This window comes from Nicotiana sylvestris, chromosome 12 (genome assembly GCF_000393655.2).
Source record: "Nicotiana sylvestris chromosome 12, ASM39365v2, whole genome shotgun sequence".
Lineage (NCBI taxonomy): Eukaryota > Viridiplantae > Streptophyta > Magnoliopsida > Solanales > Solanaceae > Nicotiana > Nicotiana sylvestris.
In genome coordinates, this window is record NC_091068.1 from 16,948,738 (window position 1) to 17,005,560 (window position 56,823).

The window sequence follows — 56,823 nt, forward strand, 5'->3', positions numbered from 1 at the left end:
AATTGTTATTGGGAGTTAATTTACGCTTTTATAACTTAATTTAGTTCTTAATAATAATTTAAGTATTTTTATAATTTAGTTTTAGAAAATAAAAGAAGAAAAGAGAACAAAAAATACAAAGAAAAATCGGATTGAGCCACTTCTTCAATTTTCAAACCATAGGCCCAAATAATTGTCCAACCTTCTCCATGACCCAGTCCATCTCCATATGGGACCCGGTCCGCCCCATTAACCCAATCCATAACCCAATACCCCTATCTTGCATTTCAAAGACACAAAACAAAAGAAAAAAACAAAAAGAACAAAAAAACCTAAAAAAAAAGACCTAAACCATCCGCCCCCATTTTTGGCTTCTTCTTCTCCAAAATACCAAACACCCCAAGCCATCCATGGCTACCTCCCCTTCCACACGAGCAGCTCCCATGGCTGCCTCCCTATCGACAACACACGCACACACATCAACCACACACAAACTCCACCTCCCTCGCGTCCAAGTAAACCCCGCGACTGCTGCGTCTTCGCATAGCTCAAGCTTGAGCTCGACATCCATGGTCGCCACTGCTGCTGCGTCGTCGTCAACCACCATCACGTCCAAACAGACCCAGCTGCCCCCGACCTCGTTCCAGCTTCATCGGAGCTCATCGCTGCTACTGCTCCGGCAAACGCCACTGTTTCAGTAGCTACTGCTTCGTCTTCCCGTTCCAAACGTGCAGCGGGCTGCTACGGTGTTCTTCGCCGTTGGTTGCTGCCGCGCTGCTGCTTTCACTTCATCTTCTTCAGCTTGAGCAAATGTTTAGATATTTCATGTCGAGACTGCTTCGTTTGGTCGAGACTGATTCGTCTTCGCGCGAACAACTGAACGAACCTCCATTGATGCGGCAACGACCACTAGCCCTCATGACTGCTGCCCGTTCCGCCATGGACGTCGTCGACCAGCTGCCTTTGCTGCTTCACTTCTGCCGCGCCAACTGCCGATATAGCTTCGGCGTGGATTCAGTTGTCAACTGCCGATATAGCTTCTTAAGTTCGTTCATCGTCGTGTGGTTGAGCTTTGGTCGAGGTTCGTCGAGTCAGTCCATACATATTTCATGTCAGTCCGGTTAGTAGATTTTTGAGTTTTATTTTGTCCGTATTTTGTTTTGATATTTTCGAATCTAAAATCAACAAATGTTTGTTTTGTTTATCGTTTGAATTAATTTTTACTTTGTTCATGTGTTTTGTTAAATTAATTTTCAGATTTTAAATGGAAGTTAATTAGTTGTTTTTCATGTTTATTTCATGTTTGTATTGTTGTTAGAATAAATATTTGTTAGTTTGATGTTTGTTAGATTCAAATTGAAATTTAATTGATTATTTCTTCAATTTGTTTCATGTTGTTATATATTTTCCAGAAATTATTAATGTTGGTTTAATCATTTAATCTGTCATGTTTGTTGTGTTAAAATAGACTCATTCATGTTCATACTTTGTTTGATTGTTCTTGAATCCGAAATTTGTATGGTTTGATTTCTTGATTATCACTTATGATTATTTCTTGAATTTGTCTCATAATCTTGTTTAAGTTTAATATAGGAATTGTTTGTGGTAATGTTGTTAGAGTATTTGATTTTAAGTTCAATATTATTGAATTTAGAAATCTAAATATACTTGTTTTTTGTTGTTGTTGAATCCGAAAATAGGATTGTTTGTTGCTAAAATATTGTTCAATCAAATTTTAGTTGTTCTTTGTTGTTCAATTTGTGTTCATGTGATTTGTTGTTGAAATGTTGAAGAAATCATGTTCATGTGATTTGTTGTTGAAATGTTGAAGAAATCATGTTCATGAAATTTGTTGTTTGAACATTGTTAAAAATTAATCATATTGTCTATATTTTGGTTAAGTTTGATTAATTGATGTGTTATAGCTGAAGGGTAGTTTGGTAATTTATAGTACTTTCGGGGGTAAAATAGTAATTTGTAATAGGGTCGGAGGGGTAGTTTAGGAATTGTACATTTTGTAATTGTTTATATGAAGCATGGGGGACAAAATGAATTGGGGTGGGTTGTGATATAGTTGTTTAATATAAAGGGGGACAAAACAAAATTTAGTGGGGGGAATCTTGTATTATTTTATGTTAGGCATGGGGGACAAAATATAATGGGGTGGTGTGATATGTTTATTTAATGTAATGGGGATGAGTGAGAAGATAATGGGTTGGGTAGAGAAAAAGTATTTATTTTAATTAATTGAAAGATTTATGGGATGGGTTATAAGAAGTCTTGAAATCAGAATAGACAGGGGACGAGAGAACACAGATAGAGAAAAAGAGAGGAACGAATCTGGAACAAAAAGAAAATAAGAGAGAAAAAAAAAGGCTGAACATTTAAGAGAAAGAAAAATTCCGAAAAATATTTAAGCTTTCAAATAACAAAAAAATATATTCTGCTTTCTTTCATTGTTTGAAATCAACATTAATTGTTGTGATTTCATAAAAGTTGGAAGCATTTATTTTGGGATTACTACTCCACCGGTCTGTTACTGGATTGTTACCGTTGCTGGGCTGTTATTGTTGTGTTGTATTGTTATTACTACTGTTGATTCTCATCTTCATTTTCTTTTGCTTCCAATATCAGGTACACAACTGAAAAGTTGGTTATTGTAATCCGAATATGAAGCATGAATACGAAAAATGAAGAGTTGAAATTCTGAATTAGCTTTAATTATATTCTGATTTTTATTTGTATGTACAAATTATTTAGCTTGCAAAAAATCAGAATCATGTAGCTATTTAATACACATAGTGGAACATTCGACGATAGCTTAACAGTTGAACTATCTGCATATATTGCCTAAATAAATAAATGGTGTAGTAACTTCGTCGAGTCAAAAATCAAACGAATAGGCCATTTAGTAGGAACTTGGTAGAAATATTGTTTAGAGTAAATATTATTGGTTAATTTCAGCATGTAAATAAATTAAGATTTTATTTTATTTTATTTTGTAGAGACAGATTTAATAGAAAATAATGTAGGCATTTTAGGAATGTCTTTTAAAAATAATGAGATGAGCCTCGCCCAATAAAATGCACCAATTGCGGGGCCCTCAATAAATGTTTAATTGAGTATTTAGAATTCGGGATGGACTGTTTAGTGAATTCCACGGTCTTACCCATAAATAATAATACGTTAATCGCTTTAGGCACGATGTTAATAATAATACATTCTTAAACACGGGTGCGCATTTTTGCGACCCAAATCCAAATCCCAAAACATTGAATAAAATGTGTTCCGGATTGCGGGTACATTTCATGTGATGTAATCCAAAGACATATTTTAAACAATGTTCACATTATTGTAAAAATAATAATAATAATAATAATAATAATAATAATAATAATAATAATAATAATAATAAAAGCGGTTAATAGTTAAAATTGCAATATAGTTTTTGAACATGTATTAAAATCAGATATTTTAGCCATTACAACAGTTTAAGCGACCGTGCTAGAACCACGGGATTCGGGGGTGCCTAACACTTCCCTCGGGTCAACAGAATTCCTTACTTAGAATTTCTGGTTCGCAGACTTCATTTGGAAAGTCGAATATTTTCCTCGATTCGGGATTAAATTGGTGACTTGAGACACCCTAAATCTCCCAAGTGGCGACTCTGAAATAAATAAACAAATCCCGTTTCGATTGTCCTTTAATTGGAAAAAACTCCCTTGCACCCCCTCAGGTATGTAAAAAGGAGGTGTGACACACCCAAATAGCATCGAACTTCCTCAAAGTCCGTCGGAGCCCAACTATAAAGTCCATGGTGATTCGCTCTCACGTCCACTCTGGAATCTCTATCTGCTGAAGCAACCCACCCGGTCTCTGGTGCTCATACTTCATCTGCTGACAGTTAAGGCACCGAGCTACAAATCCAACTATATCCTTCTTCATCTTCCTCCATTAGTAGTGTTGCCTCAAATCCTGATACATCTTCGCGGTACCAGGATGAATGGAATACCGTGAGCTATGGGCCTCCTCCAGAAGCAACTCTCGAAGCCCATCAACATTGGGTACACAAATTCGACCCTGCATCCTCAATACCCCATCATCACCAATAGTCACATCTCTTGCATAACCCGTGTTGAACCTTGTTCTTAAGGACAAGCAAATGAGGGTCATCATACTACCGTTCCCTGATACGATCAAATAAGGAAGACCGAGAAACTACGCAAGCTAGAACTCGACTAGGCTCCGAAAGATCCAATCTCATAAACTGGCTGGCTAGGGTCTAAACATACAGAACCATAGGTCTCTCCGATACTGGTAAATAAGCCAAACTCCCCAAACTCTCTACCCAGCGACTCAAGGCATCGGCCACCATATTGGCCTTGCCCGGGTGATACAAAATAGTGATATCATAATCTTTCAGCAACTCTAACCACTTCTTCTGGCACAAATGTAGATCCTTTTTCTTGAACAAGTGCTGCAAGCTCCGATGGTCCGTATAAATCTCACAAGGCACGCTGTATAAATAATGGAGCCAGATCTTCAGGGCATGACAATGGCAGCTAACTCAAGGTCGTGGACAGGGTAATTCTTCTCATATACCTTCAACTGTCTGGATGCATAGGCAATCACCCTACCATCTTGCATCAACACCGCTCCGAGGCCAATCCTCGAGGCATCACAATAGACCATATAAGACCCCGAACCTGTAGGCAGTATCAAAATTGGGGCTATGGTCAATGCTGTCATGAGCTTCTGAAAGCTCGCCTCACACTACTCTATCCACTGGAACAAAGCACCCTTCTGGGTCAGTCTAGTCATAGGGACGGCAATCGATGAAAACCCCTCCACAAAACGACGGTAGTAGCCCGCCAAGCCAAGGAAACTGCGGATCTCGGTAGTTGAGGATGGTCTGGGCCAACTCTGCACGGCCTCTATCTTCTTCGGATCCACCTGAATACCCTCACTCGATACCACGTGACCTAAGAATGCCACTGAATTTAACCAAAACTCACATTTCGAGAACTTAGCATATAACTTCTTCTCTCTCAGAGTCTGAAGCACAGTCCTTAAGTGCTGCTCATGATCTTCCCGACTTCGGGAATACACCAGAATATCATCAATAAAGAGAATGACGAACGAGTTGAGATACGGTCGAAACATACTGTGCATCAAATGCATAAAGGCTGTTGGGGCATTGATCAACCCAAATGACATAACAAGGAACTCGTAATGACCATACTGAGTCTTGAAAGCAGTTTTCGGGATATCTAGATCCCGAATCTTCAATTGATGATAACCTAAACGCAAATCGATCTTAAAAAACACCCGTGCGCCCTGAAGCTGGTCAAATAGATCATCAATACGAGGCAAAGGATAATAGTTCTTCACTGTAACCTTATTCAACCGGCGATAATCAATACACATACGCGTAGAACTATCCCTTTTCTTCACAAACAAGATAGGAGCACCCCAAGGTGATACACTGGGCCGAATAAAACCCTTATCAAGCAATTCATGTAACTTATCCTTCAACTCCTTCAACTCAGGAGGAGCCATACGATACAGAGGAATAGAAATGGGCTGAGTGCTCGGAAATAGATCAATGCCAAAATCAATATCTCTATCAGGCGGCATGCTCGGAAGGTCAACTAGAAACACATCGGGAAAATCCCATACTACTGGGACTGAATAAACTGAAGGGGTATCAATACTGACATCTCTCACATAAGCTAAATACGCATCATACCCCTTATCAACCATACACTGAGCTTTAAGAAAAGAAATAACTCTACTAGGAGTGTGATCTAAAGTACCCTTCCACTCAACACGCGGTACACCTGACATAGCCAGCGTCACGATTTTGGCGTGACAGTCAAGAATAACATAAGGGAGTGACAACTAGTCCATGCCCAAGATAATGTTAAAATCTACCATGCTGAGCAACAATAGATTGACTCTGGTCTCAAAACCACTAAGAGCAACCAAACACGACCGATAAACGGGTCCACAATAAGAGAATCTCCCACATGAGTAGAAAAATAAACAGGGGAACTCAAAGAATCCCGAGATACACCCAAATGCGGAGCAAAATAAGAAGACACATAAGAATAAGTGGAGCCTGGATCGAATAGAACCGATGCATCTCTGTGACACCAGTATAATAAATGTGATGACAGAATCGAAGGCAACAACCTTGGTACGGGCAAGAAGGGCATAACATCGGGCCTGACCTTCCCCTCTAGGGCGACCTCTGCCTCCCCAACCTCTACCTCTAGCTTGCTGAGCAGGTGGGGTAGCAGCTGAAGCTGTAACCATAGCCTGAGAACTCTGCGGGGCACGCTGTAGTTGAGAAGTTTGTGGAGGTGCACCCCTCCCAATTTTAGGGCAATACCTCACTATGTGACGTATGTCACCACACTCAAAACAAGCTCTAGGAGGACGTGGTGGCTGTGACTGGCTCGTACTAGGTCTGCTGGACTGGCCTCTAAAAGCACCTCGCGTAGGAGGTGCGCTAGATACCAGAGGTGCATAATAAGGCTCCTGAGGTCTAGGAGGAGCTAGAACACCATTGGCTGCTGGAAGAGCTGAATAAATAGGGCGACTCATATAACCCCTACCATGACGACCTGCTGCTGGGGCACGGGCACCAGAGAAATGGCACGACTCTCGAGATCTATTGGCCTCCTTATCCTCTCTCTCCCTAGCATGCATGCCCTCAATCCTCCTAGCAATACTCACTACCTACTGATAAGAAATATCCATCTCTAACTCACAAGCCATGCTAGACCTGATGCTGGGAATAAGGCCCTCAATAAATCGGCAAAACCTCTCATGAACAGTAGAAACCAAGGCCGGTGCATGCCTAGCCAAACTGGTGTAACGGACAACATACTCTGAGACAGTCAAAGTACATTGGCACAAATGCTCAAACTATGCGCGCCATGCATCCCTGAGGCTCTGAGGTACATACTCTCTCAGGAACATATTGAAAACTGAGTCCAAGTCAGCGAAGCAGCCTCATCCGGACTATCTAAATCATAGGTGCGCCACCACTCAAACGCGGCTCCTCGAAGCTGGAAGGTAGTGAAGGAAACCCCGCTCGATCCTGATATACCAATGGTACGGAGAATGCGGTAACTCTCATCTAGAAATCCCAGAGCATCCTCTGATGCTAGACTGCTGAATACAAGAGGATTGTACCTTTTGAACCTCTCAAGCCTCAGCTGCTCCTCCTCGGAAGCTTCTGCCCTGCCCTCGGGCAGAACTGGCACTACAAGAGGTACATGAATAATCTCAGGGACCTGATCAACATGCACTCGCTGCTCAGGAGAACGGGCGATGGGAGTCTGTGCTCCTCCCTTGGCTTGAGATGTAGTTGCAGCAAGGGGAAGCAACCCTGCCTGAGCCAGAGTGGTGTACATGCTCATGAACTGTGCCAGAGTCTCCTGAAGAGGTGGAGTAGTAGTAGCAGTAGGCGTGTCAGGTGCCTGGACTCTGGCTGGAACTGGTGGTGGTACCTCGGCGGCAACTCGCGCATGTGCTCTGGCTGCACCACGTTCGCGTCCTCGGCCTCTACCCCGGCCCCAGCCTCTGACGACTGTAGTAGGGGCGCGGGTGCCGGATCATCTCGAGTAGCATGTGTCCTCACCATCGGTGAGAGAATAGAAGATAGAAGTTTAGAATTGTGATATCAAAAATCTCGCACGACAAGTAATTCAAACGAAGTGGAATTTTCCTAACGGTTGCGCCTCTCGTAGATAAGTACAGACGTCTCCGTACCGATCAGCGAGACTCTAATAAACCGACTTGTGATCCATGACTCCTATAAACCTAGAGCTCTAATACCAACTTATCACGACTACAGTTTGCCCTCCGTGAACCCTCGTGACGGCACCTAGTTCTCTACGAATAGGTAAGCCTAAATTGTGAAAGATAACCAAACTACGGAATAAAACAAATTAAAATAGAATGAAGAGTGATAAACCAGTGTTTAAAAGTGTCGCTCGGCATACACAATATTAACTCTTAAAACCAATACATTTTCCAAAAATCCAGAAACCCATGATTCACAAGCTAAGAGATACATAAGAAGCTCTAACTCCAAAATGTCTAATAAGAACAAAATACTGAAGGGATATACTATTACAGAAAGATAGAAAGGGACTCCTCGGTCTGCAGACGCGGCAGATATACCTCAAAGTCTCTACAGAAGCACCTCACCTCAAGGATGAGTGAAAGTACCTGGATCTGCACATGAAAAACATACGTAGAAGGGGCATGAGTACACCACAACGGTACTCAGTAAGTGCCAATCCTAACCTCGGTCGGGTAGTGACAAGGAAGGTCAGGGCCCTACTGAGGTTAAATAAAATATAAGGTATAACAATGTAGAATAAGGCAGAATAATTAAGTGCAACAGTAAGAAATAACATAGAATAGAAAGAGCAACAATAACTAGAAAAGAGGCAAAATAATCACGGAAAGGAAATACAACTCAACACAGAGATAACAATCGGGGTACCTTCCAGGATACCGTCATGTAGTCCCAATTACATCTATCCAGTGGATCTCCCGGGATACCGTCCCGTAGTCTATCATATATATATCCAATGGATCTCCCGGGATCTCGTCCCGTAGTCCAACTATCAGTGTGCGGGGATCTACCGAAATTCTGATCCGTAGTCCCAAATATAAATACCTAGTACTGGGGGAATCTACCGGGTGCAGTCCCGTAGTTCCATATAACTATGCAGGGGGATCTACCAGAATCCCACATCCGTAGTCCCAAAATAAACAGACAAGGGGGAGCTACCGGAATCCCACATCTGTAGTCCAAAATAAACAGACAAGGGGGAGCTATCGGAATCCCACATTCGTAGTCCTAAAATAAACACACAGCAGCAACAGGAAAATATACAGAAATGGCAAAATTTCATATTAAGGCAACAAATGATTCTAGCCTAGCATGCTGCACAGAATTCAGGTAAAGCAGGTTGAGCAAATAAAGTAATTAAGTCACTTAGACATGCTTTCCTAAGCTAAGAACAGCTTAATAGTGTAAGTAATAAAAACAGGAAAAGAAACATACTAGTGATTACTTAATGAAAATTGGATTTCCAACAATTAGCACAATTATGCACTCGTCACTTCACGTAGAAGGTATTTCAATTACCAAATATACTAATCCTGAGGGGAAGGTCCCCCCACAAGGTTAGACAAGCCACTTACCTCGAACCAACTCAAAATCAACCCGAAATCACGCTCTTGCCATGAGTACTCGACTCCAAATGGCCCAAATTTATTCAATTCAATTGCATAATGTAAATAACACTTCAAGTAACTGATTCTACAAAGAAATTCTAAGTTAATACGCGAAATTAGGTAAAATGACCAAAATGCCCCTCGGGCCCACATCTCGGAATTGGGTAAAATTTACATTTTCAGAAACCTCGTACCCTCACAAGTCTATACATAACAAGAACACTGAAATTGGAGTTCAATTGACCCTTCAAATACCCATGTTAAGGTCTCTTAATCTCAAGCCCTAATTTTCTCGCCACTAATTACGTCCTTAATCACATATAAACGAGTTATGAAGTCAAAAATGTTACCTCCAAGTGATTACCCTTGAATCCCTATTCAATCCTCTTCAAATAGCTCCAAAATCGGTCAAAAATGGTAGAAGATAACCCCCAAAATTGCGGACCAAATTACTATTTAAACATTCTGCCTAGGCATCAAATCCTTCTTCGCGAACGCGGTCAACGCCTCGCGTTCGTGAAACAAAAATTTACTTTGACTAAAATTTCTTCATCGCAATCGTGACACACAGCTCGCGAACGCGAAGTCTTAGCTCTCATACTCAACGCGAACGCGACGTCCCCTCCGCGAGCGCGAAGGACAAATCAACCTCAACACCGCCGCTCAACTTTCCTCTATGCGAACGCGATGCACAAGACCCCAGCCCCTTCGCGAACGCGGAGACTCCCTCGCGAATGCGAAGGCTAAATCCTCAGCCTCACCTGCCAACACTTCGCGAATGCGAGGGCCTACTCTAGAACGCGAAGGTCATTTTTCTGCAACACCCAGCAACAGTTTTCTACAGTTTTTTCACAACTTGAAATGGCCCGATTGACCACCCGAAAACACCCAAGGCCCCCGGGACGTCAACCAAACCTTACAACCAATCCTAAAACATCTTTCAAACTTGTTTCAACCTTCAAAACGCTCAAAACAACATCAAAACACCTATTTTTTATCGGATTCAAGCCTAAGAATTCCAAAAACTCTAAAAATACACTTTCGATCAAAAAGTCTATCAAACATCGTCTGGATTACCTGAAATTTTGCACACACGTCACATTAAACACTACGGAGCTACTCCAACTTTAGGAATTCCATTCCGACCCTCAGATCAAAATCTCACAATCTAACCGGAAACTTCAAAAATTCAACTTTTGGCATTTCAAGCCTAAATTAGCTACAGACCTACAAAACACAATCCGAACACGCTTCTAAGCCTAAAATCACCCAACGGAGCTAACAGAACCATCAGATTTCCATTCCGAGGTCGTCTTCACACTGTTCCGACTACGGTCAACTTTCCATCACTTAAGCTCTCATTTAGGGACTAAGTGTCTCAAAACTCTCCGAAACTCAAAACCGAACGTCCCAGCAAATTAAAATAGCAAAAATAAACTCAGAAAAAACAGTTAATAGGGGATCGGGGCGTTAATTCTTAAGACGACCGGCCGGGTTGTCACAATTTATATAACATGAGTCGTTGATAAATACCTAATGCATATTATTATAACTTATTGTTACAATTTAACGATGTCAAACTTGTGAGTCATTGTACTGGCGCTCCACATAAATAATGAGGTTATGAAGTTAAATACTCATACCTCCTACACTTCAAGGACTAGCTAGAGAATAATTTGTAATATCGTTAAATTAAAATTATTATTTGTTGCGCTATTTTTGCTTCTGTTCAATTTTTAAGTAGTAAATGTTTGTTAAAAATGAAAAACTATAGTTATGCGTGATTTTTATTTTTGTGGTGGTGCTTCAAAAAATTCTTTATGTTAAATAGTACTATCCAAAAATAATAGCTATGCTGTTATAGTACTATTAAAAATTATAGTGATACTTATGTATCTACAAGTCATATGGTCTTTTAACTGCTGAAACTTAAGGCTGAAAGAGGAATTTTCCATGCCTTATCTTTCTATTAGTTAAATGATAGTATTGTAAGCTCTTAAGTTATATGTTTAAATTAATTAATAGATTATAAACAGTCTAACTAATCAAAGGCACGTGTTATTCATAGTAAAACAAGTGTATACCATTATTTGTTCTTCGAAGTAACTTGAAAGTACAAACAAATCATAATTTAAATAAGCCCCTTAATTCTTTTAAACTTACCTTTGAGAATGGTTGCTGGCTTTAAATTTTCTTCAATTTCTTAGTCCATATATTTGGTATTCTTTCTTATAAATATTATTCTTGGACCACACATACAGATTTGTGATTTTTCTCCATTTGCACTTTGAGCTTAAATCCCCAACAGAACTTAGAGCTTTTTTGCGCTTTTCGGCTTTGATAATACTGTTGGCTTCTTTGGTGATTGGTTCTTCATGTGCTACTAGAATGTTGCTCATATATTATATCCATGTTATATTCAATAATTTTAGGAATGTTTTAACATATACTCTGTTATTTCATGGACTTGCATAATATACAGGCGGACCACTAATGTATCAAGGTGCCTAAATTTAGGTTCGTGTAATTACTTTGGTTTTATTACATTAGATGAATATTATACACTTCGCGTCATTGAATCTTTGAAAAAGTTATATGTCACCATTTGTTGTAGACTGATGAGAATGTAGCAAGGGAGATCATTATTCACCAATCTTTTTTTGTTTCAATGAGACTATTTTCTGATCTTATATATTGTTAATTTTGATGACACTGTTGTATTTAAGTTGGTTTGTTTTGATAATGGCAAGAAAAAGCTAACAATTTGTTTGCCTAACTATTTTTCTTTTGCTTTGTGCGATACAGGTGATATTAACTCTCATTTATCTTGCCATTGTTATTGAATACGCAATTGGCAAAAACCTGTTAGGTGCATTTCCAATGCAGAAAGCTTCAGCGAATATGAAGTGTATTTCTTTTTTATTTTGTCAATAATCACTTTTCTCATATACTACTATTATGAATGATAATAAAATGGTATTTGAGGCCTTTTGTCACAATTATATGATTATAAAAGACCACAATTTTTATGTTTTTTCAAATCATTGATTCCCTATGTGCAATACTTCTATCATTTGGGTTGATTTTGTTGTCATTTCAGGCGACATACTAAGTATGTGGGAACTACAATCTTTTCCCTTTTAGACACTTTTATCTTCACTGTACTATACTGGTAGTAAAAATTAATAAGTTGCAGAATACCCTTATTGATGAAAGGGTAGCTCCACACTTGATGATATATGATATTGGATACTCAAAGTTTGATGTTATTCTGCCGATTTGAATATATTTATATTTCTACACTAGGAAAGAATAAGGTAGTCATAGTTTTCCTCCTGCAATTATTGCCGACCCTGATGTATTCAAGGCTAAAATCAACTGCTCATACTCCGACTTATAGGGTTCCAGATGTTCAATCTAGAAAAGAGTATTATGGCAAGGTAACTATGCAATTACTTATGTCATTTTCTTTATTCGGTGAAGGGTGTGGATGTTGTATTTGTATAACAGCAATATCTCTTTTATGGTTCTATATTCTTTTCCTCTTATGAGTAGTTAAGAAACTACTATTATTGGTAGCTTTATAAGCTGTTGAAATTACTGATCATAATTCTAGAGTTGTATAAATAATTACATCTTATTATACCATCCCCCTTAATCAGGTTTAAGTAGGTGGCAGGGGCAGAGGTTTAAGAAGAGCCAGAGAAAGCCTACTAATATCACTCCTTTGTGTAATTATAGGGTAGTCTGGATTCAAAAGAACCATAGATATTTTAGGATAAAACTCTATCCTTGATGGAAACATTCAAATGCTTATGTATAAAATATGTACTTTTGTAGTAACAGAAACCCAAAAGGTGCTGGTTACTGACTATAGAATCTTAACTTACCTATAAAATTATATTTATGTGTATGTAGTGGGTACGGGAACTGTTACTACTTTGTTCATCTTCTTGCGCATGAAATAAGTTTTTTTTTTAATTTGCAGCTGAAAAAAGTACCTAGGGTCAAGAAAAAACATAAAAATACCCGAGGGTTGGTAGTTGATTCAGCCTATCCTACATGATTTGGATGCTTGAATGAGAGAAGGTGGGTAATTTGATGCAAGGTGAAACTGAGTGATATTTTTTGTCTTACATTGTTGATTAAAATATCTAGACCTTAACTTCTATTTTTGGGGTTTTGAAAATTTGCAATGACCGTAATGATGGTAAAAGAAAGTGTGAAGCATTGTGACCCATATTCACGATTGCACATCAGAGGGGCAAATATGTTTGACCTTTAATATGGAAGAAATGAAATATCTAAAAGAGCGTATGAGGTCTATTTGGAACAACATTATGCAGATTGCAACCTGATTGAAAGGTTGAAGAAGGTGTTTGAATCCAACATCCTCCACAACTTACAAAATCTATTTGTTTCTTATATTCAATTCTTTCCTATTTCCTGTATTTTGACATGCAGCCTATGAGCATCTCTGCTGCTTGCACTGCATACAACCTCGGGATCACAATTTTGCAACTACTTATGCATATCGTGTCCCACGTACCTTAAGAAAGTTGTTGTAATAAAGTATGTACATTGTGGATGTCAAGGTTGAGCAAGTGGGAAATAATTATTTTCCTGTACGAGTCTAATTTTTTCAATCTTGAAAGACTATGGCTTTGTCGTTTTTTTGAATTTTCAGGGTATTAGAAACCTTTGTTTGTGGCACTTTAGCTAATATACATGGCTTGCTTTTTCGAGGCTATAAAGAATATTATTGGACTTCATGAAATAATTGTATGTTTCTTTATTATGTGTCCTTATGACTTCATTGTAGGAATATCAATTACAGTTACATGTTCCAAAAATAATAACATTTCCATGCTCCCTTGTATCTACCGTATTTTCATGTTATATTTTCTTATGAAAATTATATTTATTATTCTCCAACAATGCGTGGGTATGAATACTAATTAAATTAAATAGGGTATAAAAATAAGAGGGGTATTAAAGTAATTTAACTTTTCAATTAAGGAGTTACCGTTTTTTCTATAGCTATAATCTTTTTGAACTTTTTTCTGTTTTGAACTCCTTTAGTGGAAATTCTGCCTCCTCCACCGTTTTTAGACTACAAATTTTCAAAGTTCCTTTCATATATATTACCTGATACCGAGGACATGTTAATAACGTAACGAAAAAATGACACTGTATAGTCGGTGTCAAAATAATATATATATATATATATATATATATATATATATATATATATATATATATGTGTGTGTGTGTGTGTGTGTTATGTTTATTATATACAACAATTATATGAATTTTATATACTTTTTCGGCTACCAAATATAAGTAATTTCTATCGCGGGTTAAAAGTAATAATACCTTTAATTAACAGGTGAAATTTAAAAATACACAGATTTACAAGTGGTAATTGAAAAATAGCCACAATTTCAAATATAATCGAAATTTAGCCACTTTTCATATAAAGATAAATCTGAACGAAAACACTGCTCAAAATATTCCAGCATAATATACTGGAGTTTCAGTATAATATATTGGTGTTCTAGCATAATATACTGGAGTTCCAGTATAATATACTGGAGTTCCAACATAATATACTGGTCCAGCTTAATATGTTGGAAGTTTATAAACAAGTGAACAAATCTCCAACATATTATGCTGTCGTGTTGCAGCAAAATAATGACTATTTTTAATAACTTTGCAAACGCTGATTATTTTTTAATTGCAAATCTGAAAACTGGTTAGCCCATACTATTTTCACCTAATTAACCTACCGTTGACATTATTGACGCAAAACTCACTTGTAGCCCGTTTGGCTTAGCCGATTTAGAGTAACTGATAAGCATTAGATGCTGAAAAGCAATTTTAAGCGCTGAAGCTGATTTAAAAAATAAGCAGTTACGTGTTTGGATAAAAGTGTTGAAATTAATAATAAGCAGGTGAAGAACTGGGTATACGAAAAATTTTGTTTTAAAAAGAAGTATTGTAGGGATAGAATAGTAAATATTTTGGTCAAACTTAAAGTGCTTATAAGCTGAAATTTGATAAGTTGGGGGAGACCAACTTATGACTTTTGGCTTTTTTTGACTTACTAGTTTTAGCGTACGCGCGTTGCGCGTGTACCCTATCACAATGATTAACTATTTTAAAATAAGATTTCATTAATTATTAAAATGTGTGCTTGAGTTATAATAAAAGTGCAAGATATGTTAATGTAAATAAATAGATTATGAATTTTTAGTTGCAGTTTTTTTTTACTTTGATATAATCTAAGTGTAAGATATAAAAGTGTAAGAGATATAGCTCGTCACAAATTTAAAATATTAATTGTAATTACACTTTTATCAAATACATTACAAAATTTAATTTTTAAATAAAAATTTATTCTAGAATAGTAAAGAATCAATGAGTACTTTATTTTTGGATCTTTATATTATTGAACCGCTAGTGTTATTTAACGTTCATGGGCTAATTTTCGCTCACTTTCTTTCTCATTTATATTCTAAGTATTTTCTTTGTTATTCTAATTGATTTAGCTAAGTATTAAAATATTTTACAGATTACCGATGACATGACTTCAATATAATGTAAATATGTGAACATATATATATATATATATATATATATATATATATATATATAGTATGTATGTATGTATGTGTGTGTGTAAATTTCACATATTTAATACAAAGGTAACACAAAATTAAAAGAAGAGAATTAAAAATTAACCAAATACATAAACAATTTTTTCTCGGCCCCAACTAAAAGTATTCTAATAACATAATATAGTGAAGGAATTGTATTCTACATTACGGACTTCCAACTATTTAAGGTTTTGTAATTTTATAAATGCAGCTTTTCTAATAAGTAAAAGTTTTAAAATAAGGAAGCATTTTTATAAAGAATAATATAATCGATTTTAAACTCCTAAATATTAGGAATTGCTAGAGAGTTCAAATAAGAAAATATTTAATGACCAAATTTTTAGTTGATTTTAAACTCCTAATTTATAGAAAAAATAATTGAATGACAATTTTGTCCAGTGTAAAATCTGTTTATGAAGAATAAACAAGGCGAACACATTTCGCGAAGGGCCTTCATGCTTTTAATATAATATAGATAATCACTTAACTTATAAGTACTTTTAATTTATCAAATACGTAAATAAGTCAAAAAATACTTATAAACCAGTTTCACGAGCTTGTAAGTTTAGCTAAACACCTTCTTGATAAACCAGACACGGGCATTTGCTGATTTCATTTTCCATCCTTTTTTATCTTTGTCCCAATTACAGTGGGGCATTTTGTCATTCCTATATAAATTAGGGATTTAGTTCCGCCTTTTTACTCCTCTCGTCTTTCCTAATATCACGCTCAGAAGACAAATTCGCTCATACAAATACCAGTACCGTACTGCATTTGTTTGACTATCAAAGTAGAAAAGATACTTTGACTATACTAACTGCATTTGTTTGACTTGGCGGCCATGAAAGTCCGTCCAGTGAAGCCTCACTTTTTCAAACCCATTCAGCCAGGTTTCAAGCAGGGTCTGGTGAGTCTAAGTAACCCTCTTTATGTGTATGTGTTTGGTACAAGGGAAAATGACTCCACGGAAAATGTTTTAAATGAACAAGTCATTTCCATGAAAATCATTTTTATCTCAAAAGGAGAGGGTAAGTCATTTTCCTTACAACAACCCTAACTTTTAACTTAGTTCAAATGCAAATGTAAATGTTGAGGGACTTGTGACTTAGGTCACAGGGTCCAGTCGGCCCCATAGGCGGGGCCATTATCACGAGAATTTCGGAGGCTGCGGTCCTAGTAGAATGAACACTCGGTAGCCATTCTCAAAGTTCCAAGCTTCAGGACATTGTGTCCTAAAGTTCAAGAGTGTATCCAAAAACTTTGAATTTTATTTCGTGAAGTTTAACTAGCAGTGCAGAAATTCGGACACTTAGCAGCTCAAAAATTAATTTAGGACATTACTGAATTCCAAATTAGCAGCTAAAAATTCAAGATATAAAAATTCAGAATACTTAGTCCAAGTTTGGGTTAATTGACTAATCTTTAAATACATTGTAAATTATGGATATATTTTAAACAACAGATTTAAAAGTGGCTACCGGTGCACTTCGCTCTTGGTCCTAAGGGTAGGCCCAAACGAATTTCTCCCTCATAAAATAGAAGATAAACTGCCCGGGGTCTATTTGGAAACAACCTCTCTACCCTAGGGTAACGGTAAGGTCTGCGTACAGACTACCTCCCCAGACCCTACTAAGTCGGATTATACTGAGTTGTTGTTGTTGTTGTTGTAAAATAGAAGATAAACTAATGCTACTCACCAATTTGCTGATATTATTACTAATCCTTAATATATGGAGTAACTCTATTCACCAACCAAACTCCAGAAAAACATTTTCCAGTCATATGAAACACACTCTATATGTATGTATGGCTTCGAGGTTGAAGAATTTATCCCAGAAAAAGAAAAACACTAAAAACTCAAAAACCATTATGAACATTTTTTTACTTGCTTAACTTGTTAGGTAGTCTCTATCTGTTTCATGTCATAAACAAAACAACATAATGATTTGGAACGGGGCTAATACGAGGGGTAGTTTGGTTGCCTACATTATATCCAACTCTAACTATACAATGTCTGGTTACTAATTTGATGCTTGCATAAATTTCAGCACGAGCAATACGGTGTTTGGTTATCATTCTTATTGCAAGCATAAACAATGTATGCTTAAGTTATGCAGGAATCTATGTATTATTTTATGCGGGATAGAAGGTGTAATAAGAATATGAGGATTAATACATGGAGTAAAACAACTAAGGTGGACTAACGCGTAGTTGTGTTAAGCATTTTAAAGTAATCAAAACACATATTTTACTCGTATTATAATTAATCCATTTTATTAATCCCCGCATTACATTCTCCGCATTATTAATCCCAACATTATAATTCCTACATTGCAATCCCTATACTATTACTACCCTACGTAACTTCTCTCCGAACCAAATGTTATGTTGTACTGCAGAATATTCCAGTAGGTTTCTTGAAGTATCTGACGGGACACGAGCATGAACATGCCGTACTAAAAAGGGCTGGTAAGAAGTGGCAGGTGAAGGTGAACGGCCGTCGACTAGAAGAAGGTTGGGAGAAGTTTGCAGAGGAGCATGATCTGCAATTGGGAGATATGTTGGTGTTCAGACATGACGGAAACATGGAGTTTGAGGTTGTCATCTTTGATTCAAGTCACTGTGACAGAGAATATGCAGAGAATCTGCAAGAAGAAGAAGAAGAAGAGGAGGAAGGACGAGGAGGGGAAGAGGAACAAGGAGAAGAAGCTAATTTTGGTCAATCTCTTTTTGAATGCACAGTTAGATCCTATTGGGTTTCCAATGGTTACTTGGTAAGTCTTATAATTATTTCCTCCTAACCTTCAAAATCTTCGGGCTAAAGGATACACGTGCACCATTTTCTTTTTCTCTCTCTCTTTGTTTATTGGAGTTATATACAACGAAAAGATGAAGCATATGAATGTTTGATGATATGTGCAAATTGTTATAAACCATTTCAGTTCCTTCCTAAGCAATTTGCGTTGGCAAACAGTCTCACCAACAAGAATTGTGGTTTGATTATTAGAGACGAAAGTCAAAGGCCATGGAATTTAAGGCTAGCTACCTATCGTTCTCGAGTCTGTATTGTAGGCAGATGGAAAGAATTCATTGTTGCAAACGACTTAAAGGTGGGAGAGTGCATAATGTTTGAGGTTGTTAATAATGGAGAAAAACCAATATGGCAATTTCATGGTAAGTTTTCTCATTTAAGCAACCTCTTATTTTTCAACGATCTTTTTACTTGGTTATATACACCATGAAACTATATTACATCTTTAATAAAATTATTTAGTAATACATCCAAGGGTGTGGCGTATTGGTCAATGAAGTGAGTTGAGAACCATGGGGTCTCAGGTTCAAATCCCAACAAAGGCAAAAAAAAACTAGGTGATTTCTTCCTATCTGTCCAAGCCTTGGTGGATAGAGTTACCTGACTTTTGCTGCTGGTGGGAGGTAGCACGTATTCCGTGAAAGTAGTTGAGGTGTGCGCAAGCTGGCCCGAACACTACGGTTATCCAAAAAAGGAGTATTCAGTATTTGGTTGTCCATACAGTAAAACATGTTCTTCATAAACAACTACACTTATAAAAAAAATTACCCAACAAAACAGTCGGAAATTTGATTTCAAAGGTAAAGATCTTTAGAGTCCATCACAGATGCAGTTTAGTTCTCGACCTTTCTGGAGATATACTGGTGATATGAGTACAATGCAGTAGTTTATGATCTTACAGAGGGAATTAGAACTAAAAACAGGAGTTTACTGAAAATTGAAATGAACATAAATGGCATCACACTAGTAATCAATTTCTACGTATTGTAGTACAATTAGTTTATACTTGATGAATTTGCAAGTTAATTCACTTGACCTTAAAATAACTTTCAACTTTCAATTTATTTTTAGATTAAGAATTAGCCAAAAGATGGGGTACATGTATATAAGCTATTCATACTTTGATTGTAATCTTTAAGTCATATTTGATTTTTTGACATCGATTTGTTTATGATTAACTATGTAACAGTCAAACCAAATCCCATCATCATGTCATCAAGAAAGGCTTTTCCCAATGAAGAATCTGCTAATCACAGCCCTTCTGGTCAATCTCTTCTTTTGCTCACTGTTAAACCGTATTTCCTTACAAAGGGTTACTTGGTAAGTCTCTAAAGGAAACACTGCTCCATTCCCCCCCCCCCCAACTCTTTGCTTATTGGAGTTATATACAGCGAAAAGATAAGCATATGATATGTACTAAATCGTTATAAACCATTTCAGCGCCTTCCTATGCAATTTGCACGGGCAAACGGTCTCACCAACAAGAATTGTGGTTTGATTATTAGCGATGAAACACAAAGGCGATGGAATTTAAGGCTAGCTACCTATGGTTCTCAAGTTTGTATTGTAGGTGGATGGAATGAATTCCATGCTGCAAATGACTTAAAGGTGGGCGATTGCATTATGTTTGAGGTTGTTACTAATGGAGATAAACCAATAAGGAAATTTTATGGTAAGTTTTCTCATTTAAGCAACCTCTTACTTTTCAACAACATTGTTTCTTTGTTATATGCACCATGACACTATGTTTTGCAAAATTGTGTATGGTGGTGTTACCCAACAAAACAGTGGAAGATGATTTATGAAATGATTGTTTTTGTGAAACATTTTCTACGGAAGTATATCTTGTAGCAAACAATTTAGTTGTATACCATATACGTCCTTATTTATACATTTCTTTAGTAAATAGTGTATTTAAACTGTTATATAACATTGTCCTTTCTTCTTCATACAGAAAAACAGTGTCCTTTCTTTATTAGTTGCTTTTGCTTGTTATAAGGAGAGTGCTTTGTCTTTCATAGGCTATAGTCCAATGTAAAGGGGCTGTTTGCTCAGTTTACTCACTCAAGTTTATATATTGAGTCCTCTAAAAGCCCTGTCCCCGGTTCCATGAGGATAAATTTTCATATTTTGTTATTTAAAAAGTTTAAAGAAATTAGCTCATATACGTTAAACAATATTTGACGAATAATATCTGCAAAAGTATTTTTGTTGAAAAGAGTAAAATAGCTAGGCATAAAATAGCTCTGTAGAAGGCCTTTTTGTTGTATGTGTTTGCGTTTATTAAGATGGTCTTCTATAAGTTCTTTCTCAATGTTTCTAGAGATATAATAGTCATTTTAACACCTAAAAGCACTTTTACTCGTCCTACTAAACTCTACCAAAGTGTGCTATCCTTTCTCTAGTTTGCTTGCTTTTGAATTTCTTCATTTCTTGTGTAAGTTGAGGGAGGGTGGTGATTTTAAATATGTTGTATTAATATAAGCATTGATGGCTTAAAACAGTTAATACATCTGACCTTATTCTTGTTTCAATGTTTTGGAATCTAGTAAAATCTTTTAACTTTATTTTCATAACATTGTTCTTGTTATATTAGTAATTTCCTTGTTATTTGGAAGCCAAAAGAATTTCAAGTATGGTCTATTTGGAGAGCGAGCTCCTACTAATTTTGAAAATTATCCAAAATACAGGGTGGGCTGTGGAAACAGCCTCTTGCAGAAATGCAGGGTAAGACTGCATACGATAGACCCTTGTAGTCCAGCCCTTCCTTTGGACCCTGCGCATGGCGGGAGCTTAGTGCACTGGGCTGCCCTTTGTCCAAAATACAGGGTGGATGTTTAGATGCTATTCAAAATTTTCTTGTAACCCTTTGTCACACATGAATTCTTGACATGGTTTTGCATACAATTAACTGTGTAACAGGCAAACCAAACCCCAGCATGAAGTCATCAAGCAAGGCATTTCCCTATGCAGGAACTGACACTCACAAGCCTTTTAGTCGATCTCATTTTGTATGCACTGTTAGACCCTACTACCTCTCAAATGATCTCTTGGTAAGTCTAAAACGTATCTTGCAACAAAGACCCTTCAAGAACTTCATTTTTCTTTTTCTTTTTTCTCTTTGTTTCTTGATGAAAATATGAAGTAAACCACTGTTTGATTATCTGTGCACTTGGTTATTAACCATTTCAGTACATTCCCAAACAATTTGCACTTGCAAATGGTCTCACCAACAAGAAATGCGACTTGATTATTAGAGATGAATTACAAAGGTCTTGGAACGTTAGGTTATGTTCTTTTGGCAATAGTGTATTTATCAGAGGTGGATGGCATGAATTCCGTAATGCAAAGTGCTTAAAGGAAGGAGATTGCATAATGTTTGAGCTTGTTACTAATGGGAACAGACCGATATTGAAATTTAATGGTAAGCTTTCTCATTTAAGAAGTGTCTTATTTTTCGATCATCTTATATGCACATAAACTATGACTCTGTTCGGCGTGCATTTCGGATGAAGCAGTTTTTACTTAATTGGAAGAAAGCACTTTGCATTCTAGGTGAGCATAATCCATTTTCATTTGTGGCTTTTCAATCCCTCGTTATTATCACTGGCTTCTATCAGTATACAACATCAGAGCAGCAAATAGTTAGAAATATTTATAAGTTTGGATAGGGGTGTTCATGGTTCGGTTTGGATCGGTTTTTCCCTAGAAATAAACCAAACCAAGTAATTCGGTTTTTCAAATATTAGAACCAAACCAAACCAATTAAGTTGGTTTTTTCTTGATTCGATTTATGTCGGTTTTTCGGTTTTTCGCCGGTTTTTTCTTAAATATAAGACATACACTACCAAACACATATTTCGGCGACCACATTTTCAACGTAGCACTATCAAATCAATTGCCCTTTGAGAAATCTATTATTTACCAAGATATATTGATGATAATTGAATCAAATAGTGATGAATAATTTAAGGACTATTAAAAATATATTATTTTTAACATGAAATAGATTCTTACACTTAACAAAAGAAAACTACCAATCAAACTAGAATGTAAAGGTAAAGATCTGTTCTAAAAGTGCAAACGATTAACATTTACTATAAATTTTTTCAAATTTTGTATAAAAGAATACATATATATAGGTGTAATAATAAATTTAAAATAGCTACTCTTATATTCGATTTGGTTCGTTTTTTTTTTATTAAAACCAAAACCAAACCAAATTTGATCGGTTTTTAAATTTCAAAACCAAAACTAAACCAAACCAAAAAGTATCGGTTTTTTTGGTCAGTTTGGTTTGATTTTCGGTTTGGTTTGGATTTTCGGATTTTTATGAACACCCCTAAGTTTGGACTCATTAAGGATGGGAAAGAACCTATGGTTTACTTCTGTTGCTAGCGTTCTTCTACATTTGATGTTGCTGTCTATTTTTTTCCATTGGCTATTAGAGTAAGGAAGATGTTGTGGAACTATAATGAGAGGACTTATAATAGTGATGTATAACAGACTTGGTTATAGTTAGAGAGTCTTGGATGATGTTAAATAAGTTTACTCCTTACATACTGTACTCTGTAAAAGTTTTCTCACATATATTTCACAATGTTTTTGCATGATAAGAAATCTATGTTAGCTAGTATGATTGTGGTGTTTTTGCGCAAACAAGTTTCTGCTAATGCTAAGAGGAAGGTAAAGTTTTGGTAAGGAAATTCCTACTCTAGGTTAGTATTTTTTTTTTTTTTGGCAATCCGCTAGGCAAGCACCTAGGGCTAGTTTTTTATTAATAAATGAAAATAAAAGTACAACAATTAGGAATAGTACAAATAAGGGGGACAATAGCACCAGTATTGTTACCTATATGCCTTGGCTATATAATCACTCCTCTGCGCCTCACATTGCGTTATGATGGCAGCCTCATGTAGAGGATTCATGGTGTAGCTGCCGGCAATGTCTCACGAGGGCATATAATCTCATAGCCGTGTGGATATTTTTCCAAAGGCATAGGACCAAGGCAACTCAAACCGGGCTAAACCTTACCTTACTAATCCTATTGAGGCAATGAAAAGGCCTCACCTACTAGCATGCATGTAAAAAATAAGAACTGGAGAGTACCAAATATTCAATGATCATCACAGAGTTTATAACATACTCTGTGATGATATTACAAATGAGAATACTAATAAAGTGGTATAATAGAATGAAGTACCAATTTGGTTCATGTCCCTTCTTTTCCAAACATGTAAAATCTGCAATTTGCAGTTCTTTGTTGTTTTCCTCAACCGTGTTCAAAAAATATTCAAAAATCATCATTTCTTTTTTGAACGGTTGGACCTCGTTGAGGTAGTTGGGGCATCCTTCTTTTGTTTGACAACTCTCATTGGAGGTCGCCTAACATTTAAAAAATCACTGACCTTGTCGTCCCAACTATTTTTCCTTGTATGTGCTTTTTTTATTTTTCCACTATGCATAGGTGATAGGTCACCTTTTCTTGATGCCTCTTCCCGGCATTGATTTAAGATATCATCTTCCTCTTCTTCATATATATCTCTACCTACCAAAATTGGATTTGGCATGTGTTGAGAAACACCTTGAGTCATCAATGTATTTCCAGCTTGTGCAGGAACCATATTTGCCGTACTTTGTTGTTGTTTTTGTGATTTGTTCCTGCTCACATTCCCACGACCAGTGCAAGAGACTGTTTGACTTAAAGAAAGTAGAGGAGCAGTACTTACAATTGCATCAAGTAGTTGTCTCTCCTCAACCGAAATAATTGGAGTAGTTGTTGTGAGTTGCTGCTGCCCAGAATTTGGTTTTGTTGCTGCTGTGCGATCACCAGTATGCATACTAGTTGAGGCTTGCAGATCATTTTGTTGCTGCTGCATTTTAAGTGTTGGTGTAATCACAATTTGACTTGTATTAACACCTGGAGTGGCCTGCTTGGCACATGTTTCCGCTGCGCTAACCAACCTTCCAGCTGCTGCATCTGGCATAGCAGTAGGAGAGTTTCTGGGGATGAAAATAGGAGCATGAATGTTCAATTTGGTCGTGAGACTTGATGTTGTTGCCTCATGAGGCTTTGGCTTTACTGGAGGATCGATCTCCTCACCTGCACTCTCCTGCTCACCTTCTTCGGATGAATAGCCAGCAAACCCATCACCCCAATCATCTTCATCATCCTCCTCTCGTTGTTCACGCCACAACTTAGAATTGATAGCGATTTCCTTTACCTTTTGTTGGATAACCTCATTGTTGTTCCCAGTTGACAGGACAAGCTGCCCAGATTCACCTTTGAACTCCCCAAAAGACTACTGACTGAGAAGGGACATCAAACACGGATGTGTTCAAAGTCACCATTGGTTGTTTAACCAAGGTGGTGTTCATTACCATTTCTGCCTGGGCCTGTTTGATAATGTTTTCCACTTGTGAACTGGAAAAAAGAATCGTAGGAGTGCTGGACCTTGGTACAAGCTCGCCCTTTGACACTTCTGCTACACTGCTATTTATAGCATTTTGTCGCTGCTCAACCTGCATCATTTTTTTTCTATTTGGAGTGCCTTTTTTGCTGGAAACCGTTGTCCAGTTATTCTTACTAATTTGCTGCCCAGCTTCCTTTGTATCTTTTTCAGCTGTTGAAACAATTTCAGCTGGAACTAAAACAGCAGTAGATACATCTACAGGAGTTGTACCTGCTGCTGCTGATTTCTCAAGTGGTTCAACCAGTGCAACAACATGATCAACAGTTGTTTTCAATGCAGTATTAGACTTCGAATGTGCACCTACTCCACTATGTCCTGCCCCTGCTACACCTGCAGCTGAATTTTCCATATTTAGCATCAGCACACTCCAAGGCCTCAGTACTTACATGTTCCTGGCCCTCCTCATTCACAATAATAGCTTTGTATCCTACTGCATTATCAGCTTGTTCACCTATACCATTAATAGGTCGATCACCTCCCGCTACTGTCCCTATACTACTGCCATTCCCTCGATTCCTAGCTAAGGCACGATCGACAGGAACAATAGCGACACTCTTTGAGATCCCAGAATTGCTGAGAATCTGTGCACCATCAGGGATATTAACATCAGTTTTTTCTACTTGCACAACACCTCTAACACATGTTGCATGTGCTCTTTTACTCAAATCATCACACACTTGCTGCCTAGCATTCTTATCATTTTCTGATCCTTCTATAAGTTGTTGCCCAGCTCTCTTAGCATTCAAAAAATCTCTTGCATCACCCTGCAATTTTTCAACTATTTGATGCTCATTCTCATCACAAACACGAGCTGCTTGAACTGCCTTTCCTTTTAAGCGCCTACATTGATTTTCTTCGTGTCCTTGATGCTTACAATGGCCACAATACGAAGGCAAATTATCATAGATAATTTCCTGGTAATCCTCAACAATCTTACCAGTTTTAACATCAAGATATTGAAGCCTAATCTTTTCAGGAAGTTTGTCAAGTAAATCAATGATAACCTTGACTCTTGCTGTGCTAGGACGAGATCTAACTTGTGTTGCCTTATCAATTGCGATTGGTTTTCCAATAGCAGCCGCAATGGACAATAAAGGCTTACGAGCAAACAGTTCAGGCGACAAATTCGGCAAAGAAATCCAAATAGCCACCTTCGAAGTTTCCTGGTTTGGATTATATCCAACACTCCATGGGAAAACTCTATATTGATGCTCCCTTCCATTATGTTGAAAATAGTTTACAGCTCTTGCCAAACAAGCAGCATAATCTTCATGTTGATCACAACGAATTAAAATTTGTCGTGGAGCCAAAGAACCGAACAAGCAATTACCTTTGATACCAAAGATTTTCGGCAGAATACTCCTTAAAATCTGTAAATTTGGTGCGTCGCTGGACAGTTTTATCATCACTGCTTGATGTAATCCTTCCTCCTTTGCAAATTCTTCACGTTCATCCATGGAAAATTGAATGGTAGGAACTCCATGAACAATTTCAAAAGGTTTCAAACTCGTTTTTGTGAGAGATGTGGCAGATTGCTTTTGATTCAAACTTGCTGCATATGTAACAAAGTTGTTGATGTTTGGAGTAACTTCATTTGAGTTTGGATTCTGCTCTCCCACAGCCAAAGGCTGGGGAGAGACGTTGGCTGCCATGGAAAGGCTCTATTACGCACAAGTTTCAACACTACATCGCACAGAAAAGAAGAAGCTGCCCAGATACACTGTTTTGCTACAGTAATGGACGAACCAATTTGTAGATCTGAAACAATTGGCTATGGATTTGAGGGTGAAACCAATTGGGGATTGTGCGCAAAGAGAAAATGAATCTTTTGATATCAAGTTTGCAAAAATCCACTGCTAGATTCCGAAGTTATGGCCGATGAATAGTAACGGATTTACTATTCACCCTTCTTCCTAGAGAGAAGGAAGAGTGTATTTATTAGCTTTGTTAGTAAAGATTTTTTTCTTTTAGGTTAGTATTTCTTCCTACTTGATTCTAACAGTTTTCTGGTTGATGTATAGTCCCTCGTAATTGTAATTATTTTTAGAAATAGTTTGTTTAAAAAAGTATGTACATGCTTTATAAGAGTTTGAAGATTATGTAGGCCTGTAAAGAATGCCACACAATATAGTGGACTGTAATTATTCTAATGTATTTTTGCAGGCAAAATTTCTGGAGAGGATACAAATGTCATTCAAGGGATTAGTGAACAATGAAGTTGTTCGTGACAAAAGGGCAGCCGGTGCACTAAGCTCCCGCTATGCGCGGGGTCCGGGGAAGGACCGGACCACAAGGATCTATTGTATGCAGTCTTACCCTGGATTTCTGCAAGAGGTTGTTTCCGCAGTTGATAACAAAAAAGAATAAAGGAAAACTGAAGCAATCCTCCCCCTCCCCCTCCCCCTCTCAATTGATTCAATATATGGTGCACCGCAACAATAAAGCCTGTTATATTTTCTTCCAAAAAACTCATTAGTTACAGATCAGAGGTTTGGAACCCTGAGTAAATTGTTACAGGTGTAGAAGGAAAAGAGGTTGTAAAGTGCCATTTCTTGGCCATTGGATCAACAACAGTGTGATATGTTCATGCATAGATTGAGAATTTCTCCTGGAATGCTAACATCTGTTAGACTTTTCTGCTTCATCTGCTTGGATATCCATGAATTCCTATAAAAAATTTGGGAGCTTATCCATTTCTTTTAAATTTGATCCACTTTTCCTGCCTAAGTTGCATATATAGCTGATTGAGCTGGGTTTATGTTAATATGGTCTTTAATCACCTTTGTGTTTTTGTTTCGACATTTATCTTTGAGTGACCATGGTAGAAATTGTTGGTTCGTAGTTGCTCATGGAGCAACGATACCTCCACTAAATGTAATATCTTAATTTTACCCTCCATTATGCTTTGAGCTAATTCATACCCTTGTCGCTAGCAAATAGTCTTGTATTTTCTTCATGTAGCTTCAACCTGAAGTATAATAGAAGGTACTCTCAAATCATAGGCAAAAGTAGAACAAATATGGATCTTTTTGAAGTATTTTGACACATGTAATTCGTCTAATCAACGTTGGAGTTCCATTAAAGTCAATGGCAAACATGAGATAATTTGCTGATGACAAATATATTAATGACCCTCAACGTATAAAGTAGAGTAAAATTGAGGTATTACGTATAGTAAAGGTGCAAAATTTGTTTTTTTGTTTCCCCTTTAAAATCTGCAAGTAAATATTCTAGGAAGGACGCTAAGCATCATAGAAGCCATTGACAAGATACCAGGTGTGAAACAAGCTACATCACCAATTTTCACTAGTGATTTTACAACAACAACAACCCAGTATAATCCCACTTAGTGGGGTCTGGGAAGGGTAGTGTGTACGCATACCTTACCCCTACCCTGGGGTAGAGAGGCTTTTTCCAAATAGACCCCCGACATCTTTCCTTCCAAGAACTTCCCACTTGACTTTTGGACAGACTCGAACTCACAACCTCTTGGTTGGAAGTGATCTTACTTACCAACAATGTATTTAAAACGAATTTAAGCATTATAATTTTAACAATTAGTAATAATTAAAGTAAAAACATATCACTTGATATGATTAAGTAACTACAAAAGACAAAGTCTTATATTTATTAGTTTGATGGAATATAATGTGTAGAAAAATATTTATCCCGTCAACTTTACAAGAAAATTATTCAAACTCGGCGTTTATATGAACCAATGGATGCAAGACAATTGTCTTACATATACACATTTCTCACTTAATTATAATTAAATTTTATATATGAATTAGTTTAGCTATTGAAATTAAATTATCTGGCGAAACATTGGTTGGGCGGGCTTTTACTTCAAAAAATGACATTGTACAGCCGTTGTTAAAATAATAGCCGGAAAAATATATAAAATTTGTATATATATATATATATATATATTCTGTGTGTTATATATAAAAATTATATAAATTTTATGCACTTTTTCGACTAGCAAACCTAAATAGTTTCTGGCGCGGGCTAAAAGTGATAATACACTTTTTGCTTCTCATTGCCCATTTTTTTTTTTAGAAAAAACTTGGATTAACCCTCAAGATCCCCCATTATTAATAATAAACCCCCCAAATCCGCCAGTTCCATTATTGAATTTCTTTATCCCAATTTTGCTTCGGGATGCAGTGAAAATGTCGTCTATTTTACACAGTCACACAGTAAAAGCTGCCATCCAGAACGGCCCCTACGCGGCCCAATTGGGGGATATAGTCGCGTTTCAATGCGTTTACGGAACACCCAGTGGTAAACAAAAAAAAAAAAAAGCTGCCATTCCTTTCAAGTTTCACTTTCCAAATAATTGCATCCCCTGAACTGAATTGAAGTATCAATCTTTCAATTCTATCAATTACAGTTACTGCATTTTTTGACTGCCGGCATGAAAGTTCGTCCAGTGAAACCTCACTTTTTCAAACCTATTCAGCCAGGTTTCAAGCACGCTCTGGTTAGTCAAAATTAGCGGGTTTTTAGTAATTATTTCATCTTTCCTATGTATTTATGTATGATATGAATTTATCCCAGGAGAGAGAAACACTAAAATTCAAAAAACATAGTCCAAGCCCCTAACTTTTTACAATATTTGATTTTTTTTTGTCACTTCTTCTATGTAAATATTTTAGGGGTTTTAACCTACAATTTTTAGCTTTGTTATACTTTTTATTATAGGTTAAAAATACAAAATTTTAGAAGGTGAATTATTACTATTAATATTATTTTTTTTATTTTTAATTTTTTTTAAAACGAAATCCGAAAAAATATTAATTTTTTTTTTAATTTTTGGGAGATATTTAAAAAAATACGAAAAAGGGAAGTATGGAATTTAAAAAAAAATAAAAAAATAAAAGTAAAAGTAGGTGTAATTCTCTTTTAAAAAGTAAAAGAAAGTGGAAAATTAAAAAAAATAAAAGTAAAGTTTTGTGGAAATTTTAAAAAAAATAAAAAGTAAAAGAAAGTTAGAATTAAAAAATAAATATAAATGTAGCTGAAAATTTAAAAAATTTAAAGTAAAATAAAGTAGAATTTTTTAAAAAGAAAAGCAAAAGAAAGTGGATTGTTTTTTTAAGAAAAGTAAAATAAGTGGAATTCTCTTTTAAAAAAAAAGTAAAAAAAGTGGGATTTTAAATAAAATAAGAGTAATTAAAGTTGCAATTTAAAAAATAAAAGTAAAGAAAGGTGGGAATTTTTTTTATAAAAAAGAAAAGCAAAATGTAAGTGGGATTTCTTTTAAATAAAAAATAATAAAATAATTAAAAAAAAATCTGAAATTTTTCGAAATTCTCCTATAAATAGAAGAGAAATATTTGAAGAAAGAAAAGAGGGAAGAGGGGAGGAAATTGAGAGAAAACAAATTTTCTTCTTCTATGCTAAAGAGAATTTCTACTAGTTTCATTCTTTCTACCTATTTCTTTCAAAAAAAAATAAATATAGCCATTCATTACCTTGTTTAAGACAAAAAAAAACACCTCAAAAACAGGAGCTAAATCACACTAAAAATCAAATCCAAAAGCTTCAAACTTAATTTAAAAGATAGCCCAAAATACTAGCCCGAAGAGGTTGAAGTCGAGTTCGGTTCGAAAGGTTTCCGCTCGTTGCTTCTGATTGTGGTTCGTTTGCACATTAAATTTGATGGTTTTTTGCTCCATATGTATTGAATAAGATCTTCATCTATAAAATGTTCATTCTTTTCTTAACCAATGTTTCCATTATATTTCTTTCACCGTATTTCCTTTTGATTTGTATATTATATTTTGGTTATCTACCAACTTGAAAGATATGAATAAAAAATGAAGGAAGAGCATCAAAAAATAGAATTCGTGAGAGACAGAATGAGTTTCTTTAATGAGATTGTAGTTCATAGGGAAAGATAGGAAGATGTATTCAAAATGGAGAGAGAACGATGTAATAGCTTGGATCCAAATTAAAGGATGTTAAGTCAATAACAAATTTGATACCGACATGGGTGATTAGGTCCATAATAACTAAAATCATATATTTCTTCAATAATAATTCCATATTCATAAATCATGACCTTACAATAATCTCAAAGTAGTTTTAGGAAGAAACATAATCATGAACATTTGTAGTTTGCTTTAAATTGAATACAATCCTTTTAGAATAATCGAGGCGCGCCATGCCAAATAAAATCTCAAAACTCATGGCCCTCATTTAATTAATTTTAATCCTTAGAAATCGAGACGTGCCATTTATTTGAATTTTCCACGGCCCTCGCAAACTTGAAAGTGCGTAGTTGCTTTAGGCGCGCTATTTTTAAAAATTAATTTCCTAAATTCGGGTGTGCATTTCATGTGACCCAAATCCAAATCTCAACAACGTTAGATAAAATGTGTCGTGGACCGCGGATGCATTTCATGTGACGTGGTTCAAGACGTGTTTCAGATGACGTTGAATTTTCCTAAAATTAATTAAAAGCGACTAATAAGTTAAAAAATATACCATAGGTTGAAACATGTTTTAAAATCAGATAATAGGCCAATTGTAATAGTTTAAGCGACCGTACTAGAACCACGGAATTCGGGAATGCCTAACACCTTCTCCCGGGTTAACAAAATTCCTTACTCAGAATTTCTGGTTCGTAAACTTCAAAAGGAAAGTCGATTTTTCCTCGATTTGGGATTTAAAATAAACCGGTGACTTGGGACACCAATTAAAATATTCAAACTGGTGACTCTGAAAAATTAAATTTAATAATCTCATTTCGAATAATGTCACTTTAATTGGAAAAACTCTCTTACACCCCCTCGGGCTGGTAAAAAGGAGGTGTGACAATATGAACATGGAAAAGGTTAAACTTGCCCCTGAACTATGTGAAAAAGTAGATATCCCCTCCATTAATAGTTGGGTTCAATCACACTTTTGCTGTTGGTCTGTTAAAACTAGGCTATATTTGCCCATATTGAAAACTAGGCTATATTTGCCATATTGACTAACAAAACTTTGAGCCGAGTGTTTTTCGGAAATAACCTCTCTACTCCTTCGAGGTAGGGGTAAGGTTTGCATATACACCACCCTCCCATATTCCATTAGTGGGATTTTACTGGATTGTTGTTGTTGTTGACTAACAAAACTGATTAGTATTGTTTGTTGCCGTGTGCCCCAAAGTTAATAACGGAAAAGGTCAAATTTGCCCCTTAGCTATGCGAAATGGCCTAGATATAGCATTTGTGGCTTCAAAATTAACTATCCCTTTTTGTTCCCTCCTCCTTTAAACACCCGCACCCATTTTATTAGAAATGACATCAGGTAGCCACTCTAAAGGGATACTATTTAAGAATTAGCCAGTGCGTCCTAAATTTAAGTTTTACAGTTCAATTTCTTAGGACAAAAATGTTTTGATTTGTATGAAGTTAAGATTTTTAGTTTAAAATTTCAGGACAAAAATAAGTATTGTCTAATCTCTAAATAGCATCCTGAGAATGGCTATCTGTGCTCTTGCCCCCCACCCCTTATTTTAATCTTCTTAACCGACACAAATTGGAGAGATGGCAACAGTGGAACAATGTTCCACCGCAATAGATAAACCATTTTCGTGCGAAACAGATACCGGCTAGGGGATATAGATTATGGATAGCGGGCGACAAGCCGACAATGACCAAATAATTGGGGTTTGATAGCTGAGAGCAGTGTTATCAAAGGCGCGCTTAAGCCCTGAAGCGAGGCTCAAAACGTGTTGAGCACTTCGTCTCACTTAACGGGCGCTTTAATGTTGTCATCAAGGCTCTAATGCATACTTTTCCTTGTCAGTGAGCGTAATGTCGTAATCTCGAAGAAGCGGCACTAAACAATTAATATTTCACTTACTTCAATTTCCTTGTCCATATATTTGGTGCTATATGTGTAAAAGCTCAGGGTAAGAAGTTGATCATCTTTTGTTGCATTGCCCTGTGTCCTCGGCTTTGTGGAGGGCGATCCTGAACCTTTTTGGTGTTCAATGGGTGATGCCAAGCACCGTAAAGGAAATGTTATATAGTTGGGCAGGTTTCCGTAGAAGAAGAAAGCAAAAGGCGTGGAAGTTCGCCCCGTTAGCTCTCATGTGGATAGTTTGGGGGGGGAGCGAAATATGAGAGCTTTTGAGGAGATTGAGTCAACTTTTTCACATCTTAAGAATAGTCTTTTATCTTCGATCGCTTTTTGGTACACTCATATAGCCCATACTTGTATAAAAGATTGGGCGTCTTTTGTAGAGAATCATGTTCTGATGTAAATTCTATACTTTTTGGTATACTTCCTGTATACGGGAGTTCTCTCCCTTTTGATTAATACAATTTACCTTATCAAAAAAATATTTGGTATTCATGCTTATAGATATTAGTTTTTGACTACACACATATTTGTAGTTTTTCTCCATTTGCGCCTTTCTTCATTAAAGCCTACGCTTTATTTGCGCTTTGCACTTAAAGCCCCAACAGACCTTAGAGCTTTTTTGTGCTTTTCGCCTCTGATAACACTGGCTAAGAGAGTTTTATCGGAATAGCTAGGGGGAGAGGAGATGAGACGAGGGTGGTTGGAGGAAAATCAAGCAACTGTAAAAGTTACCAGCAGTGGTGGTTCTTGGCTGGAAAGAATCAAAGGGCGAGCGGTGTCACCAGACGATCTTTTTAGCAGATTAACTATATCATACAATCAATCTATTACCTTTCCTTTCTCTTGTTCATCAATTTCGAGCGAAGGGTAAGAACAAGAAGTCCTTGTACCATCTTCCTCAGTTCCATCAAATAGAGCAGCTCTCTTGCCATGTACACTTCGAGAATTCACATCCATTGAAAAAGCATGATTGACCGAAACTATTAACGGAGGGCATATATCTAGACCATTTCGCATAGTTTAGTGACAAACTTGACCCTTTCTCATTATTACATTTTGGAGACATGGCAATAAACAGTGCTATTCACTCCCATTAGTCAATAAGGACAAATATGACCCATTTTATGACGGCATGGGCATACGATTCATCCCAACTATTAAAAGAGTGCAGACATAGACCATTTCGCATAATTTAGGGACAAATTTGACCCTTTGCCCTTTCTTAGTTGTTTATCTGGGTATTAAAATAGTACAGTATCTTCCATGAACTAAATAAAACAACTTTATTTGGAACAAGGCAACTCTAATTTTGTGTGGTGCTGCAGAAAATTCCTAAAGGTTTTATGAAGTATCTAAAGGGACATGAGCTTGAACATGTAGTACTGAGAAGGGCGGGTAAAAAGTGGCTGGTGAAGGTGAACGACTATCAATTCAAAACGGGTTGGGGAGAGTTTGCGGAGGAGAATGTTTTGCAGCTGGGAGATATGTTGGTGTTCAGACATGAAGGAAACGTGGAGTTTGAGGTTATCATCTTTGATTCAAGTCAATGTGACAGAGAATATGCGGAGTATTTGCAAGAAGAAGAAGAAGCAGCAACACGTACTTTTGGAGAGATTTCCAAGAATTTTGAATTTGAAGGTGAAGTTGTTTAGGTTCTCAACTTCATTTTTTTAGATTTTACATTTCTGTTATTTATGGAAGTTTCCTGATTATTTATTTATGATGCTTGATGCTGATTTAATACTCCCCGTCTCATATTAGTTGTCAAGGTTACTAAAAAGTTTGCCCTATAATACTTGTCAATTTATAAAATCAAGATAGAATTAGTCAATTTTTCCCCATTTTGCCCATAATGTTAATTGTTCTTGAAAGTAAAAAATATTAATAGAGCGCACATTTATTGCATAGAGATAAGGATAAATTAGTCAAAGAAAAAAACACTTATTATTTATGATTCCTTAAGGGGCGTGCAAAATGGAAATATGACAACTAATTAATATGGGACAGAGGGAGTAGTACGAAAAAGTGGAATAGAAAGAGAAACTATAGTGATGAATTCCTTTCATGTTTATACAAGAAAATACTGATTTGTTTTAATTTATTTAGTTTAAGAAATTAGCCAAAATGTGTGGTAGATAGTTAAATGTTGTTCCCTTTTTCTAAATGGAATTTGTCATATTTAATTTCTTGAAGATACAAACAACTACACTTCAATCCCAAGTGGGGATCGACTATATGGATCCTTACCATCCACGTCGTGCCCTTTAAGCCATTCAAGAGCTATCGACGATGTAATAGAAATACCAAGCCTCAACATCAAGTCGTCAGACGAGGATTCTTCACATGCGGAAGCTGCTACTGACAAGCATGCTGGTCATTCTCATTTTATATGCACTATTAGACCATATTGCCTGACATATGGTTACTTGGTAAGTCTTAAAACTCATTAATTTCACGTAAACTCTTCAAGAATCTTCAGGCTAAAGGAAGCATCTGCACTATTTTAATTATTTTTGTCCTTGTTAAGTGAAAATCTGTAGAATATGAACTGTTTAATGATGTGTCCAAATGGTAATACACTTTATCAGCGCCTTCCTCAACAATTTGCAAATAGTCTCTCCAACAAGAAATGCGATTTGTTTATAAGAGATGAAAGACAAAGGTCTTGGAATGTAAAGCTAAGTTCTGATTGCAAAAATCGAGTCTCTATTGGAGATGGCTGGCGTGAATTCATTGCTGATAATTGCTTAAAGGTTGGAGAACGTATAATGTTTGAGGTTGTTAGTGATGGAAAAATGGAGTCTATATGGAAATTTCATGTTGTTACTGACGCAGAAACTCCAAAGCAGAAGTTTCAAGGCAAGTTTTCTCATATCATGTTATACTATTTATATGAAAATATTATGCCACACTTTATGTTCTTGAAGAGTCTTTATGTTCTGCATTTGTTCAAAAAACAACGTTTAACTAAGTAATCTGTGAATGCTTTTCACAATGTTAGTGTGCAACACTTTTGATTTTCGTATATGCTCTTTTTGAGCTACTTGCAGTATCTCTGAAAAGTTCTTGCTCATGTTTTCTAAAAGGCCATTTTAAAGCACTTTACCAAGTAGTGTTGGTAAAGCTATTATCCATATGATCCCAAAATTCCGTTGTTCAGGTTTAAAAAACCAGCTTTGGCCAGGTACCAGTAAACTCTGTTTTTGATTAATCAGGGCGAATATGCAGTTGTTAGTGAGGCTTTTTCCTTGTTGTTTCTATCGCTTTCATTTTTTATAATCAATCTTCAGTGGTAAATACTTGTGTAAAACAATCTCCAGATTTTAGGGATCTTCACTACTATCAAGAGTTGAGTTAGCCCTTCCGAAATTATTTGTCATCTCTGTTGCCCCCTCGAAATTTATCTTCTTTCTGAATTATGACTTTAACAAGTATTTTTCCCTTCAGCTTAATGTTCTATCGTTGATTTTAAATTCTTTCTTTAGTTACAGTTCTGATGGGTTTTTATTTATTTAAAAACTAGATTTGAGAGCAAATGCATCACTTCAGCCCGAAGGAAAGAAGCCTGATTTGGATGCTAATAGATATTACGCTCGAGGTATGAATTTCAAGAATGAAGTCTTGTAGCTGTATCAAGTACCTCTTTCCTTTTCATTTCTCTGATTCTAATGTTTCTTCTTTCTTTTCTTTTTCATGTATTCTTTTTTTAAATGAAGAACAGGCCTCAGGATTGAGACGTCAGATATGACTGCTCCAAAAGCACAAGTACATGCTTCAACATCTGCTAATAATGCTAACCCTCATTTTATTTCTACTATTAAGCCTTATTCCATCAACAAACCTCGTCTGGTAAGCAATTTGAAATAACTTTAATTAAGCCCTTAATAGTTTAAATCTTCAGTAAAAGTTTCTCTTTTTTTGTGATAACGCGCATTGATCTGCATATTGGGATACAACTTGAGCAGTATCTTCCAGCGGATTTTGCAAAATCAAATGGCTTGATGAATAGACGTTGTGAGATGATTCTCACAGATGAGAAACAGAGATCATGGTCGGTGCAGCTCGGACTAACAGGACATCACGTTGCGATTACCAGGGGATGGAAAAAATTCGTGAAAGCAAATGATGTCCAAGTAGGAGATACTTTTAAGTTTGAACTCATCAACAACGGAACAATACCTATAGCATACTTCCATTGTGAGTATTTCGTTACTTCCCTCTGTTTTTGTGGTCTTCCTCTGTGTTATTCATGTTTTTGTTTTTCTTCTTTGTCCCTCAGGCTTTTAGAATATAGGAGAGAGTGGAATCATAAACAAAATTTTTATGGTAGTGATATGAAAATATTATGCCACGCTTCGGAAGAGTTATGGATTTTTGGAATGAGTTATATAACTTTACTTTTTACATTAAACGACTCTCGAAAGGTTTTAAATAGTCTGGATGTATTGCTTGACTTTTTTTGAGGTCACCCTTTAAATTCTGTCCCGGTTAGTCTAGTGGCTTCAAAAAGGCCATTTCTGCAAATGCCCCTACAAAATCCCCCCCCCCCCTCCCCAAAAAAAGAAAATCTAGCCTAGACTTCTATTATTATGTAGTGGTTGTATGAAATCAAGTCTACAAAATTTTATATCAAGAGAGTCTGTTGTGCTAAAAGAAAAATTTCAGGTAAATATTCTGGATAGGATACCAAGCAAAGCCCTTGACAAGTTAGTGAAGCAGTTGTGATGGGCAAGGGGAAAGGAGCATTGAAGGATATGTTTTTTTTGGATTTACTACTTAGTTGCCTAATATCAACAGAGGGCGTACCTTGTTCTGCTTTTTATTTTTCTATTTTTTTTGTTTGTTGCTTTAAGAAAAGGTAAAAGGATAAAAAGCTTACCACCTCCACTATACTTAATATCTTGATTTTACCCTACATATATATTGGATTAATTCATATCCTTGCCGCTAGCAAATTATCTTGTATTTGCCTTCAACTTTAATGGTGCTTCAACTTGAAGTATAACGGAGAGTAATTTCAAATTATAGTAAATAATAGAGGGTTAAATTTGAATTTCTTTTAAGTATTTTGATACGTGAAATTTGTCTAATGTACGCTGGAGTTCCATTAAAGATAAGGGGAAACACGAGATAATTTACTAATGGCAAGATTATGAATGACGTGAAAGTATATGAGGATAAAATTGAGATATTAAGTATAAGAAGGTGTAAATTTAGATTGTTTCCTTTAAAAAATTGTAGGTAAGCAATAGCCAAACTCAACAAAGGAATATAATCAAACAGGTTTATTTGCAACTACTAGGAGATTTGCCTAAAGTTTCATGGAAAGGTTTAATGTATCAGAATCAAACACGACAAAAAGTAGTCTTCACAATGTGGCTACAAGTTCAGGGAAGATTGCTAACTGTTGATAGAATGAAGAACTCGACATGCAAGTGGAAGACACATGTTGCTTTTGCAATCAAACTCAATAAACGAGAGATCATATAATTGCAGAATGTGCATTTGATCGAAGCTTATGGTCCAGACTCATGCAATGGTTATAGATACAACAACTTTCCACAACACTGTGGACTGACTGGCATCACTGGATTGTAATGAAAACAAATGGGTGATCTCAGGTTGCTCAAATTAGTGTACGCAGAATATACACAGTGTGGATTGAGAGGAATGCAAGGATCTTTGAGAAACAAACAACTACATGGGGTGTCCTTGCCAGTAGAGTGGTATGCATGTGCAATATTAGAGCTGAGGATTATACTCGTGTCCTTACAAAATGCAAATAATGAAGAGCTAGCATCGTGAGTTATATAAATGAGGTTAGGAGGCCATGGAGATTAGATTGAGATGTTTTTTTTCCAGTTTGGAAATAGGTCGTGGTGATCTATTGCTTGTAAATATTTACATTGATAGTTAATACAAAGATGTTTAATTACCAAAAAAATTTTTATAGGTAAATATTCTAGTAAGGTGCATCATAAGCCACTGACAAGATAGCAGTTGGTTATGGGCAAGAAAATTAGCGCGTCACCGAATGGCAAGGCTCGCTAGTTTTCTAGAGTACAATATTTCATTTTTCTTAGTTGATACATGGAATGCAAATTAGTCTTTTTTAATGTATACTTCCTTAAATTAGAAATCTCTACTATCACAAATAAGATGCTAATAAAAAAAGTCAGTTATATATTGAAAAATAAAATTATTCATATTAGTTCACCATTGAAGGAATGGTGAAATACGAAATACCTAAAGGAAAAAGCAATTAGTCCAACAAACTACGTCACGTATTTTCACTATTACCATAAATGTTTTTTGAGTAGTTTGTTTTGAGTTTTGCTTAATAACTAGGAAATTCGTCCGCGCTTTGCGCAATTTTTAAAAAATAAGTGAATTTGCAAAATGACTATTATTTTTTTGTGAATTTAGTCTAAACAGAAGAGATGGAAAATTTTGTATATATGCATACCAAACTTGAATTCTATGAATTGATTAAATAACAAATAGTATTGATTTTTCATAAGAATTAGAGCAGTTCACATTGATGTTAGACAATCCATATTTTAACATATAATCTTAGAAGTAATTAATTGTCGCTATATAATTTATACTTAATATATTTGTATGTATATTAAAAATTGATTTATTTCCATTTAGATTAAATTTCTTGTTTTTTCTAAAAAAATTGAAAAATAAACTAAATCACCATGAATAAACATGAAATAGCAAGAGAAAATATACCTTCTCTTTTACAGAAAATTTACTAAAATGTCTTTATCCATAGTGTGGAATAAGTTCCACCATTAAAAATTACTACTCTGCTTTGTTACCTATCGATGGAAATCACCATAATATACAAAAGGAAATGTAAATCTTATCCAATTTAAAATACCCACAAAATTATACACAAAAAAGAAGTACAATTTGCAAAAGATTAGTTACCAAAAAAAGTTGATATTTGTTCAAATACAAGGCACAAAATATTCAAGAAATATTATAATACACAAGTAGAGGTATCTCGATTAGATTTTATATCTAAGGACATATAGTGATTACAATGCTAAAAGAAAATAAAAAAAAGTTCTCGTTATGTTGAGATGATGACCTTTCATTGACATATTGCACTCCATGGCAGTTGGCAGAGGAAGATCACAATTTGTAAGAATAAATACATGTGAGCAGTTTGTATGCATTCCTGTTAAACAACCACAAATATTAGGATATAGTATCAATAAGGTGAATAACAAAAGTTACAATGAACTTTTTGCTCACCTCTTCATATCGAACACCTCCACATTTAGCACAGATGAAGATCTGAAAATATTGAAAAGACACAAAACTTTAAAAAGGAAGAATATACAAAGGACAAAACCCATTAAAACCATAATAACTATGGTGTAACAGAAAACATAATAAAGAAATAGGGGAAAACAAACGCTCAACATTAATCTTTCTTTAATAGACATTGTAACCTTTAATAAGTTGGATTGAATGAAACTAATAAAAGAAAAGCAAAAGATTCAAAAAAAGGATAAAAAAGATAGGTGTGTTTCTTGGCTAAAGAGATATGCCACATCATCTTTTCTAATCCCTCTTTTATATATATATAGATAGATAGATGAATGAAATATTGTCCTCTTTATTTATTTATTTATTTATTTATAATCTATTGAAATAATATCAAAAGTTATTAAGTTTTACCAAAAATTTTCTGTCTAACAAAATATTTTTTCTTTCACTTTTAGATTAAAACTTAAATTAAAGAAAATAAAAAAAAAATGTCCTTAAAGAATTGTGGACCGGCCCGTGGCCCACATAGGACTGAGTTGAAATTTTAAGGCCCATAAAAATGATGGAACGACCCGGACCCAGCCCGTCAAATACCAAGGCCTGCATAGACTAACCCACATTGACTGGTTTGCCCATTACTAATGAAAAACCCGCCGGTTCCCAGTTCCCACGCCTGTAAATATATAGTAATATTTATGCTAATGTTGTATTGTTTTTCTTTCTCCCAATTTACACAGTCCCACAGTAAAAGCTGACATTCCTTTCAAGTTTCAGTTACCAAATAATTGCATCCTCTGAACTGAATTGAAGTATCAATCTTTCAATTCTATCAATTACAAAGTAGAAAAAGATAGTTAACTGCATTTTTTGACAGCTGGCTATGAAAGTCCGTCCAGCGAAGCCTCACTTTTTCAAGCCTATTCAACCAGGCTTCAAGCGCGCTCTGGTGAGTCAAAATTAACCGTGTTTTAGTAATTATTTCATCTTTGCTTCTATATTTATATACTATATGATATGGAGTTAACAATTCGTCCCAGAAAAGAAAAACACTAAAATTCAAAAACCATAGTCCATATGAACATGCAAAAAGGTTAAATTTGCTCTTGAACTATGCAAAAAGGTCGACATATACCCTACGTTGATAGTTGGGGTCAATCATGCCTTTACTGTTAGTTTGTTACAAAACTGGGCTATATTTAGCCTCAATGGCTAACAACAAACAACAACAACCACCTAAAATAATCCCACACGTGGAGTCTGGGGAGGGTAGTGTGTACGCAGACCTTACCCCTACCCTGGGGTAGAGTGACTGTTTTCGATAGACCCTCGGCATCCCTCCCTCCAAGAACTCCCCACCTTGCTCTTGGGGTGACTCGATGGCTAACTGAACTGATTAGTTTGCTGTCACGTGTCCAAATTTTAATAACAAGAAAAGGGTCAAATCTTGCCCGAGAAATGTGCAAAATGGCCTAGCTATGACATTCCTGGCTTAAAAATTAACTATTCCTTTTTATCCTCTGCGCCTTTAAACACTCCCACCTATTTTAATCTTCTTAACCGACGAACAACCACAAATTGGAGATATGGCAACAGTGAAACAATGTTCCACTGCAACAGATAATTAAACCATTCTCGGGCGAAGGGATAAGGAATCTTGGCAGTGGGCGAAAATGACCAAATAATTGGGGTTTGATAGCCGAGAGGGTTCTATCGGAGTAGCCAAGGGGAGAGGAGATGAGACGAGACGAGGGTCGTCATTGGAAATTCAGGCAACTGTAAAAGTTAATGGTAGCAGTGTTGTCAAAGGCGCACTTAAGCCTTGATGCGAGGTGCAAAACATGTTAAGTGCTTTGCCTCGCCTAGTGGGCACTTGTCGTCATCAAGGTGGAAAGAAGACATACTTTCTTTGCCAAATGAGCTTAATCCTGAGGAGGTGACATTAAACAATTGATATTTCACTGTATCGTTAATATTTTTCAGCTTCTTTGCGCCTATATTTGTTATTCGTACTGTAAACTTGTAATTATTTGTCTTGGACTACACATGCATATTTGTATTTTTTTCTCCATTTACACCTTTATTAATTAAAACCACGCTTTATTTGCGCTTTGTGCTTAAAGCCCCAACAAACCTTAGAGCTTGTTTGCACTAGTAGTGGTGGTTCTCAGCTGTAATGGATCTGAAAATTCACTGGGCTGGGTCTGCATATTTTCAATCGGAAAGATACTTGATACGAAAAGCAGCACATCCCAAGGTCCACCACATGGGTGGTGTCAGTGTCCACCACAAGGGTGGTGTCAGTGGACGATCTTTTTAGCAGACTAACCATATCATGCCATCAATCTATTACCATCTCATTCTCTTGTTCATCAATTTCGTGCGAAGGGTGTGGTGAAGAAGTCCTTATACCTTCCTCAATTCCATGAAAAGAGCAGCTCTCTTGCCACGGTTCCTTCGAGAATTCATATCTACCGGCATGATTGAACGAAACTATTAACGGAGGCAATAGCTAGACCATTTCGCTTAGTTCAGGGCAAGTTTGACCCGTCTCTCCTTATTAAGTTTTGGACACGTGGCACTAAACTGTGCTAATCAATTTCATTAGTCAATAAGGGCAAATATTACCCATTTTTGTTACGGCAAGGGCGTATGATTGACCCCGATTATTACCAAAGGCAGACATAGACTATTTCTCATAGTTCATGGGTAAATTTGACCCTTGCCCTTTTTAATTGTTTATCTGGGTAGAAAAATAGTACTGTTTCACATGCTAAACAAAACAGCTTGATGGTTCCTAACAAGACAACTCTAAGTTTATGTTGTACTGCAGAAAATTCCTAAAGGTTTTCTGAAGTATCTAAAGGGTCATGAGCATGAACATGCAGTACTGAAAAGGGGTAGTAAGAAGTGGCTGGTGAAGCTGAATGGCCAGCGACTGGAAGAGGGTTGGGAAAAGTTTGCAGAAGAGCATGATTTACGGTTAGGAGATTTATTGATTTTCAGACATGAAGGAGAGATGGAGTTTGAGGTTACCATCTTTGATTCAAGTCACTGTGACAGAGAGTATGCGGAGTATCTGCAAGACGAAGAAGAAGCACATATTGTTAAAGATCCTTCCAAGAAATTTGAAATCAAAGGTGATTTCTTTAGAACCCATTAGCTTAAACTTGATGAATTTGCAACTTAATTCCCTTAATCTTAACATAACATTCAATCTGTTTAGATTAAAAATTAGCTCAAAGATGGGGTGGATGTTTGTATCTTATTCATGTTCTGATCGTAATCATTTTGTCATATTTAATTTATTGATATGGGTTTATCTACAATTGACAATGCAAGACTTTTCCCCATGCAGAAGCTGCTCCTCAAAACCCTATTGGTCAATCTCATGTTGTATGCACAGTTAGATCCTATTGCTTTTCGAAAGGTTACTTTGTAAGTCTCAAAATTCATTTCACCCTAACCCTTCAAGAATCTTCGGGCTAAAGGAGACTTATGCACCATTTTATTTTTCTCCCCCTTGGTTTATTGGCATTATTTACTGCAAAAATATGAAGCATATGATATGTTTGATGAAATTTGCAAATTGTTATAAACTATTTCAGCGCCTTCCTGTAAAATTTACAAAGGCAAACGGCTTCAGAAACAAGAAATATGGTTTGATTATTAGAGATGAAAGACAAAGGTCATGGAATTTAAAGCTATATACCTCCTATTCTCAAGTCTATATTGGAGGTAAGTGGGGTGAATTCCGTGATGCAAATGACATAAAGGTTGGAGATCGTATAATGTTTAAGGTTGTTGCTAATGGAGAAAGACCAATATGGAAATTCCATAGTAAGTTTTCTCATTTAAGCTATCTCTTAATTTTCAACAATCTTTTTACTTTGTTATATATACCATAACACCGTATTACATCTTCAATCAAATTATTTAGCACCCGTTTGGCCATAAATTTTGGGTATATTTTTTCAATTTTTTTTTTTTTGAAAACATGATCAATTTTTGAAAATTTTTTTGAAATAGTTTCTCAAGTTAAACCAGTTTTTGGGTGAAATTTTTTCTTCCACTCACAAAACTTCATCTTTTTTTCAAATAAAATGCATGTCCAAACACAACTTCAACTTCCAAAAATTATTTTTCAGCACAACTTCAAAAACTTTTTTTTCAAGTTTCAACCAAATTTATGTCCAAACGCTATCTTAGTGTTTGATTGTCCAAACTCCAAACTGTAAAACATGATTCTCATATCAACTACACTTCTAAAAATTTACCCAACCAAACAGTTGGAAATTTGATTTCAAATGGTAAAGATCTTTAGAGTCACATTAGAGATGCAGTGTAGTCCTCAACCTTTCGGGAGACATATTGATGACATGAGTATATACTAAAGCAGTAGTTTATGATCTTCTAAAGGAAATTAGAATTTTAAACAGTAGCACTACACTGTAATTACTGAAACAAACATCAATAGCATCACAAAATTAATCAATTGATGCTTATTATAGTACAATCAGTTTATACTTGATGAATTTGCAAGTTATTTCTCTTAACCTTATAATAATAAGTTTCAACTTTTATTGGATAAACAATTAGCCAAAAGCTGAGGTGCATGTTTAGATGCTATTCATACTTTAACTGTAATCTTTTCAGTCATATTTAATTTCTAGTCATGTATTTGTGTATAATTAACTATTCATATGTTCTTTTATTCGTATATTGGAAGTATCCGTTCCACAAAATATTTCTATTTCTTACATGGCTTTATGTGTAATTAGCAAATGTAATAGAAAAACCAAAGTCCAACCTCATGTCATCACACAAGGCTTTCCTCAACGTAGAAGCTGCTAAGAACATGCCTCTCTCTCACCCTCATTTCATTTGTACCATGAAACCATATTACCATACTACCTCATTTCATTTGAGATAGTCGCCAGTGGAGAAAAGCCTATATTGAAGTTTCATGACAACATTTTCGTCTAAGCCCTTCTCTTAAATTTCATCCAGTTTTCATTTTTTATCTATATCTTACTTTTTTTTGAGATGGGAATTTTTATCTATATCTTACTTTAGATCATAAATACAATTAAAGCTCCCGTTGTTACTGTTCTTATCTTCATATGTAGCTTCTATGGTTTGAATTTTAAAATACGGGATACAAATTTTGTTGGTGAACAGTAGTGTCCTGGTGAAATAGACCACACCATATCTGTTCATTTTTTAGTAATATATCTTTAATGTTTTCTCAAATATATCTTAAATGTAGTATTTTACTAAGGTATCTGCCAAAGATTTTCCACTTTCTTGAGAGCAACAGTTACTGAGAAATGTTTTTGAGTTTCGTAGAAGGCCTTTTGACCTATTTACAGCGGCTCTTCAAAAAGTTCTTTCTCAAGTTTTATGTTTGGCTTATTCAAGCACTTCATTCAGTAGCGCATACTATGAGATAGGATTTCCTAACAAAAAAGCTATATGTTTCTGAGAGTCGAATTAGCCCTTCTAAAATAACTTTCATCTCTCCTTTTCCCCTCAATTTATTTTCTTTCTTTATTGTGACTAAAGAAATTCTTTTCTGCTTGGTTTCAGATTCATATTCTGTTGCAATTCTAACATTGTTGATTGTTTGTGTCGATTTAAAAACTAGATCTGAGAAAAAATGCATCACTTCAGCCCGAGGGAAAGAATAATTCGGATATTGAAAGAGTTTCCACTCCAGGTCTGGATTTCACGAGCAAATCCTTCTTGTTGTATCTAATACGTTTTTTGCATTTCATTTCTAATACCCAGGCTAATAGTAATGGTAACTAGAGTCAACTCCTACCAGATGTGTGATAGTAGAACATAGCTAGTAAGGTCTTGTTTGAGCTTTCCCATAGATCTGATACACTACAGGTATTACATGATGAAAAATGTTGTGCTAAGATATGATTCACAATAACTAATTGAGAATTTGAGATAACTTACATGATTTTTTTTTCTTTTCAGGAAGGATGCATTACACAATGAATGCTTTATATAGTTAATTAACCGAATTGAGAAAATATTAGATTTTTTCACAAATAATAAGTATTTGAATATGAATAAAACCATGATCAGATAGTGCAAGATGGAATATGGGAAAAGTAGATTCATTGTCTTCATAGCTGAAAAGTAGTTTTACTATGCAAGAAATCTGCATACAGTAGGATAGATCTATAGCCTCCAAGACCGGTTCTATCATGTTGAGCTATTGATATGTTCTTCTGTTTGTATATCGTAAGTATTCTTTCCATATATATTTCTTACATGACTTTTTGTGTAATTAACAAATGTAACAGAAAAACCAAAGTCCAACATCATATCATCATGCAAGGCTGTTCCCAATGTAGAAGCTGCTAAGGACTTGCATCTTGGTCATCCTCATTTCATTTGTACCATGAAACCCTATAACCTTTCAAAGTGCTTTCTGGTAAGAACTCATCTCGTTATGAGAAAATTCAGAAAAAAACATAAGAACTGCTTATGTAAAACTGGTTATAAACTGTTCCAGCGTGTTCCTAGCCCATTCGCACGACAACATGGTCTCAGAGACAGGAAATGTACGATAATGATAAGAGATGAGCAAAGGTCATGGACATTTACGCTATATTCATGTGGCAAAGTCACCTACATTGGAGGTGGATGGCATGACTTCTGCATTGCAAATTGCTTAAAGGAAGGAGATCGAGTAATGTTTGGGATAGTTGCCAATGGAGAGAAGCCTATATTGAAGTTTCACGGTTAATAAGCCCTTCTCTTAAATTTAATCCAGTTCTCCAATTTTTTCTCTAGTTCGTTTTTTTTTGGGGGGGGGGGGGAGATGAAGTAAGATAATCTCATTAAATGGCATCATCTTTATGCGTAGCAAAAATAGACAAAAGAGTGACTGCTCACATACAAAAACTTACTGAATAACTAAGGAGCAAACACAATGTTCAATGCTAGTTACAGGAACTTGGTTGAACCAACTAAATAAATTGTTTAGACAAATTGCTTTAACAGAGTGATTAGGAGTTGAAATTCCATCTGTGATTCCTCTCATTCCAGATGCACGAAAAATAGTAGCTACCATTTGCCAAGTTTGTTTTGATGTTAGTAGTATATCTTTTATGTTTTCTCAAGTTATTATGAAGTCTTTCAAATGACCAATTCCATCAACTGATAATAAAATACAAATTCATCATTGATGTTTTTATTTATTAAAGAGTTTTAAATGTAGTAATTTTATTAAAGTATATTTAGAAGTATCTATGAAAGATTTTCCCCTTTCTTGAGAGTAACAGTTACTGAGAAATGTTTTTGAGTTTCGTAGCACGCCTTTTGAACTATTTACAGCAGTTTTCCAAAAAGTTCTTTCTCAAGTTTTATGTTAGGATTATTCAAGTACTTCACTGAGTAGCGCATACCATGAGATAAGATTTCCTAACAAAAAGGTTATATTTTTCTGAGGGTCGAATTAGCCCTTCTAAAATAACTTTCATCGCTCCTTTTCCCCTGAATTTATTTTCTTTATTTATTGTGTCTAAAGCAATTCTTTTCTACTTGGTTTAGATTCATATTCTGTTGCAATTCTAAAATTGTTGATTGTTTATGTCGATTTAAAAATAGATCTGAGAGAAAATGCATCATTCCAGCCCGAAGGAAAGAAGACTAATTCGGATACTGAAAGAGTTTCCACTCAAGGTCTGGATTTCACGAGCAAATCCTTGTTATATCTAACACGTTTTTTTCGTTTCATTTATAATACATAGGCTAATTGTAATGGTAACTAGAGTTAACTTCTAACAGATATGTGATAGTAGAACAGAGCTAGTAAGGTCTTGTTTGAGCTTTCCCATAGATCTATACACTACAGGTTAAAAACTTACATGGCTTTTTTCTTTTCAGGAAGGATGTATTACACTACGAATGCTGTATATAGTTGATTTACCAAATTGAGAAAATATTAGACTTTTTCACAAATAATTAACATTTGAATTTGAATAAAACCATGATCACGTAGTGCAAGAGAGAATATGGGGAAAGTAGATTCATCGTTTTCATAGCTGGAAAATTAGTTTTACTATGCAAGATATCTGCATACAGTAGGAAAAATCTATAGCCTCCAAGACAGATTCTATTATGTTGACCTATTGGTATGTTCTTTTGTTCGTATATCGTAAGTATTATTTCCATATATATTTCTTACATGATTTGTGCATTAATTAACAAATGTAACAGAAAAACCAAAGTCCAACATCATATCATCACGCAAGGCTGTTCCCAATGTAGAAGCTGCTAAGGATGTGCATCTTAGTCAACCTCATTTCATTAGTACCATGAAACCCTATTACCTTTCAAAGCGTTTTCTGGTAAGAACTCATCTGGTTATGAGAAAATTCAGAAAAAACATATGAACTGCTTATGTGATACTGGTTATACACTGTTCCAGCATGTTCCTAGCCCATTCGCGCGACAACATGGTCTTGGAGATGGGAGATGTACGATAATGATAAGCGACGAGCAAAGGTCATGGACATTTAATCTATATTCATGTGGCAGATTCACCTACATTGGAGGTGGATGGCGTGAGTTCTGCGTTGCTAATTATTTAAAAGAAGGAGATCGAGTAATGTTTGAGATAGTAGCCAATGGAGAGAAGCCTATATTGAAGTTTCACGGTTAATCTCTCATCTATGTCCTTCTCTTAAATTTAATCCAGTTCTCCAATTTTTTGTGTAGTTCTTTTTTTTTTTGATGAAGTAAGATAATTTCATTAAATGGCATCAAGAAGATGCATAGCAAAAATATATGGGCACATGTACCTCCACTTGATTGTAGTTGGTATTGGAGGAAATTGAATTCCCTAAAAGTTGAAATGATGGAGTGGTACCATAATGGGAAATATGTGTTAACTGCTTCAGGGAAGTATTCAATAAATGGTAGCTACATCGCTCTACAGGGGGATTTGACCAGACTACCCGTGGCAGAGCTAATATGGACATCTATTATGCAGCCGAAACACAGGATGATTCTTTGGTTAGCTGCTCATGGTCGATTGCTTACGAAAGATAGACTTTTGAAACTACATGTGCCAATACAAGACATTGAATGCTGCTTATGTAATGATATGGTTGCTGAAACCCAAGACCACATGTTTCAGGATTGTCGATGGACAACAGAATTGAGGGCTGCGATACAGAACTGCACAAATATGATAATACCACAAGGGACTGTAATGCAGGTGTTGGAAAAGATTAAAAGGAAGCACTGGAAGTTCTTCAAAAAGGAAATAGCTGCAGCAATTTGGGGGGCCCTGATCTATCACACCTGGAAAGCCAGGAATGAAAAAGTGTTTAAAGGACTCAATGTAAATACTAGCTTTGTGATGACACAGATACAAAAGGAATTTAGATATACACAGAAACTCTAGGAAAGCCAGAAGATGTGATTATTTGCTGCAGAAACTTTGTAATTAGTGAATAACTAAAGGCCTATGAGTACATTGCACCCTTCCTAGAAGGTGGTAGTGTGTCTAGGTGCTCTTTAGGATGTATTAATTTGGTTGTTAAATGGTAATATTTCACAGTTATTACCAAAAAAAAAAATACAATAGTGACTGCTCACATACAAAAACTTGCTGAATAACTAAGGAGCAGACACAATCCAAAGAAGTTCTGTTGAGTGCCAAAGTCCCACATCGGTGAAGGAGCATATTTGGTTGGGAATTTTTCCTTATAAAAGGAAGACCTAATGTTTAGGATTTATACACACCTATAAAAAGGATAGATCTTGCCATTGAAGAAAAGAAACCAGATGTTATTGGTGAAGAAGATTGGAAAATTATCAACCGTGTTGCTTGCGGTACCATTCGATCCTACCTTGCTAGAGAGCAGAAATATCCATACACAAAGGAAACTTCTGCAAGTAAATTATGGAAAGCACTGGAGGATAAATTTTTGAAGAAAAACAGTCAAAATAAATTGTACATGAAGAAGAGACTGTTTCGCTTCACCTATGTTCCTGGTACCACAATGAATGAACATATCACCAGTTTCAATAAGTTGGTCACAAATTTGCAAAATATGGATGCAACTTTTAATGATGGTGACTTGGCCTTGATGTTGTTGGGGTCACTTCCTAATGAGTACGAACACTTTGAAATTACTCTACTCCATGGAAATGACGAAGTTTCTCTCAGAGAAGTTTGTTCGGAGTTGTACAACTATGAACAAAGAAAGGGAGAAAAACAAAAGGGCAGAGAAGGAGAAGCACTGGTTGTGAGGGGTCATCCTCAAAATCAAACGAGTACAAAGAAGGGAAGATCCAAGTCAAGATCTAGACCCAGCAAAGATGAATGTGCCTTTTGTCGAGAAAAGGGGCACTGGAAGAAAGACTGTCCGAAGTTGAAGAATAAGACCAAACATAATAATGGAAAGGCCATTATGGATTCAAATGTTGCTGATTGTGATGATTCAGACTTCTCATTAGTTACAACAGAGTCATCAACATCATCAGACATATGGTTGATGGACTCGGCTTGTAGCTATCATATGTGTCCCAACATGGGCTGGTTCGTACATTTTCAAGAAGGGGAATATGGAGTCATCCACACAACAGATAACAGCCCTCTAACCTCATATGGCATTGGTTCAATACGATTAAGGAACCATGATGGAATGATAAGAACATTAACAGATGTTCGATATGTACCGGGTTTGAAGAAGAATCTCATCTCTGTGGGAGCCCTAGAATCAAAAGGGTTCAAAATCATTGCAGAAAATGGAGTGATGAGAATATGCTCCGGTGCACTAGTGGTAATGAAGGTTAATCGGAAGAACAATAACATCTACCGCTATCGTGGTAGTACAGTTATTGGGACATCGACAGTGACATCCAGTGACGACAAAGAGGCAGAAGCAACCAGGCTATGACACATGCTGGAGGAAAATCCTTGAAAACTCTATCAGATCAAGGATTGTTAAAAGGGGTAAAGACTTGCAACTTGGAGTTTTGCAAGCATTGTGTCAAAGGAAAACAGACAAGAGTTAAATTTGGTACAGCGATCCCTAATACTAAAGGCATTTTGGATTATGTACACTCTGATGTTTGGGGTCCTTCCAAAACTCCTTCATTGGGTGGGAAACACTATTTTATAACCTTTGTTGATGATTTTTCCCGAAGAGTGCGAGTGTATACAATGAAGAGGAAAGCTGAAGTGTTGGAAATTTTTCTCAAATGGAAGACGATGGTGGAGAATCAAACAGGCAGGAGGATCAAGTGTATTCGCACAGACAATGGAGGTGAATACAAAAAATGGCATTTCAATAAGGTCTGTGAAAATGATGACATCGTCCGACACTTCACTGTTAGACATATACCACAACAGAATGGAGTGGCAGAACGTATGAACCGGACCTTGCTGGAGAAGGTACGGTGTATGTTGTCCAATGCTGGCTTGGGCAAAGAATTTTGGGCCGAGGCAATTACATATGCATGCCACCTCATTAATCGTCTACCATCTGCTGCTATTGATGGCAAGACACCATTTGAAAAATGGTATGGAAAGCCTGCTGTAGATTATGACTCTTTGCACGTGTTTGGCTCAACTGCATATTATCATGTGACAGAGTCAAAATTGGATCCAAGGGCAAAGAAGGCTATTTTTATGGGAATTACTTCTGGAGTCAAAGGATATCGCTTATGGTGTCCTATGACAAAGAAAGTAATATTCAGCAGGGATGTTACCTTTGATGAATCTGCTATGGTAAATAAGGTAACAGAAGATACCAAACAAAATGAGGGTGCTTCTAAGCAGGTGGAGTTTGAGGGAAAATTTATTTTTCCTACACAAGAAGCAGAGGAGGAAACAAATGAAGATTATCCTCTGGAAGAAGAGCCAGTAGAGAGGGAGGTTCCAACTCAAGAACCTCAACAACTTGAGTCAATTGCAACAAGTAAACCTAAAAGGACAATAAAGAAACCTGTTCGTCTCATATAGACGGTGGCTTGTGCAGCCTCAATTGTAGCTGATGGTGTTCCTACAACTTATAAAGACGCAGTCCAAAGTTCAGAAGAAGATAAGTGGAGGATTGCCATGAATGATGAAATGCAGTCCCTTTATCAGAATCATACATGGAAATTGGCCAATCTCCCAAAGGGCAAGAAAGCAAATGGGTTTACGCAAAGAAGGAAGGATTTCCTAACTAAGTAGATGTTCGCTACAAAGCAAGATTGGTGGCCAAAAGATATGCTTAAAAGGAGGGAATTGATTACAATAAAGTATTTTCTCCGGTTGTAAAACATTCTTCCATTAGAATTATGCTGGCTTTGGTAGCATAGTTGGATTTGGAACTTGTTCAGATGGATGTAAAAATTGCGTTTTTACATGGAAACTTGTAGGAGGAAATCCATATGACTCAGCCAGAAGGATTCAAAGTTGCTGGAAAAGAAAATATGGTATGCAAAATTGAAAAATCGTTGTACGGATTGAAACAATTTTTTAGACAATGGTACAAGCGATTTGACAAGTTTATGTTGCGGCAATGGTACAAGAAAAACAAATACGATCATTGTGTGTATTTGCGCAAGCTTAAAGATGGTTCCTTTTACTTCTAAAAAAAAAGATGGTTCCTTTGTATATCTTCTCATATATGTTGATGATATGTTGATAGCTTCCAAGAATTCAGAAGAAATTGACAAGTTGAAGATTCAACTAAAGAAGGAGTTCGAGATGAAGGATCTGGGTGAGACAAAGAAAATTCTTGGCATGGAGATAATAAGAGATAAACGTTCAAAGAAACTCTGTTTATTTTAGAAAGAATATTTGAAGAGCGTACTACAACGTTTTGGCATAAGATGAGAAGACTAAGCCAGTTAGTACTCCACTTGCTCCCCATTTTAAGCTAAGTACTACTATGTCGCCAAAAGATTAAGCTGAACGGGAGAATATGTCAAGGGTACCATTCGCAAATGCTGTCGGTAGCTTGATGTATGCAATGGTCTGTACGAGACCTGACATTTCACTAGCTGTTGGAGTTATTAGCATATATATGCATAATCCAGGAAAGGAGCATTGACAAACTGTGAAATGGATTCTACGGTATATTCATAATATTGTAGATGTTAGGTTAGTTTTTGAGTAGGAAGGCAATCCGTCTGTAGTTGGATATTGTGACTCAGATTTTGCGGGTGATCTGGACAATCGAAGATCAACTACTGGTTATGTGTTTACTTTTGCGAAGGCACCAGTTAGTTGGAAGTTTACTTTGCAGTCAACAGTTGCTTTGTCTACAACAGAGGCAGAGTACATGACTATTACAGAGGCTGTGAAGGAGGCAATTTGGCTTCAGGAGTTGCTAAAAGAGCTTGGTATTGGACAAAAAAGTATCACAATTTTTTGTGATAGTCAAAGTGCTATTCAATTAGCGAAGAACCAAGTTTATCATGCAAGGACGAAGCACATTGATGTTCAGTATCATTTCGTACGAGAAATTATAGAAGAAGGTGGAGTCACAGTGAAGAAAATTCATACTACAGGGAATCCGGCTGATATGCTAACAAAAGTGGCGATTGCGGTCAAGTTTCAACATTGTTTGGATTTGATCAACATTGTTGAACACTGAAGATTGAAGATGAAGACAACCAAAATTTGTTATTGAGAGAAAATTGAAGATGTGGAATTTTGCCAAGGTGGAGATTTGTTGAGTGCCAAAGTCCCACATTGGTGAAGGAGCATATTGGTTGGGAATTTTTCTCTATAAAAGGAGGCCTAATGTTTAGGATTTATACACACCTCTCATTTGCTTTCATATTTTCTTAAGGCATTTGTATCTTCTCTCTTTAGTATTATTTCACTTGTAATTTTGGAGTGGAATAAAATATTGGTTGTGTCCGAGGAAGTAGGCAAAATTAGCCGAACCTCGTAAATTCTGGTGTTCCTTTTATTGTTGTCTTATTGTCTTATTTATTATTTAGTGGCTGCCATAATTTTTGGTATAGTAGTTGTGACTCATTCACACTATATACATTTGGCTTCCGCAACAAGTTCAAAAGGCACCAGCTCTCATAAGCATCCTTGATACCGTAAGGCATGACTAACGCACGTCCAGAAATTGGTAAAAACATATTCCAAATGTCAGCTGCTAGTGTACGTCTATTTCTTTCTTTAAATCATAAATACAATGACATAATTATTAACTTATAAGGTCCTTCTCTAGTTATTAAAGCTTATCTTTGCAACTGTTTTTATCTTCATCTGTAGTTTCTATGGACTGAATTCTAAAACACTAGACACAATTTTTTAGTAAAAGAGAGGACGGCATTTTCGCTCAATTATTGGTAGCATATCTTTTATGTTTTCTCAAGTTTTATGAGTTCTTAAAAAATTCCATCAACTGAGAATGAAATCTGGAGCTACTTATGGTCAAGTTAGGCATTGGCTACAGTTGACCTTTTTCAGGTCCTTGAAAGAAGCCCTATAATTCTGGGAGTTGAATAAGCCCTTCCTAATTTCTTTTCATCTCTTCTTTTCTGCTAAAAAATTATTTTCAATCTTTAATGTGATAAAAACATTTCTTTCCAAATTCTTTTTTTGTTTTAGTTTTGTTTCTTATATTGTTGTGTCTTTCAAAACTAGATCTGAGAGGAAATGCATCACTTCAGCCCGAAGGAAAGAAGATCAATTTGGATGCTAAAAATGTTTCCACTCAAGGTCTGGATTTCAAGAGCAAACCCTTGTTGCTGTATTCATACATTTTTTCCTTTCATTTCTCTGATTCTGTCTTTCTTTCATGTACTTTTAAAAGGAATAACAGACCTTACGATTCAGACCTCAAATGTGACTGCTCGAAAAGCACAAGTACCTGCTTCAACATCTGTTGACAATGCTAATACTAAAACGACATTGGTCTATACAATGTGATAAACTTGAGCTGTATCTTCCATTGGCTTTTGTAAAATCAAATGGCTTGATGAATAGATGTTGTGAGATGATTCTCAAAGTTCAACTAGGGCGAATGGCAGATCACGTTGGGGTTAACAGGGGATGGCAACAGTTCAGAGAAGCAATTGATGTCCAAGTAGGAGATACTTATAAGTTTGAACTCATCAACAAAGAAAGAGTACCCGTAGCGTATTTCCATTGTGAGTATTCCTTTGCTTCCCTATATTTTCATGATAAAAACTTATTTGCACAAAGTGTTTCACCAAACCAAAAAATGCATGACAAGTCCCTTTCATACATGCAATTATCATTTAATCATGGTTAAGTGATATGTATTCTCACTTTATTTTTCAATTGCTTAGGTAAAATATCTTGATTTGTTTAAAAACTGGATGCAGGTAAGTATTACTTATTTTCATGATCTTCCATACATGCTTTTGTTTTTCTTCTTTCCCGTCAGGCTATTACAATGGAGAGAACGGAATCATGAACAAGTTTTCTATGTTAGTGATTTGAAAATATTATGCCACGCTTTGAAAGAATTAATCCCCGTAAATTGTATTTTCTGTTGAAATAGTATTTTGGCTTATTTCAATGATCCTCGCTACAGAAGATTATTTTTTGTGTTAAAAGGATCTCGAAAGGTTTTAAATAATATGGATGTAGGTTTTTTAGCTTTTAGCCAAGGGTGTAACGGAAACAACCTCTCTACCTGCACAAGGCTAGGGGTAAGTTTGCATACTCACTACCTCCCCGATTCCACTTGTGGGATTACATTGGGTACGTTGTTGTTGTTGGATATATTGCTTTAAAAATCAAATTATTTGCACTATATGGCCTTTTTTGAGGCCACTCTTTAAATACTACCCGTTAGTCTAGTGGCGTCAAAAAGGCAATTTGTGCAGATGCCGACTAAATCCACCCTCACCCCGCCCCCAAAGAAAATCTAGCTTAGGGTATTAGACTTTTATTATTATTTTGTGGTGTCTACAAAATTTTGTTTCATTGCGAAGAGAGTATGTTATGTTTAAAGAGAATTTTCAGGTAAATATTCTGGGAAGGATGCCAAGCAAAGCCCTTGACAAGTTAGTGAAGCAGTTGGTGATGGGCAAGGAAAGGAAAACTGAAGAATATGATGTTCTTGGATTTACTACATGTTGCCTAATTTCAACAGAAGATATACCTTTGGTTTTTTTGTTCTTCAAAAGCCAAACCTTTTTTTTATATGCTGTATTATATTTGCTTCAGTTGCCTCATTTGATTTGACATGTACATGTTTCTTCAAAATTGTAGTTGTATTCAATGATCGTGTAGTTGTCTTGTAATTTAACCGATTTTAATATGTTACTTGCATACTTTTTTGGGGTATAATCACTTTTGGCCCGTGCCAGAAACTATTTACATTTGGTAGTTGAAAAAGTGTATAAAATTTGTATAATTTTTTTATGTAACATACAAAATGTGTTTATATACAAAAAATATACAAATTTTATATATTTTTCAGCTACTACAGTGTCATTTTCCTTACTTTTTTTTTTTTGAGATATC

The 56,823-nt window shown here is 35.9% G+C and overlaps 3 protein-coding genes across 17 annotated transcripts; all 3 read left to right on the forward strand.

The window, feature by feature from the left end:
* Window positions 1–16,616: 16,616 nt before the first annotated feature.
* Window positions 16,617–27,555, forward strand: LOC104217726 (B3 domain-containing protein REM5-like). Of its 2 annotated transcripts, none has more exons than XR_708846.2 (8): window positions 16,617–16,809; window positions 18,302–18,676; window positions 18,845–19,076; window positions 19,904–20,034; window positions 20,155–20,386; window positions 21,405–21,441; window positions 21,637–21,767; window positions 21,907–22,023. XR_708846.2 is itself a non-coding variant. In XM_009768030.2 (8 exons), exons 1-8 carry the CDS (start codon window positions 16,744–16,746, stop codon window positions 27,401–27,403), a joined length of 1,452 nt encoding a protein of 483 aa, XP_009766332.1. In that variant the 5' UTR covers window positions 16,617–16,743; the 3' UTR covers window positions 27,404–27,555. The 2 variants fall into 2 exon arrangements, 1 of the variants encoding a protein (XP_009766332.1); XM_009768030.2 differs by lacking the exon at window positions 21,405–21,441 and adding an exon at window positions 27,351–27,555 and having other exon boundaries at window positions 21,907–22,138.
* Window positions 27,556–29,272: 1,717 nt separating this feature from the next.
* Window positions 29,273–38,975, forward strand: LOC104230391 (putative B3 domain-containing protein REM15). 7 transcript variants are annotated; one of them, XM_070165502.1, is made up of 8 exons: window positions 29,273–29,471; window positions 29,581–29,670; window positions 34,373–34,685; window positions 35,241–35,476; window positions 35,636–35,906; window positions 36,571–36,645; window positions 36,769–36,896; window positions 37,013–37,706. In XM_070165502.1, the coding sequence occupies exons 2-8, from the start codon at window positions 29,605–29,607 to the stop codon at window positions 37,508–37,510; spliced, it is 1,587 nt and encodes a 528-aa protein (XP_070021603.1). In that variant the 5' UTR covers window positions 29,273–29,471; window positions 29,581–29,604; the 3' UTR covers window positions 37,511–37,706. The 7 variants fall into 7 exon arrangements, with proteins under 7 accessions (XP_070021603.1, XP_070021602.1, XP_070021604.1 ...); XM_070165503.1 differs by adding an exon at window positions 38,331–38,975 and having other exon boundaries at window positions 29,275–29,670; window positions 37,013–37,244; XM_070165507.1 differs by adding an exon at window positions 38,391–38,975 and having other exon boundaries at window positions 29,275–29,670; window positions 37,013–37,244.
* A 2,070-nt stretch (window positions 38,976–41,045) lies between these two features.
* LOC104230406 (B3 domain-containing protein REM14-like) lies at window positions 41,046–56,578 on the forward strand. Of its 8 annotated transcripts, none has more exons than XR_011404412.1 (14): window positions 41,048–41,280; window positions 43,165–43,471; window positions 43,690–43,769; window positions 43,940–44,171; window positions 45,979–46,050; window positions 46,652–46,782; window positions 46,864–47,092; window positions 47,961–48,035; window positions 48,573–48,703; window positions 48,784–49,012; window positions 54,970–55,044; window positions 55,139–55,475; window positions 55,638–56,055; window positions 56,320–56,543. XR_011404412.1 is itself a non-coding variant. In XM_070165312.1 (12 exons), the coding sequence occupies exons 1-12, from the start codon at window positions 41,215–41,217 to the stop codon at window positions 55,252–55,254; spliced, it is 1,743 nt and encodes a 580-aa protein (XP_070021413.1). In that variant the 5' UTR covers window positions 41,048–41,214; the 3' UTR covers window positions 55,255–55,477. The 8 variants fall into 8 exon arrangements, 1 of the variants encoding a protein (XP_070021413.1); XR_011404413.1 differs by having other exon boundaries at window positions 55,638–56,003; XR_011404414.1 differs by having other exon boundaries at window positions 55,638–55,673.
* The last annotated feature ends 245 nt before the right edge of the window (window positions 56,579–56,823 follow it).

What these genes read in the sequence shown, in the direction of transcription:
- LOC104217726 (XM_009768030.2), top strand. Translation starts at nt 16,744, where the DNA reads ATGAAAGTCCGTCCAGTGAAGCCTCACTTTTTCAAACCCATTCAGCCA. An exon ending in TCCTTACAAAGGGTTACTTG is followed by an intron (nt 20,035 to 20,154) that starts GTAAGTCTCTAA and finishes AAACCATTTCAG; the next exon opens with CGCCTTCCTATGCAATTTGC. An exon ending in ACCTCTCAAATGATCTCTTG is followed by an intron (nt 21,768 to 21,906) that starts GTAAGTCTAAAA and finishes TAACCATTTCAG; the next exon opens with TACATTCCCAAACAATTTGC.
- LOC104230406 (XM_070165312.1), top strand. Translation starts at nt 41,215, where the DNA reads ATGAAAGTCCGTCCAGCGAAGCCTCACTTTTTCAAGCCTATTCAACCA. An exon ending in CAGGCTTCAAGCGCGCTCTG is followed by an intron (nt 41,281 to 43,164) that starts GTGAGTCAAAAT and finishes GTTGTACTGCAG; the next exon opens with AAAATTCCTAAAGGTTTTCT. An exon ending in TGAAAGAGTTTCCACTCCAG is followed by an intron (nt 46,051 to 46,651) that starts GTCTGGATTTCA and finishes CAAATGTAACAG; the next exon opens with AAAAACCAAAGTCCAACATC.
- LOC104230391 (XM_070165501.1), top strand. Translation starts at nt 29,605, where the DNA reads ATGAAAGTTCGTCCAGTGAAACCTCACTTTTTCAAACCTATTCAGCCA. An exon ending in CAGGTTTCAAGCACGCTCTG is followed by an intron (nt 29,671 to 34,372) that starts GTTAGTCAAAAT and finishes GTGGTGCTGCAG; the next exon opens with AAAATTCCTAAAGGTTTTAT. An exon ending in TAATAGATATTACGCTCGAG is followed by an intron (nt 36,646 to 36,768) that starts GTATGAATTTCA and finishes AATGAAGAACAG; the next exon opens with GCCTCAGGATTGAGACGTCA.